At 41.8% G+C, this 54348-nt stretch overlaps 1 protein-coding gene and 1 pseudogene across 1 annotated transcript; both read left to right on the top strand.

The window, feature by feature from the left end:
* The first annotated feature begins 23178 nt into the window (after positions 1-23178).
* LOC135542378 (zinc finger protein 883-like) lies at positions 23179-53839 on the top strand. The gene is made up of 2 exons (XM_064969304.1): positions 23179-23756; positions 50400-53839. The coding sequence occupies exons 1-2, from the start codon at positions 23426-23428 to the stop codon at positions 51956-51958; spliced, it is 1890 nt and encodes a 629-aa protein (XP_064825376.1). The 5' UTR covers positions 23179-23425; the 3' UTR covers positions 51959-53839.
* Positions 32218-35526, top strand: LOC135541055 (gastrula zinc finger protein XlCGF49.1-like; annotated as a pseudogene).
* Positions 53840-54348: the final 509 nt, after the last annotated feature.

Here is a 54348-nt window from a genome sequence, read left to right as displayed (position 1 = left end):
ACCAGCTGGCTGGTGTTTTTACGGACATATTCAATCAATCCCTATCCCAGTCTGCTGTTCTCACATGCTTCAAGAAGGCCACCATTGTTCCTGTTCCCAAGAAAGCTAAGATAACTGAGCTAAACGACTACCGCCCCGTAGCACTCACTTCCATCATCATGAAGTGCTTTGAGAGACTAGTCAAGGACCATATCACCTCCACCCTACCTGACACCCTAGACCCACTCCAATTTGCTTACCGCCCAAATAGGTCCAAAGACGATGCAATCTCAACCACACTGCACACTGCCCTAACCCATCTGGACAAGAGGAATACCTATGTGAGAATGCTGTTCATCGACTACAGCTCTGCATTTAACACCATAGTACCCTCCAAGCTCGTCATCAAGCTCGAGACCCGGGTTCTCGACCCCGCCCTGTGCAACTGGGTACTGGACTTCCTGACGGGCCGCCCCCAGGTGGTGAGGGTAGGCAACCACCCCGCTGATCCTTAACACCGGGGCCCCACAAGGGTGCGTTCTGAGCCCTCTCCTGTACTCCCTATTCACCCACGACTGCGTGGCCACGCACGCCTCCAACTCAATCATCAAGTTTGCGGACGACACAACAGTGGTAGGCTTGATTACCAACAACGACGAGACGGCCTACAGGGAGAAGGTGAGGGCCCTCGGAGTGTGGTGTCAGGAAAATAACCTCACACTCAACGTCAACAAAACTAAGGAGATGATTGTGGACTTCAGGAAACAGCAGAGGGAACACCCCCCTATCCACATCGATGGAACAGTAGTGGAGAGGGTAGTAAGTTTTAGGTTCCTCGGCATACACATCACAGACAAACTGAATTGGTCCAGCCACACAGACAGCATCGTAAAGAAGGCGCAGCAGCGCCTCTTCAACCTCAGGAGGCTGAAGAAATTTGGCTTGTCACCAAAAGCACTCACAAACTTCTACAGATGCACAATCGAGAGCATCCTTGCGGGCTGTATAACCGCCTGGTACGGCAACTGCTCCGCCCACAACCGTAAGGCTCTCCAGAGGGTAGTGAGGTCTGCACAACGCATCACCGGGGGCAAACTACCTGCCCTCCAGGACACCTACACCACCCGATGTTACAGGAAGGCCATAAAGATCATCAAGGACAACAACCACCCAAGCCACTGCCTGTTCACCCCACTATCATCCAGAAGGTGAGGTCAGTACAGGTGCATCAAAGCTGGGACCGAGAGACTGAAAAACAGCTTCTATCTCAAGGCCATCAGGCTGTTAAACAGCCACCACTAACATTGAGTGGCTGCTGCCAACACACTGACTCAACTCCAGCCACTTTAATAATGGGAATTGATGGGAAATGATGTAAAATATATCACTAGCCACTTTAAACAATGCTACCTAATATAATGTTTACATACCCTACATTATTCATCTCATATGTATACGTATATACTGTACTCTATAACATCTACTGCATCTTTATGTAATACATGTATCACTAGCCACTAACTATGCCACTTTGTTTACATACTCATCTCATATGTACAGTGCCTTGCGAAAGTATTCGGCCCCCTTGAACTTTGCGAACTTTTGCCACATTTCAGGCTTCAAACATAAAGATATAAAACTGTAATTCTTTGTGAAGAATCAACAACAAGTGGGACACAATCATGAAGTGGAACGACATTTATTGGATATTTCAAACTTTTTTAACAAATCAAAAACTGAAAAATTGGGCGTGCAAAATTATTCAGCCCCCTTAAGTTAATACTTTGTAACGCCACCTTTTGCTGCGATTACAGCTGTAAGTCGCTTGGGGTATGTCTCTATCAGTTTTGCACATCGAGAGACTGACATTTTTCCCATTCCTCCTTGCAAAACAGCTCGAGCTCAGTGAGGTTGGATGGAGAGCATTTGTGAACAGCAGTTTTCAGTTCTTTCCACAGATTCTCGATTGGATTCAGGTCTGGAATTTGACTTGGCCATTCTAACACCTGGATTATGTTTATTTTTGAACCATTCCATTGTAGATTTTGCTTTATGTTTTGGATCATTGTCTTGTTGGAAGACAAATCTCCGTCCCAGTCTCAGGTCTTTTGCAGACTCCATCAGGTTTTCTTCCAGAATGGTCCTGTATTTGGCTCCATCCATCTTCCCATCAATTTTAACCATCTTCCCTGTCCCTGCTGAAGAAAAGCAGGCCCAAACCATGATGCTGCCACCACCATGTTTGACAGTGTGTATGGTGTGTTCAGGGTGATGAGCTGTGTTGCTTTTACGCCAAACATAACGTTTTGCATTGTTGCCAAAAAGTTCAATTTTGGTTTCATCTGACCAGAGCACCTTCTTCCACATGTTTGGTGTGTCTCCCAGGTGGCTTGTGGCAAACTTTAAACAACACTTTTTATGGATATCTTTAAGAAATGGCTTTCTTCTTGCCACTCTTCCATAAAGGCCAGATTTGTGCAATATACGACTGATTGTTGTCCTATGGACAGAGTCTCCCACCTCAGCTGTAGATCTCTGCAGTTCATCCAGAGTGATCATGGGCCTCTTGGCTGCATCTCTGATCAGGCTTCTCCTTGTATGAGCTGAAAGTTTAGAGGGACGGCCAGGTCTTGGTAGATTTGCAGTGGTCTGATACTCCTTCCATTTCAATATTATCGCTTGCACAGTGCTCCTTGGGATGTGTAAAGCTTTGGAAATCTTTTTGTATCCAAATCCGGCTTTAAACTTCTTCACAACAGTATCTCGGACCTGCCTGGTGTGTTCCTTGTTCATGATGCTCTCTGCGCTTTTAACGGACCTCTGAGACTATCACAGTGCAGGTGCATTTATACGGAGACTTGATTACACACAGGTGGATTGTATTTATCATCATTAGTCATTTAGGTCAACATTGGATCATTCAGAGATCCTCACTGAACTTCTGGAGAGAGTTTGTTGCACTGAAAGTAAAGGGGCTGAATAATTTTGCACGCCCAATTTTTCAGTTTTTGATTTGTTAAAAAAGTTTGAAATATCCAATAAATGTCGTTCCACTTCATGATTGTGTCCAACTTGTTGTTGATTCTTCACAAAAAATACAGTTTTATATCTTTATGTTTGAAGCCTGAAATGTGGCAAAAGGTCGCAAAGTTCAAGGGGGGCCGAATACTTTCGCAAGGCACTGTACCGACTGTAGGACCCATAACTTCATCGAACAACAACTGTAGGACCCATAACTTCACCTAACAAAAACAAACCTGCTGTCGGACCAATAACTTCACCAAACAACAACATAGACCCACTGAAGAATACATAACGTCACCTAACAATAACATAGACCTACTGTAGGACCCATAACATCACCTAACAACAACATAAAACTATTGTAGGCCCCATAACTTCACCTAACAATTACATAGACCGACTGTAGGACCCATAACTTCACATAACACCTAACATAGTCTACTGTAGGACCCATAACTTCATCTAACAACAACAAAGACCTACTGTCCCATAACTTCACCTAACAACAACATAAAACTACTGTAGGACCCATAACTTCACCTTACAGAATAGACCAACTGTAGTAACCATAACAACACCAAACAAAATAGATTTACTGAAGGCCCCTTAACTTCAACTAACAACAACATAGAAATACTTTAGGACCCATAACTTCACTTAACAATAACATAGACCTACAGTAGGACCCATTCACCAAACAATAAAGAAGACCTAGTAAGGGACCCAGAAATTCACCTAACAAGAACATAGACCTACTGAAGGACCCATAACTTCAACAAACAACAACATAGACCTACTGTAGGACCCATAACTTCAACAAACAACAACATAGACCTACTGCAGGACCCATAACTTCACATAACAACAACATTCTCCTTCTGTAGGACCCATAACTTCACCAAACAATAAAGCACACCAAGTAAGGGACCCAGAACTTCACCTAACAAGATCATAGACCTACTCTAGGATCCATAACTTCACCAAACAATAAATAAGTCCTTGTAAGGGACCGAGAACTTCACCTAACAAGATCATAGACCTACCTCGTAAGGGACTCACAACTTCACCTTACAATAACATAGACCTACTGTAGGACCCATTACTTCACCTAACAGTAACATAGACCTCCTGTAGGACCCATAACTTCACATAAAAACAACATATACCTACTGTAAGACCCATAACTTCACCTAACAACAACATAGACCTACTGTAGGACCCATAACTTCACGTAACAACAACATACACCAAAAGTAGACCCATAATATCACCAAACAACAACATAGACCTACCTAGTAAGGGACTCACAACTTCACCTAAAAACAACATAGACCTACTGTAGGACACATAACTTCTCCTAACAATAACATACACCTACTGTTGGACCCATAACTTCACCTAACAACATAGGACCAATAACTTCATCTTAAATAGACCTACTGTAAGACCCATAACTTTACCAAACAATAACGAAGACCTAGTAAGGGACACAGAACTTCACCTAACAACAACATAGACCTACTGTAGAACCCATAATATCACCAAACAACAACATAGACCTAACGTAGGACCCATAACTTCACCAAACAACAACATAGACCTACTGTAGGACCAATAACTTCACCAAACAACAACATAGACATACTGTAGGACCCATAACTTCACAAAACAACAACATATACCTACTGTAGGACCAATAACTTCACCTAGCAACAACATACACCTACTGTAGGACCCATAACTTCACCTAGCAACAACATACACCTACTGTAGGACCCATATTATCACAAAACAAGAACGAAGACCTAGTAAGGGACCCATAAATTCACCGAACAACAACAAAGACCTACTGTAGGACCCATAACTTCACCTAACAACAAAATAGACCTACTGTAGGACCCATAACTTCCCCTAACAAGAACATAGACCTACTCTAGGACCCATAAAATCACAAAACAAGAACAAAGACCTAGTAAGGGTCCCAGAACTTCACCTAACAAGAACATAAACCTACTGTAGGACGCATAACTTCACCTAACAATAACATACACCTACTGTAGGACCCATAATATCACAAAACAACAACATAGACCTACCTAGTAAGAGACTCACAACTTCACCGAACAATAACATAGACCTACTGTAGGACCCATAACGTCACCTAACAACAACATAGACCTACTGTAGGACCCATAACTTTACCTAACAACATAGGACCAATAACTTCACCAAACAAAGAACTACTGTAGGACCCATAACTTCCCCTAACAAGAACATAGACCTACTGTAGGACCCATTACTTCTCCAAACAACGACATAAACCTACTGTAGGACCCATAACTTTACCTAACAACAACATAGACCTACTGTAGGACCCATTATATCACAAAACAAGAATGAAGACCAAGTAAGGGACCCAGAACTTCACCTAACAAGAACATAAACCTAGTGTAAGACCCATAACTTCACCTAACAACAACATATACCTACTGTAGGCCCCATAACCTCACCTAACAATAACATAGAACTACTGTTAGACCCATAACTTCACCTAAAAATAACATAGACCTACTGTAGGACCCATAACTTCACCTAACAACAACATAGACCTACTGTAGGACCCATAACTTTACCTAACAACATAGGACCAATAACTTCACCTTACAAAGAACTACTGTAGGACAAATAATATCACCAAACAACAACATAGACCTACCTAGTAAGAGACCCACAACTTCACCTAACTATAACATAGACCTACTGTAGGACCCATAACTTCACCAAACAATAACATACACCTACTGTAGGACCCATAATATCACAAAACAAGAATGAATACCTCGTAAGGGTCCCAGAACTTCACCTAACAAGAACATAAACCTACTGTAGGACCCATTACTTCACCAAACAACAACATAAACCTACTGTAGGACCCATAACTTCACCTAACAATAGCATACACCTACTGTAGGACCCATAATATCACAAAAAGAGAATGAAGACCTAGTAAGGGTCCCAGAACTTCACCTAACAAGAACATAAACCTACTGTAGGACCCATTATTTCACCAAACAACAACATAGACCTACTGTAGGACGCATAACTTCACCTAACAATAACATACACCTACTGTAGGACCCATAATATCACAAAACAACAACATAGACCTACCTAGTAAGAGACTCACAACTTCACCTAACAATAACATAGACCTACTGTAGGACCCATAACTTCACCTGACAACAACATAGACCTACTGTAGGACCCATAACTTTACCTAACAACATAGGACCAATAAATTCACCTAACAAAGAACGACTGTAGGACCCATAACTTCCCCTAACAAGAACATAGACCTACTGTAGGACTCATTACTTCCCCAAACAACGACATAAACCTACTGTAGGACCCATAACTTCACCTAACAACAACATAGAACTTCTGTAGGACCCATTATATCACAAAACAAGAACGAAGACCTAGTAAGGGACCCAGAACTTCACCTAACAACAACACAGACCTATTGTAGGACCCATAACTTCACCTAACAACAACATAGACCTACTGTATGACCCATAACTTTACCTAACAACATAGGACCAATAACTTCACCTCACAAAGAACTACTGTAGGACACATAATATCACCAAACAAGAAGATAGACCTACCTAGTTGGGACTCACAACTTCACCTTACAATGACATATACCTCCTGTAGGACCCATTACTTCACCAAACGACATAAACCTACTGTAGGACCCATAAATTCACCGAACAACAACAAAGACCTACTGTAGGACCCATAACTTCACCTAACAACAACATAGACCAACCTAGTTTGGGACTCACAACTTCACCTTACAATAACATAGACCTCCTGTAGGACCCATTATTTCACCAAACGACATAAACCTACTGTAGGACCCATAAATTCACCGAACAACAACAAAGACCTACTGTAGGACCCATAACTTCAACAAACAACAACATAGACCTACTGTAGGCCCCATAACTTCACGTAACAATTACATAGAACTACTGTAAGACCCATAACTTCACCTAAAATAACGTAGACCTACTGTAGGACCCATAAATTCACCTAACAACAACACAGACCTACTGTAGGACCCATAACTTCACCTAACAACAACATACACCTACTGTAGGACCCATAACTACACCTAACAACAACATACACCTACTGTAGGACCCATCACTTCACTAAAAAATAAAGATGACCTAGCAAGGGACCCAGAACTTCAACTAACAATAACATAAATCTTCTGTTGGACCCATAACTTCACCTAACAACAACATAGACCTACTGTAGGACCCATAACTTCACCTAACAACAACATACACCTACTGTAGGACCCATAACTTCACCAAAAAATAAAGAAGACCTAGTAAGGGACCCAGAACTTCACCTAACAAGAACATAGACCTACTGAAGGACCCATAATATCACAAAACAAGAATGAAGATCTAGTAAGGGTCCCAGAACTTCACCTAACAAGAACATAAACCTACTCTAGGACCCATTACGTCACCATACAACAACATAATGTCACGCCTTGGTCATTGTATTTTGTGTTTTCGTTATATATTTGGTTAGGCCAGGGTGTGACATGGGTTTATGTATTGTATTTTCGTATTGGGGTTTGTAGTATTTGGGATTGCGGCTGAGTAGGGGTGTTGTATAGGTTTGGCTGCCTGAGGTGGTTCTCAATCAGAGTCAGGTGATTCTCGTTGTCTCTGATTGGGAACCGTATTTAGGTAGCCTGATTTTCACTTTGTATTTCGTGGGTGATTGTTCCTGTCTCTGTGTAGTGTTCACCAGATAGGCTGTAATAGGTTTCACGTTCCGTTTGTTGTTTTTTTGTATTTATTCCATATTTCATGTATAGTTCCGTTATTTGTTTCATTAAAGAACATGAGTAACCAACACGCTGCATTTCGGTCCGACTCTCTTTCGACAAACGAAGAACGTCGTTACAGAATCACCCACCACACACGGACCGAGCAGCGTGTCAACAGGCAGGAGCAGCCCAAAGAGGAGCCGCATATTAAGGATTTCTGGACATGGGAGGAAATCCTTGACGGGAGAGGACCCTGGGCTAAACCAGGGGAGTGTAGCCGCCCAAAGGGGCAGCAGGCGAAGAGGAAACAGGAAATGGAAGGAGAAGGACCCTGGGCTCAGCCTGGTGAATATCGCCGCCCCAAGGAGGAACTAGAAGCGGCTAAAGCGGAGAGGCGCTGGTATGAGGAGGCAGCACGGCGACGTGGATGGAAACAGGAGCAGCCCAGAGAGGAGTACAGTATGGATATTACGACGTGGGAAGAAATAGACAGGTGGGCGGCCGACCCAGAAAGGGTGCCGGAGCCCGCCTGGGATTCGCTGGAGCAGTGCGAAGAGGGCTATAGGAGAATGGAGTCGAAAAAAAAGACACGGCGGCGCAGAGCGAAGCCCCAAAAATGTCTTGGGGGGGGGGGGCTATCAGGGAGTATGGCTGCGTCAGGTAGGAGACCTGCGCAAACTCCCTGTGCTTATCGGGGGGCTAGAGAGACCGGGCAGGCACCGTGTTATGCAGTGGTGCGCACGGTGTCCCCAGTGCGGGTGCATATCCCGGTGCGGTATATTTCAGCTCCACGTATCGGCCGGGCTAGATTGAGCGTCGAGCCAAATGCCATGAAGCCGGCTCTACGCATCTGGTCCCCAGTGTGTCTCCTTGGTCCGGCTTACATGGCACCAGCCTTGCGCTCGGTGTCTCCGGTTCGCCTACATAGCCCAGTGCGGGCTATTTCTCCTCACAGCACTGGCAGGGCAACCGAGAGTATTCAACCAGGTAAGGTTGGGCAGGCTCGGTGCTCAAGAGCTCCAGTGCGCCTGCACGGTCCGGTCTATCCAGTACCACCTCCACACCCCAGCCCTCCGGTAGCAGCTCCCCGCACTAGGCTTCCTGTGCGTGTCCTCGGCCCAATACCACCAGTGCCAGCACCACACATCAGGCCTACAGTGCGCCTCGCCTCTCCTGTCCTGTCGGAGCCTTTCTCCTCTCCAGCGCTGCCGGAGCCTCCTGCCTGTTCGGAGCAGCCTGAGCTTCTAGTCTGCATGGAGCAGCCAGAGCTGCCAGTCTGCATGGAGCAGCTAGAGCTGCCAGTCTGCAAGGAGCTGACAGTCTGCATGGAGCAGCTAGAGCTGCCAGTCTGCAAGGAGCTGCCAGTCTGCATGGAGCAGCCAGAGCAGCCAGTCTGCATGGAGCAGCCAGAGCCGCCAGTCAGCATGGAGCAGCCAGAGCCGTCAGTCAGCATGGAGCAGCCAGTGTTGCCAGCCTGCATGGAGCAGCTAGTGCTGCCAGTCTGCATGGGGCAGCCAGAGCTGTAAGTCTGCTTGGAGCAGCCAGAGTTGCCAGTCTGCATGGAGTTGCAATTCTGCATGGAGTTGCCAGTCTGCATGGAGTTGCCAGTCTGCAAGAAGCTGCCAGTCTGCAAAGAGCTGCCAGTCTGCAAGGAGCTGCCAGTCTGCAAGAAACCGCCAGAGCTGTCAATCTGCATGGAGCAGCCAGAGCCGCCAGTCAGCATGGAGCAGTCAGAGCCGCCAGTCAGCATGGAGCAGCTAGAGCCACCAGTCAGCATGGAGCAGCCAGAGCCGCCAGTCAGCATGGAGTAGCCAGAGCCTCTTCCAGATCTGCCAGTCAGCATGGAGCAGCTAGAGCCACCTTCAGCATGATCAGCCAGAGTCAGCCAGACTCTTCCAGATCTGCCAGTCAGCCAGACTCTTCCAGATCTGCCAGTCAGCCAGACTCTTCTTCCAGATCTGCCAGTCAGCCAGACTCTTCCAGATCTGCCAGTCAACCAGACTCTTCCAGATCTGCCAGTCAGCCAGACTCTTCCAGATCTGCCAGTCAGCCAGACTCTTCCAGATCTGCCAGTCAGCCAGACTCTTCCAGATCTGCCAGTCAACCAGACTCTTCCAGATCTGCCAGCCATACTCTTCCAGATCCGCCAGTCAGCCAGGATCTGCTAGTCAGCCAGGTTCTGCCAGATCTGCTAGTCAGCCAGGATCCGCCAGTCAGCCAGGATCTGCCAGTCAGCCAGGATCAGTCAGCCAGGATCAGCCAGTCAGCCAGGATCCGCCAGTCAGCCAGGATCCGCCGGATTCAACTGCCCGGCTGGGCTTCATCTCAGTACTGGGCTTCTTCTCAGTACTGGGCTTCTTCTCAGTACTGGGCTGCCCCTCAGTCCCGAGCTGCCCCTTAGTCCCGAGCTGCCCCTCAGTCCCGAGCTGCCCCTCAGTCCCGAGCTGCCTCAGTCCCGAGCTGCCCCTCAGTCACGAGCTGATCCTCAGTTTGGTGGGGTTCTGGGTGAGGACTATTCGGCCATAGTCGGCGGCGAGGGTGAATCATCCCAGGACGCGAAGGGGAGGAACAATGACATTTATGAAGTGGGGTCCACGTCCCGAGCCGGAACCGCAACCATGGACAGACGCCCACCCGGACCCTCCCTATGGTTTTGAGGTGCGTTCGGGAGTCCGCACCTTAGGGGGGGGGGGTTCTGTCACGCCTTGGTCATTGTATTTTGTGTTTTCGTTATATATTTGGTTAGGCCAGGGTGTGACATGGGTTTATGTATTGTATTTTCATATTGGGGTTTGTAGTATTTGGGATTGCGGCTGACTAGGGGTGTTGTATAGGTTTGGCTGCCTGAGGCGGTTCTCAATCAGAGTCAGGTGATTCTCGTTGTCTCTGATTGGGAACCGTATTTAGGTAGCCTGGTTTTCACTTTGTATTTCGTGGGTGATTGTTCCTGTCTCTGTGTAGTGTTCACCAGATAGGCTGTAATAGGTTTCACGTTCCGTTTGTTGTTTTTTTGTATTTATTCGTTATTTCATGTATAGTTCCGTTATTTGTTTCATTAAAGAACATGAGTAACCAACACGCTGCATTTCGGTCCGACTCTCTTACGACAAACGAAGAACGTCGTTACACATAAACCTACTGTAGGACGCATAACTTCACCTAACAATAACATACACCTACTGTAGGACCCATAATATCACAAAACAACAACATAGACCTACCGAGTAAGAGAATCACAACGTCACCTAACAATAACATAGACCTACTGTAGGACCCATAACTTCACCTAAACAACAACATAGACCTACTGTAGGACACATTATATCACAAAACAAGAATGAAGACCTAGTAAGGGACCCAGAACTTCACCTAACAAGAACATAAACCTACTGTAAGACCCATAACTTCACCAAAAAATAAAGAAGACCTATTAAGGGACCCAGAATTTCACCTAACAAGAACATAGACCTACTGTAGGACCCATAACTTCCCCTAACAACAACATAGACCTACTGTAGGACCCATAACTTTTCCTAACAACATAGGACCAATAACTTCACCTTACAAAGAACTACTGTAGGACACATAATATCACCAAACAACAACATAGACCTACCTAGTTTGGGACTCACAACTTCACCTTACAAAAACATAGACCTCCTGTAGGACCCATTACTTCACCAAACGACATAAACCTACTGTAGGACCCATAACTTCACCTAACAATAACATAGAGTTACTGTAAGACCCATAACTTCACCTAAAAATAACATAGACCTTCTGTCGGACCCATAACTTCACCTAACAACAACATACACCAAAAGTAGACCCCATAATATCACCAAACAATAACATAGACCTTCCTAGAAAGGACTCACAACTTCACATAACAATAACCTAGACTTACTGTAGGACCCATAACTTCACCTAGCAACAACATTCTCCTACTGTAGGACCCATAACTTAACCAAACAAGAACGAAGACCTAGTAAGGGACCCATTACTTCACCAAACAACGACATAAACCTACTGTAGGACCCATAACTTCAAATAACAACAACATAGACCTACTGTAGGACACATAACTTCACATAACAATAACATAGAACTACTGTAAGACCCATAACTTCACCTAAAAATGACATAGACCTACTGTAGGACCCATAACTTCACCAAGCAACATGATTCTTCTACTGTAGTACCCATATCTTCACCAAACAAGAACGAAGACCTAGTAAGGGACCCATAACTTCACCTAACAAGATCATTGACCTACTCTAGGATCCATAACTTCACCAAACAATAAAGAAGACCTAGTAAGGGACCGATAACTTATATATAAATATAGACATTTAGAACAATTTTGTCCAAACAACACCATAAAACTACTGTAGGACCCATAACTTCACCTAACAGTAACATAGACCTCCTGTAGGACCCATAACTTCATCTAAAAACAACATAGACCTACTGTAGGACCCATAACTTCACCTAACAACAACATACACCAAAAGTAGACCACATAGTATCACCAAACAACAACATAGACCTAACTAGTAAGGGGCTCATAACTTCACCTTACAATAACATATACCTATGGACCCATTACTTCACCGAACAACAACATACACCTACTGTCGGACACATAAATTCACCTAACAATAACACACACCTACTGTTAATATCTCTAAACAACAAATAAGGGACTCACAACTTCACCTTACAATAACATAGACCTACTGTAGGACACACAACCTCACCTAACAACATAGGACCAATAACTTCACCTAACATAGACCTACTGTAGGACCCATAACTAAGAACAAGATAGACCTACTGTAGGACCCATAATATCACCAAACAACAACATAGACCTACTGTTGGACCCATAAATTCACCTTACAAGAACGTACAAGACCCATAACTTCACCAAACAACACCACAAACCTACTGTTGGACCTATAAATTCACCTAACAACAACACAAACCTAGACCCATAAATTCACCTAACAACAACATAGACCTACTGTAAGACCCATAATATCACCAAACAACAACATAGACCTACTTAATTTGGGAATCACAACTTCAACAATAATATAGACCTCCTGTAGGACCCATAACTTCACCTAAAAACATATACCTACTAGACCCATAACTTCACCTAAAACAACATAGACCTACTAGACATATTCACCTAACAACAACATATAGACCCATAATATAACATGGAACATAGACCACCCTAGTAAGGGACACATAACCTCACTATAATAACATAGACCTACTGTAGGCCCGGAAACTACAGCTTACAATAACATGGACCTGCTGTAGGGTCACCAAAACACATAGTCTATTGTCGGACCCATTAGTAACTAACATGGAACTAGAACTATAGTAACTATAACAACAACATAAACCTATTGTAGTTCCCATAACTTCAAAAACAACATATACCTATTGTAGGACCCATAACTTCACTAACAACAACATAGACTACTGTAGGATCCATAACTGGAACTGGACTATTGTAACAGCATGGAACTAGACTATAGTAACAGTCTGGAACTACACTATAGTAACAGCATGGAACTAGACTATAGTAACAACATGGAACTAGACTATAGTAACATGGAACGAGACTATAGTAACAGCATGGAACTAGACTATAGTGACATCATGGAACTAGACTATAGTAACAGCATGGAACTAGACTATAGTAACAGCATGGAACTAACTATAGTAACAGCATGGAACTAGACTATAGTAACACATGGAACTAGACTATAGTAACAGCATGGAACTAGACTATAGTAACAGCATGGAACTAGACTATAGTAACAACATGGAACTAGACTATAGTAACAGCATGGAACTAGACTATAGTAACATCATGGAACTAGACTATAGTAACAGCATGGAACTAGACTATAGTCACATGTACCTTGCCGATAGTAACCATAGTAACATGGAATTAGACTATAGTAACATGGAACTAGACTATAGTAACAGCATGGAACTAGACTAAAGTAGATGACATGGAACTAGACTATAGTAACAGCATGGAACTAGACTATAGTAACATGGAACTAGACTATAGTAACAGCATGGAACTAGACTATAGTAACAGCATGCATGGAACTAGACTATAGTAACAGCATGGAATAGACAAAATCAGATGAATGGAACTAGACTATAGTAACAGCATGGAACTAGACTATAGTAACAGCATGGAACTATACTGTAGTAACAGCATGGAACTAGACTATAGTAACAGCATGGAACTAGACTTTTAGTAAAAGCATGGAACTAGACTATAACAACAGCATGGAACTAGACTTTAGTAACAGCATGGAACTAGACTATAGTAACAGCTTGGAACATGACTATAGTAACAGCATGGAACAAGACTATAGTAACAGCATGGAACTAGTCTATAGTAACAGCATGAACTCAACTACAGTAACAGCATGGAACTAGACTATAGTAACAACATGGAACTTGACTATAGTAACAGCATGGAACTGGACTATAGTAACAGCAAGGAACTAGACTATAGTAACAGCATGGAACAAGACTATAGTAAAGCATGGAACTAGACTATAGTAACAGCATGGAACTAGACTATAGTAACAGCATGGAACTAGACTATAGTAACATGGAACTAGACTATAGCAACAGCATGGAACTAGACTATAGTACCATAGAACTAGACTAAAGTAACATCATGGTACTAGACTATAGTAACAACATAGAACTAGACTATAGTAACAACATGGAACTAGACTATAGTAACTATAGTAAAACCATGGAACTAGACTATAGTAACAGCACTAGACTTTTGTAACCTGGACTATAGTAACAGCATGGAACTAGACTATAGTAACAGCATGGAACTAGACTATAGTAACAGCATGAAACTATACTATAGTAACAACATGGAACTAGACTATAGTAACTGCATGGAACTAGGCTATAGTAACAGCATTGAACTGGACTATCGTGACAGCATGGAACTCAACTACAGTAACATTATGGAACTTGACTATAGTAACAGCATGGAACTAGACTATAGTAACAACAAGGAACTAGACTATAGTAACAGCACAGAAGTAGACTATAGTAACAGCATCGAAATAGACTATAGTAACAGCATAGAACTAGACTATAGTAACATTATGGAACTAGACTATTGTAACAACATGGAACTAGACTATAGTAACATCATGGAACTAGACTATAGTAACAGCATGGAACAAGACTATAGTAACAGCATGGAACTAGACTGTAGTAACAGCATGGAACTTGACTATAGTAACAGCACAGAACTAAACTATATTAACAGCATGGATCTAGACTATTGTAACAGCATGGAACTAGACTATTGTAACAGCATGGAACTAAACTATAGTAACAGTATGTAACTGGACTATAGTAACAGCATGGAACTAGACTATAGTAACAGCATGAAACTATACTATAGTAACAACATGGAACTAGACTATAGTAACTGCATGGAACTAGACTATAGTAACAGCATGGAACTAGACTATTGTAACAGCATGGAACTCGACTATAGTAACAACATGGAACGAGACTATAGTAACATGGAACTATAGTAACACATGGAAGTAACATAGACTATAGTACCATAGAACTAGACTATAGTAACATCATGGTACTAGACTATAGTAACAACGTGGAACTAGACTATAGTAACTATAGTAACAGCTTGGAACTAGACTATAGTAACAGAATGGAACTCAACTACAGTAACAGCATGGAACTAGACTATAGTAACAGCATGGAACTCAACTACAGTAACAGTATGGAACTTGACTGTAGTAACAGCATGGAACTAGACTATAGTAACAACAAGGAACTAGACTATAGTAACATGGAACTAGACTATAGTAACAGCATGGAACTAGACTATTGTAACAGCATGGAACTAGACTATAGTAACATGGAACTAGACTATAGTAAAAGCATGGAACTCGACTATAGTAACATGGAACTAGACTATAGTACCATAGAACTAAACTATAGTAACATCATGGTACTGGACTATAGTAACAACATAGAACTTGACTTTAGTAACAACATGGAACTAGACTATAGTAACTATAGTAACAGCATGGAAGTAGACTATAATAACATGGGACTAGACTATAGTAACAGCATGGAACTAGACTATTGTAGCATCATGGAACTAGACTATAGTAACACCATGGAACTAGACTATAGTAACATGGAACTAGACTATAGTAACAGCATGGAACTAGACTATAGTAACAGCATGGAACTAGACTATAGTAACAGCATGGAACGAGACTATAGTAACAGCACGGAACTAGACTATTGTAGCAGCATGGAACTAGACTATAGTAACACCATGGAACTAGACTATTGTAACATGGAACTAGACTATAGTAACAGCATGGAACTAGACTATAGTAACATGGAACTAGACTATAGTCCCGTAGAACTAGACTATAGCAACATCATGGTACGAGACTATAGTAACAACTTGGAACTAGACTATAGTAACAGTATGGAACTCGACTATTGTAACAACGTGGAACTAGACTATAGTAACAGCATGGAACTCGACTATAGTAACTGCATGGAACAAGACTATAGTAACAGCATGGAACTAGACTAAACTATAGTAACAGCATGGAACTAGACTATAGTAACATGGAACTAGACTATAGTAACAGCATGGAACTAGACTATAGTAACATGGAACTAGACTATAGTAACAGCATGAAACTATACTATAGTAACAACATGGAACTAGACTATAGTAACTGCATGGAACTAGACTGTAGTAACAGCATGGAACTAGACTATTGTAACAGCATGGAACTCGACTATAGTAACAACATGGAACTAGACTATAGTAACATGGAACTAGACTATAGTAACATCATGGTACTAGACTATAGTAACAACTTGGAACTAGACTATAGTAACTATAGTAACAGCATGGAACTAGACTATAGTAACAGAATGGAACTCAACTACAGTAACAGCATGGAACTAGACTATAGTAACAGCATGGAACTCAACTACAGTAACAGTATGGAACTTGACTATAGTAACAGCAAGGAACTAGACTATAGTAACAACAAGGAACTAGACTATAGTAACATGGAACTAGACTATAGTAACAGCATGGAACTAGACTATTGTAACAGCATGGAACTAGACTACAGTAACATGGAACTAGACTATAGTATCATAGAACTAGACTAAAGTAACATCATGGTACTAGACTATAGTAACAACATAGAACTAGACTATAGTAACAACATGGAACTAGACTATAGTAACTATAGTAATACCATGGAACTAGACTATCGTAACAGCATGGAACTAGACTTTTGTAACAGCATGGAACTAAACTATAGTAACAGTATGTAACTGGACTATAGTAACAGCATGGAACTAGACTATAGTAACAGCATGAAACTATACTATAGTAACAACATGGAACTAGACTATAGTAACTGCATGGAACTAGACTATAGTAACAGCATGGAACTAGACTATTGTAACAGCATGGAACTCGACTATAGTAACAACATGGAACGAGACTATAGTAACATGGAACTAGACTATAGTAACAGCATGGAACTAGACTATAGTAACATGGAACTAGACTATAGTACCATAGAACTAGACTATAGTAACATCATGGTACTAGACTATAGTAACAACGTGGAACTAGACTATAGTAACTATAGTAACAGCTTTGAACTAGACTATAGTAACAGAATGGAACTCAACTACAGTAACAGCATGGAACTAGACTATAGTAACAGCATGGAACTCAACTACAGTAACAATATGGAACTTGACTGTAGTAACAGCATGGAACTAGACTATAGTAACAACAAGGAACTAGACTATAGTAACATGGAACTAGACCATAGTAACAGCATGGAACTAGACTATTGTAACAGCATGGAACTAGACTATAGTAACATGGAACTAGACTATAGTAAAAGCATGGAACTCGACTATAGTTACATGGAACTAGACTATAGTACCATAGAACTAAACTATAGTAACATCATGGTACTGGACTATAGTAACAACATAGAACTTGACTTTAGTAACAACATGGAACTAGACTATAGTAACTATAGTAACAGCATGGAAGTAGACTATAATAACAGCTTGGAACTAGACTATAGTAACATGGGACTAGACTATAGTAACAGCATGGAACTAGACTATTGTAGCATCATGGAACTAGACTATAGTAACACATGGAACTAGACTATAGTAACAGCATGGAACAAGACTATAGTAACTAGACAGCATGGAACTAGACTATTGTAGCAGCATGGAACTAGACTATAGTAACACCATGGAACTAGACTATTGTAACATGGAACTAGATTATAGTAACAGCAGCATGGAACTAGACTATAGTAACATGGAACTAGACTATAGTCCCGTAGAACTAGACTATAGCAACATCATGGTACGAGACTATAGTAACAACTTGGAACTAGACTATAGTAACAGTATGTTACTGGACTATAGTAACTGCATGGAACTAGACTATAGTAACAGCATGGAAACTCGACTATAGTAACAGAATGGAACTCAACTACAGTAACAGCATGGAACTAGACTATAGTAACAGCATGGAACTAGACTATAGTAACAGCATGGAACTCAACTACAGTAACAGTATGGAACTTGACTATAGTAACAGCATGGAACTAGACTATAGTAACAACAAGGAACTAGACTATAGTAACAGCACAGAACTAGACTATAGTAACAGCATGAAACTAGACTATAGTAACAGCATAGAACTAGACTATAGTAACAGTATGGAACTCGACTATAGTAACTGCATGGAACAAGACTATAGTAACAGCATGGAACTAGACTGTAGTAACAGCATGGAACTAGACTATAGTAACAGCACAGAACTAAACTATAGTAACAGCATGGAACTCGACTATAGTAACATGGAACTAGACTATAGTAACAGCATGGAACTAGACTATAGTAACATGGAACTAGACTATAGTAACAGCATGAAACTATACTATAGTAACAACATGGAACTAGACTATAGTAACTGCATGGAACTAGACTGTAGTAACAGCATGGAACTAGACTATTGTAACAGCATGGAACTCGACTATAGTAACAACATGGAACTAGACTATAGTAACATGGAACTAGACTATAGTAACATCATACTAGACTATAGTAACAATGGAACTAGACTATAGTAACTATAGTAACAGCATGGAACTAGACTATAGTAACAGCATGGAACTCAACTACAGTAACAGTATGGAACTTGACTATAGTAGCAGCATGAACTAGACTATAGTAACAACAAGGAACTAGACTATAGTAACATGGAACTAGACTATAGTAACATGGAACTAGACTATAGTAACAGCATGGAACTAGACTATAGTAACAACTTGGAACTAGACTATAGTAACTGCATGGAACTAGACTATAGTAACAGCATGGAACTAGACTATTGTAACAGCATGGAACTCGACTATAGTAACAACATGGAACGAGACTATAGTAACATGGAACTAGACTATAGTAACAGCATGGAACTAGACTATAGTAACATGGAACTAGACTATAGTACCATAGAACTAGACTATAGTAACATCATGGTACTAGACTATAGTAACAACGTGGAACTAGACTATAGTAACTATAGTAACAGCTTGGAACTAGACTATAGTAACAGAATGGAACTCAACTACAGTAACAGCATGGAACTAGACTATAGTAACAGCATGGAACTCAACTACAGTAACAGTATGGAACTTGACTGTAGTAACAGCATGGAACTAGACTATAGTAACAACAAGGAACTAGACTATAGTAACATGGAACTAGACCATAGTAACAGCATGGAACTAGACTATTGTAACAGCATGGAACTAGACTATAGTAACATGGAACTAGACTATAGTAAAAGCATGGAACTCGACTATATTAACATGGAACTAGACTATAGTACCATAGAACTAAACTATAGTAACATCATGGTACTGGACTAGAGTAACAACATAGAACTTGACTTTAGTAACAACATGGAACTAGACTATAGTAACTATAGTAACAGCATGGAAGTAGACTATAATAACAGCATGGAACTAGACTATAGTAACATGGGACTAGACTATAGTAACAGCATGGAACTAGACTATTGTAGCATCATGGAACTAGACTATAGTAACACCATGGAACTAGACTATAGTAACATGGAACTAGACTATAGTAACAGCATGGAACTAGACTATAGTAACAGCATGGAACTAGACTATATTAACAGCATGGAACGAGACTATAGTAACAGCACGGAACTAGACTATTGTAGCAGCATGGAACTAGACTATAGTAACACCATGGAACTAGACTATTGTAACATGGAACTAGACTATAGTAACAGCATGGAACTAGACTATAGTAACATGGAACTAGACTATAGTCCCGTAGAACTAGACTATAGCAACATCATGGTACGAGACTATAGTAACAACTTGGAACTAGACTATAGTAACAGTATGTTACTGGACTATAGTAACTGCATGGAACTAGACTATAGTAACAGCATGGAACTCGACTATAGTAACAGAATGAAACTCAACTACAGTAACAGCATGGAACTAGACTATAGTAACAGCATGGAACTGGACTATCGTAACAGCATGGAACTCAACTACAGTAACAGTATGGAACTTGACTATAGTAACAGCATGGAACTAGACTATAGTAACAACAAGGAACTAGACTATAGTAACAGCACAGAACTAGACTATAGTAACAGCATCGAAATAGACTATAGTAACAGCATAGAACTAGACTATAGTAACAGTATGGAACTCGACTATTGTAACAACGTGGAACTAGACTATAGTAACATCATGGAACTCGACTATAGTAACTGCATGGAACAAGACTATAGTAACAGCATGGAACTAGACTGTAGTAACAGCATGGAACTAGACTATAGTAACAGCACAGAACTAAACTATAGTAACAGCATGGAACTAGACTATAGTAACATGGAACTAGACTATAGTAACAGCATGGAACTAGACTATAGTAACATGGAACTAGACTATAGTAACAGCATGAAACTATATTATAGTAACAACATGGAACTAGACTATAGTAACTGCATGGAACTAGACTATAGTAACAGCATGGAACTAGACTATTGTAACAGCATGGAACTCGACTATAGTAACAACATGGAACTAGACTATAGTAACATGGAACTAGACTATAGTAACATCATGGTACTAGACTATAGTAACAACTTGGAACTAGACTATAGTAACTATAGTAACAGCATGGAACTAGACTATAGTAACAGCATGGAACTCAACTACAGTAACAGTATGGAACTTGACTATAGTAACAGCATGGAACTAGACTATAGTAACAACAAGGAACTAGACTATAGTAACATGGAACTAGACTATAGTAACATGGAACTAGACTATAGTAACAGCATGGAACTAGACTATTGTAACAGCATGGAACTAGACTACAGTAACATGGAACTAGACTATAGTATCATAGAACTAGACTAAAGTAACATCATGGTACTAGACTATAGTAACAACATAGAACTAGACTATAGTAACAACATGGAACTAGACTATAGTAACTATAGTAACACCATGGAACTAGACTATCGTAACAGCATGGACTAGACTATAGTAACAGTATGGAACTAGACTATAGTAACAACAGGGAACTAGACTATATCAACAGCACGGAACTAGACTATCGTAACAGCATCGAACTAGACTATGCAGAGAAATATGATCCTTATAATTATTCTCTGGGAATTTCAGCAGTGGTAATGATTGTGAAATATTTTGATCATTTCATTAGAGCAACATGATAAGTAATAATTTCTGAACCATGTTTTATTTAATGTCTATTAAGAATATCTTATCAACTTTATTTCACTTTGTGATGTTTCATTATAGAGAACATAACATGACAATACATGACATCGAACTAGCTGAATATGATTATGGACTAACAGTCTCACAGTTTGAAGGACAGAACATGCTATTCTGGTTAAACAGTGAGAGACTAGTTGATAAAGGAGTGGCGATTTTTTTTACAATTCGGATATAATATTTAATATTTTATTCGTACCTCAGCCAGCGTTGTGAATGGTTAGGAAATAACATGCCATGTTTTACTCTTTCCTCAGCCAGCGTTGTGAATGGTTAGGAAATAATATGTCATGTTTTACTCGTACATCAGCCAGCATTGTGAATGTTTCTGAGGCGGTGACATACTAGACCATGGCAGTAAATCTAATACTTTAGATTTACTGCCATTTACTGTTTTTAGTCACGCTTGAAAGGTCTGGGGTGGTTCTGTGGTTATAAGTTACTGACCTTGGAATACATCTCTGGCCATGCTGGAAGGGTCTGAATCAAACCCAATGTCCACCTGGTACACTGGCAGGGTATGGATCAAACCCAATGTTAGGGGGAGGGAAGATTGGTCAAGAGGGTGATGATTATTGTTGTTCTACTGCCTGATTGTTATGCAACACCACTGTTTACAAAAGCTTTTGTTAAATCATCACAACAGTTTTCAGCTGTGCTAACATAATTGAAAAAGGGTTTACTATTGATCAATCAGCCTTTTAAAATGATCAACTTGGAATAGCTAACACAATGTGCCATTGGAACACAGGAGTAGTGGTTGCTGATAATGGGCCTCTCTACACCTATGTAGATATTCCATAAAAATGCAGCCTTTTCCAGCTACAATAGTCATTTACAACATTAACAATGTCGACACTGTATTTCTGATCAATTTGATGTTATTTTAATGGACAATTTCTGGGGATTTTCTTTCAAAAACAAGTACATTTCTAAGTGACCCCAAACTTTTGTTACACCATGTAGGAGCAGTATAGACCTAGTCTGTTCATTTTATACATCTACATGATGTATTGTTACACCATGTAGGAGCAGTATAGACCGACAGTAGCTGGCTAATTATTTAGATTTCGTTTGACTGAATGAAACTGCCTTAAATGTGCTGTAGTAAAAAAAAAAAATTCGCACTAATCAATTCCTGCACACATTCCTGTCTTTGTATGTCTCAATATAACAGTATTATTTAATTATATCCATTTAAAATAATCTTTGTCTGATAATAAAATATTTTTCTCAACTGCGCTTCCCCTCCAGTCAGCTGACGGCAATGTGAGTCTTTCAGGCGATGCTGCCAGCGTGACGTATGATCTAGTGGACGGTTCTTCATAAACAGCTCGTCAACCACTTCGGCAGCTTGCTAGCCAACATAGCCGAAAGATTCAAGCTATTTAGACGCTTTCGGTCTATATTAGCTACCGTGTTTTAGACACAACTCTGTCGTATCTACATGTTAACCTATTTAATTTAATATTACGTTATTTTGTATTAGTCAGCTATAGTAGCTGGCTGGTTAAGTTAGCACTAGTCTAGTCGCTAATGATAGCTAGCTTGCTAGCTAACATCCCCGAACATGAGCTTCCTAAACTTCTCTTCTCCTGCTAAAGAAGAGGCGGTCTGCTGGACGGAGAAAGAAGCTCTGGGGCTGAACATTGTCGTGAAAGAGGAGAAGGTAGAAGAGGATGTCACAGTTAAAAAACAAGTAGAGGGTGAGGCTGTTACAGTGAAAGAAGAAGAGAAAGATGTTTCAGTGAAAGAAGAGGAAGGCGCGTTCAGAGTGAAAGAAGAGGATGTTACTGTGAAAGAAGAGGAAGGGGAGGATGCAGTTTTTGGAGTGAAGAAGGAAGGAGAGATTACTGTCACATTGAAAGATGAAGGGGAGATAGGAGATATGAGTAACACCAGTAAGTACCGCCTTAAATTTGTTTTTAACTTTGGATGTTCTGGGTTGGCTCGTCAATACATCTTCAACGGAGGGTCCTGGGATGATGACTGATATGTCTAGAATCAGACAACGTAGAGAGCAAGCTACCCCTTTCCGTTTCCAAAAAGTGACTTAACATATATATTTGAGAAGGGTCTATCTGCTGACCGCAGACTGGGGGGCACGGCATGTAGTGATTTTCGTGTAGTGATGATTTACTATACACAGTGCCCCCCAATAGTGTCATATGAGAGTTGGGTTGGCTTCACCAAAGATTATGGATATACTGACAAGATGTCTCTCTGCCCTGATAAGGGGAGTCGTTGTCCACAAGCGGCACTACTGGTTCTTTAACTCTCGCTACCCTTTCTTTGGATTGGTGGACACTTCTTATTATTGTAATCTATTTTTTACATATTCTGAGGGTTGTTGACGTCAACCGCCTGTATTCAATGGAGAGGGATGCTAAGCTACTACTCATAGCATGAATATGCATAATCATCTCGAGACAACTCCTATAGTGTTTTTATTAGAACACACCGTTCTATACCTGGTAGAGGTTGATATCTGACAGATGAAAATCTCTGTTAGAAACTTAAAAAGGGGGAGTCTAAAGCTGCAACAACTAGGATTTTGGCTTCTGGACAACGAAATATAGTTGATATGAAAACCAATAGAACAGGAGAGAAATGGCATAGCGGTGGGTCCAATCGAGCAGGAGAGAAATGGCATAGCGGTGGGTCCAATCGAGCAGGAGAGAAATGGCATAGCGGTGGGTCCAATAGAACAGGAGAGACATGACATAGCGGTAGGTCCAATCGAACAGGAGAGAAATGGCATAGCGGTGGGTCCAATAGAACAGGAGACACATGACATAGCGGTGGGTCCAATCGAACAGGAGAGAAATGGCATAGCGGTGGGTCCAATAGAACAGGAGAGAAATGACATAGCGGTGGGTCCAATAGAACAGGAGAGAAATGACATAGCGGTGAGTCTAATAGAACAGGAGAGGAATGACATAGTGGTGGGTCCAACAGGTAAATAATTTGTCCCCAATGATATGACTCCTCCCATCTATACAGAAATATGTAAGATACTTTACGAGAGAACATGACGTTGCCACAGAGGAATCGGGGATCATTGGCTTCCTTACAATAATACCTGTGTTTGGTTTCAAATCACAAGCTTGTAGGCTAATGCCTATTTGGGCAGTGCATGTGGCAATAGGCCTCGCTGATTATTGAGTTGAGGCTGTCAGTGAAAAGCATCTCAAATAGGTGTGAAGATAATGTCTCTTGAGTATAATTTAAAATGTTGAGACAAGGAGAAGGGGAGGGTTGTGTGGTGAAGATATATGTGAGTCTCACTTCAGAATGTCCTCCTCCTGGCTTCCACCAATTCTTGCTCCATTGTTTCATTGTGTGAATTGATTGCCCTTAGATTGAGTTTATCATATAAATTCCCCATTACAAATGTCACCAGTCGTAAATGCACCATTACTTCCTGTTATTTGGTTACATTAATTTCTGTTAATGCATGTATTAATTAGTCAATTTTTACTACTTTATTTATTTCACCTTTATTTAACCAGGTAGGCCAGTTAAGAACAAGTTGTCATTTACAACTGCGACCTGGCCAAGATAAAGCAAAGCAGTGCGGCAAAACAACAACAGAGTTACACACAAACAAACAGTCAATAACACAATAGAAAATAAAAAATAGAAAAATCTATGTACAGTGTGTGCAAATGTAGGGAGGTAGGCAATAAATAGGCCCTAGAGGCGAAATAATGACAATTTAGCATTAATACTGGAGTGATAGATGTGGAGATGATGATGTACAAGTAGAGCTACTGAGGTGCAAGAGGATAAATATCACTATGGGGATGAGGTAGTTGGGTGTGCTATTTACAGATTGGCTGTGTACAGGTACAGTGATCGGTAAGCTGCTCTGACAGCTGATGCTTAAAGTTAGAGGGGGATATATAAGACTCCAGCTTCAGGGATTTTTGCAATTTGTTCCAGTCATTGGTAGCAGAGAACTGGAAGGAAAGGCGGCCAAAGTAGGAATTGGCTTTGGGGGTGATCAGTGAAATATATATATGGAGCGCGTGCTACGAGTGGGTGTTGCTATGGTGACCAGTGAGCTGAGATAAGGCAGGGCTTTACCTTGCAAAGACTTAAGGATGACCTGGAGCCAGTGGGTTTGATGACGAATATGTAGTGAGGGCCAGCCAACGAGAGCATACAGGTGGTGGGTAGAATATGGTGCTTTACCTTTCTCATTTTGTTTGAAGTGCTCCATGTGAGCAATGAGCATGTCTGGTTTCTCTATCCTGATAATGTTGAGGGAGCGCCCACCTGAGCATAGAACTACTTGGCCTGCTGCGTAGAAATGTTTTTTATTTTTACATCCATTGTGACGTTCCCCGGCAAAAAAGCCAAAATGTTTCTCAACCAGAAGAGTACACTCAACCAGTTATACATACACATAACATATCATGTCTGCATTATAGTCTATCACACTTACCACTCTTGGCTTTGGGCAAAGGACCAACACAGTCCACCAGAACCCTGCTGGAATGTTTGTCAAAAGCAGGAATAGGCTGCAAAGGTGCAACCGGTACAGCTTGGTTTGGTTTACCTGTCCACTGGCAAATGCCACAGGATTTACAATGAGCCACAACATCCTGTTTCAGACGTCTTGTTGACACCAAGATGACCTGCCATACTACCATTGTGAGACAATCTCAGTTTCTCTTGTCGAAGCGCAACTAGAACAACAATTTGAGATTAACTGGGCCAATCGTCTTGTCCAGAAGTGGCGTGAGAACACCATGTCCTCGTTAGAACGCCATATCCTCGTTAGACTGCTATGTCTTCGTTAGAATCCATCTCCTGTCAAAATTACCAACAAAAACTTAATTAAACTCCTCTGGATACACCTCAGCAAAAAGAGGGGAGAGGGAAACATCTTTACTCTGTTCAGCTATCAGCTGCTTCCTAGAAACATCTCAACTCTGTTCAGCTGTCAGCTGCTTCCTAGAAACATTTTTACTCTGTTCAGCAATGTGCTGCTTCCGAGACATCCAAGTGTCAACTGTAGGGATCCTCTCTTCATTCAGAGGTTCTACAAACTCTCACCTTTGGGGTTTTCAAAGGAGAGGTCAACTCAGGAGGTTTACCGAAATCAGGATCACTCACAAATGTCTCCGACAGATCAACCATGGTGGGATCGCTGACATCCTCAACACTAGACTTGCTCCCGGCGAATTTCTTAGACAGAGCACGTGTAACGGCACATGCTGGGATCACTTTAGGGTTCTTTTCTGATAACCCATCTGGTTCCTCAATTCTGGGTTCCTTACAAATGACAGGATTTGGCACAACCTTCCCTCCAGCCAAATAATTTCCCAATATGAATCACCAGTAGGCTAGGCCTCACTCCAACGACAACGGAATGAAACATGTTTTAAGGTTATACCAAAGATCATTGTTCTATTTAATTTGGAATTGTAAGACCAATGGAAGTTAAACATTGTTTGGCCGTACTGCTATAACCCATATACTAATGCATTGCATAACATTCACAACATGGAACAACAGTAACCCAAAACATCTAAAATAAGTTTGTTCTGAAGTGTCTGTCCTATATCTGATGTGTGTGTGTGTGTCCGCGTAAATACATGTATATACATACTGCTTAAAAAAATAAAGGGAACACTAAAATAACACATCCTAGATCTGAATGAAATATTCTTATTAAATACTTTTTCTTTACATAGTTGAATGTGCTGACAACAAAATCACACAAATTATCAATGAAAATCAAATTTATCAACCCATGGAAGTCTGGATTTGGAGTCACACTCAAAATTAAAGTGGAAAACCACACTACAGGCTGATCCAACTTTGATGTAATGTCCTTAAAACAAGTCAAAATGAGGCTCAGTAGTCTGTGTGGCCTCCATGTGCCTGTATGACCTCCTGACAACACCTGGGCATGCTCCTGATGAGGTGGCGGATGGTCTCCTGAGGGATCTCCTCCCAGACCTGGACTAAAGCATCGGCCAACTTCTGGACAGTCTGTGGTGCATCGTTGGTGGATGGAGCGAGACATGATGTCCCAGATGTGCTCAATTGGATTCAGGTCTGTGGAACGGGCGGGCCAGTCCATAACATCAATGCCTTCCTCTTGCAGGAACTGCTGACACACTCCAGCCACATGAGGTCTAGCATTGTCTTGCATTAGGAGGAACCCAGGGCCAACCGCACCAGCATATGGTCTCACAAAGGTTCTGAGGATCTCATCTCGGTACCTAATGGCAGTCAGGCTACCTCTGGCGAGCACATGGAGGGCTGTGCGGCACCCCAAAGAAATGCCACCCCGCACCATGACTGACCCACCACCAAACCGGTCATGCTGGAGGATGTTGCAGGCAGCAGAACGTTCTCCACGGCGTCTCCAGACTCTGTCACGTCTGTCACGTGCTCAGTGTGAACCTGCTTTCATCTGTGAAGAGCACTGGGCGCCAGTGGCAAATTTGCCAATCTCTGGCAAATGCCAAACGTCCTGCTCGGTGTTGGGCTGTAAGCACAACCACCACCTGTGGACGTCGGGCCCTCATACCACCCTCATGGAGTCTGTTTCTGACCGTTTGAGCAGACACATGCACATTTGTGGCCTGCTGGAGGTAATTTTGCAGTGCTCTGGCAGTGCTCCTCCTTGCACAAAGGCGGAGGTAGCGGTCCTGCTGCTGGTTTGTTGCTCTCATACGGCCTCCTCCACGTCTCCTGATAGCGCCTCCATGCTCTGGACACTACGCTGACAGACACAGATCAAATCAAAATCAAATCTAATTGATTTATATAGCCCTTCGTACATCAGCTGATATCTCAAAGTGCTGTACAGAAACGCAGCCTAAAACCCCAAACAGCAAGCAATGCAGGTGTAGAAGCACGCTGGCTAGGAAAAACTCCCTAGAAAGGCCAAAACCTAGTAAGAAACCTAGAGAGGAACTAGGCTATGTGGGGTGGCCAGTCCTCTTCTGGCTGTGCTGGGTGGAGATTATAACAGAACATGGCCAAGATGTTCAAATGTTCATAAATGACCAGCATGGTCCAATAACAATAAGGCAGAACATTTGAAACTGGAGCAGCAGCACGGCCAGGTGGACTGGGGACAGCAAGGAGTCATGTCATCATGTCAGGTAGTCCTGAGGCATGGTCCTAGGACTCAGGTCCTCCGAGAGAGAGAAAGAAAGAGAGAATTAGAGAGAGCACACTTAAATTCACACAGGACACCGAGTAGGCCAGGAGAAGTACTCCAGATATAACAAACTGACCCTAGCCCCCCGACACATGAACTACTGCAGCATAAATACTGGAGGCTGAGACAGTAGGGGTCAGGAGACACTGTGGCCCCATCCAAGGACACCCCCAGGACAAGGCCAAACAGGAAGGATATAACCCCACCCACTTTGCCAAAGCACAGCCCCCACACCACTAGAGGGATATCTTCAACCACCAATTTACCATCCTGAGACAAGTCTGAGTATAGCCCACAAAGATCTCCGCCACGGCACAAACCAGACAGGAAGATCACATCAGTGACTCCACCCACTCAGGTGATGCACCCCTCCCAGGGACGGTATGAAAGAGCCCCAGTAAGCCAGTGACTCAGCCCCTGTAATAGGGTTAGAGGCAGAGAATCCCAGTGGAAAGAGGGGAACCGGCCAGGCAGAGACAGCAAGGGCGGTTCGTTGCTCCAGAGCCTTTCCGTTCACCTTCCCACTCCTGGGCTAGACGACACTCAATCATATGACCTACTGAAGAGATGAGTCTTCAGTAAAGACTTAAAGGTTGAGACAGAGTTTGCGTCTCTTACATGGGTAGGCAGACCGGTCCATAACAATGGAGCTCTATAGGAGAAAGCCCTGCCTCCAGCTGTTTGCTTAGAAATTCTAGGGACAATTAGGAGGCCTGCGTCTTGTGACCATAGCGTACGTGTAGGTATGTACGGCAGGACCAAATCAGAGAGATGGGTAGGGGCAAGCCCATGTAATGCTTTGTAGGTTAGCAGTAAAACTGAAATCAGCCCTTGCCTTGACAGGAAGCCAGTGTAGGGAGGCTAGCACTGGAGTAATATGATCAATTTTTTTTGGTTCTAGTCAGGATTCTAGCAGCCGTATTTAGCACTAACTGAAGTTGATTTAGTGCTTTATCCGGGTAGCATGAAAGTAGAGCATTGCAGTAGTCTAACCTAGAAGTGACAAAAGCATGGATACATTTTTCTGCATAATTTTTGGACAGAAAGTTTCTGATTTTTGCAATGTTACGTAGATGGAAAAAAGCTGCCCTTGAAATGGTCTTGATATGTTCTTCAAAAGAGAGATCAGGGTCTCCAAAAGAATGTGGTGAACGATGGTATCAAAAGCATCATTAAGGTCTAGGAGCACGAGGACAGATGCAGAGCCTCTGTCTGATGCCATTAAAAGGTAATTTACCACCTTCACAAGTGCAGTCTCAGTGCTATGATTGGGTCTAAAACCAGACTGAAGCATTTTGTATACATTGTTTGTCTTCAGGAAGGCAGTGAGTTGCTGCGCAACAGCCTTTCTAAAATTTTTGAGAGGAATGGAAGATACGATATAGGCCGATCGTTTTTTATATTTTCTAGGTCAAGGTTTTGCTTTTTCAAGAAAGGCTTTATTACTGCCATTTTTAGTGAGTTTGGTACACATCCGGTGAATAGAGATCCGTTTATTATGTTCAACATAGGAGGGCCAAGCACAGGAAGCAGCTCTTTCAGTAGTTTAGTTGGAATAGGGTCCAGTATGCAGCTTGAAGGTTTAGAGGCCATGATTATTTTCATCATTCTGTCAAGAGATATAGTACTAAAACACTTGAGTGTCTCTCTTGATCCTAGGTCCTGGCAGAGTTGTGCAGACTCAGGACAACTGAGCTTTGAAGGAATACGCAGATTTAAAGAGGAGTCCGTAATTTGCTTTCTAATAATCATGATCTTTTCCTCAAAGAATTTCATGAATTTATTACTGCTGAAGTGAAAGCCATCCTCTCTTTGGGAATGCTGCTTTTTAGTTAGCTTTGCGACAGTATCAAAAAGGAATTTCGGCTTGTTCTTATTTTCCTCAATTAAGTTGAAAAAATAGGATGATCGAGCAGCAGTAGGGGCTCTTCGGTACTGCACGGTACTGTCTTTCCAAGCTAGTTGGAAGACTTCCAGTTTGGTGTGGCGCCATTTCCGTTTCAATTTTCTGGAAGCTTGCTTCAGAGCTTGGGTATTTTCTGTGTACCAGGGAGCTAGTTTCTTATGAGAAATGCTTTTAGGGGTGCAACTGCATCTAGGGTATTGCGCAAGGTTAAATTGAGTTCCTCAGTTAGGTGGTTAACTGATTTTTGTCCTCTGGTGTCCATGGGTAGACAGAGGGAATCTGGAAGGACATCAAGGAATCTTTGTGTTGTCTGTGAATTTATAGCACGAGTTTTGATGTTCCTTGGTTGGGGTCTGAGCAGATTATTTGTTGCAATTGCAAATGTAATAAAATGGTGGTCCGATAGTCTAGGATTATGAGGAAAAACATTAAGATCCACAACATTTATTCCATGGGACAAAACTAGGTCCAAAGTATGACTGTGACAGTGAGTGGGTCCAGAGACATGTTGGACAAAACCCACTGAGTCGATGATGGCTCCGAAAGCCTTTTGGAGTGGGTCTGTGGACTTTTCCATGTGAATATTAAAGTCACCAAAGATTAGAATATTATCTGCTATGACAACAAGGTCCGATAGGAATTCAGGGAACTCAATGAGGAACGCTGTATATGGCTCAGGAGGCCTGTAAACAGTAGCTATAAAAAGTGATTGAGTAGGCTGCATAGATTTCATGACTCGAAGCTCAAAAGACAAAAACGTCATTTTCTTTTTGTAAATTGAAATTTGCTATCGTAAATGTTAGCAACACCTCCGCCTTTGCCGGATGCACGGGGGATATGGTCACTAGTGTAGCCAGGAGGTGAGGCCTCATTTAACACAGTAAATTCATCAGACTTAAGCCATGTTTCAGTCAGGCCAATCACATCAAGATTATGATCAGTGATTAGTTCATTGACTATATTTGCCTTTGAAGTAAGGGATCTAACATTAAGTAGCCCTATTTTGAGATGTGAGGTATCATGATCTCTTTCAATAATTACAGGAATGGAGGAGGTCTTTATCCTAGTAAGATTGCTAAGGCGAACACCGCCATGTTTAGTTTTGCCCAACCTAGGTCGAGGCACAGACACGGTCTCAATGGGGATAGCTGAGCTGACTACACTGACTGTGCTAGTGGCAGACTCCACTATGCTGGCAGGCTGGCTCTGCACCCTATTTCATTGTGGAGCTAGAGGAGTTAGAGCCCTGTCTATGTTGGTAGATAAGATGAGAGCACCCCTCCAGGTAGGATGGAGTTTGTCACTCCTCAGCAGGTCAGGCTTGGTCCTGTTTGTGGGTGAGTCCCAGAAAGAGGGCCAATTATCTACAAATTCTATCTTTTGGGAGGGGCAAAAAACAGTTTTCTACCAGCGATTGAGTTGTGAGACTCTGCTGTAGAGCTCATCACTCCCCCTAACTGGGAGGGGGCCAGAGACAATTACTCGATGCCGACACATCTTTCTAGCTGATTTACACGCTGAAGCTATGTTGCGCTTGGTGATCTCTGACTGTTTCATCCTAACATCGTTGGTGCCGACGTGGATAACAATATCTCTATACTCTCTACACTCGCCAGTTTTAGCTTTAGCCAGCACCATCTTCAGATTAGCCTTAATGTCGGTAGCCCTGCCCCCTGGTAAACAGTGTATGATCGCTGGATGATTCGTTTTAAGTCTAATACTGCAGGTAATGGAGTCGCCAATGACTAGAGTTTTCAATTTTCCAGAGCTAATGGTGGGAAGCTTCGGCATCTCAGACCCCAGTAACGGGAGGAGTAGAGACAAGAGAAGGCTCGGCCTCTGACTCTGACTTGCTGCTTAATGGGGAAAACCGGTTGAAAGTTTCTGTCAGCTGAATGAGCGACACAGGGTGAGCATTCCTACAGCATTTCCTTCCAGAAACCGTGAAAAAGTTGTCCGGCTGCAGGGACCGTGCGAGGGGATTTATACTAACGTTACTATCTGTACTCACTGGTGGCACAGCCACTGTTTCATCCTTTCCTACACTGAAATTACCCTTGCCTAACGATTGCGTCTGAAGCTGGGCTTGTAGCACAGTTATCCTAGCCGTAAGGCAATCTTACTCCTGTATATTATGAGTACAGGTAACAAAATAGGTTGGCAACAAAATGCACAGCAACACGTAAACAAGTCTGCAAGTTGTGACCGGAAATGGCATCACAACACAGCAAACCTTCTTGCCACATCGCATTGATGTGCCATCCTGGATGAGCTGCACTACCTGGGCCACTTGTGTGGGTTGTAGACTCCGTCTCATGCTACCACTAGAGTGAAAGCACCGCCAGCATTCAAAAGTGACCAAAACATCAGCCATGAAGCATAGGAACTGAGAAGTGGTCTGTGGTCATCACCTGCAGAACCACTCCTTTATTGGGGGTGTCTCGCTAATTGCCTATAATTTCCACTTGTTGTCTATTCCATTTGCACAACAGCATGTGAAATTTATTGTCAATCAGTGTTGCTTCCTAAGTGGGCAGTTTGATTTCACAGAAGTGTGATTGACTTGGAGTTATATTGTGTTGTTTAAGTGTTCCCTTTTATTTTTTTTGATATATATATCTATATATATATATATATAATCTATCAAACGGTTTGAATGAATATGAGACTCGAAATTGACCTCTGGTGCTTACTGTTTCCATTGATCATCATTGAGATGTTTCTGCAACTTGATAGGAGTCCACCTGTGGGATATTCAATTGATAAGATATGATTTGGAAAGGCAAAAACCTGTCTGGCTACCACAGCATTTTGAAGCGATGCGCCATCCCATCTGGTTTTCGCTTAGTGGGAATATAATTTGTTTCTCAGCAGTACAATGACCCCACACCTCCAGGATGTGTACGTGCTATTTAACCAAAAAGGAGAGTGACGGAGTACTGTATCAGATGACCTGGCCTTCACAATCACCTGACCTCAACCCAATTGAGATGGTTTGGGATTAATTGGACCGCAAAGTGAAGGAAAAGCAGCCAACAAGTGCTCAGCATATGTGGGAACTCCTTCAAGACTGTTGGAAATGCATTCCAGGTGAAGCTGGTTGAGAGAATGCCAAGAATGTGCAAAGCTGTCATCAAGGCAAAGGGTGGCTGCTTTGAAAAATCTAAAATATATTTTGAATTGTTTACCACTTTTTTGGTTACTACATGATTCCATATGTGTTATTTCATAGTTTTCATGTCTTCACTATTATTCTACAATGTAGAATATCGTAAAAAATAAAGAAGAACCCTTCAATGACTCGATGTGTCCAAACTGGTACTGTATATCTCATGAATGTTTTTACATTCAGTTACATGAAGTCAATTTCTTACCACTTCTTCCATAGTCAAACATGTAAGGAAAGCTTTTTTTGTTTTACCTTTATTTTACTAGGCAAGTCAGTAAAGAACAAATTCTTATTTTCAATGACGGCCTAGGAACAGTGGGTTAACTGCCAGTTCAGGGGCAGAACGACAGATTTGTACCTTGTCAGCTCGGGGGTTTGAACTTGCAACCTTCCAGCTACAAGTCCAAAGCTCTAACCACTAGGCTACCCTGCCGCCCCAATCAAAAGGGATGCCTGAAAAATGTATTGAATTCAAATGGATTTACCCAGCCTACAAAGCACTACAGCCACTCTGTAATGACCAGTTCTCCTCTTTTATTGAGGGATCAAGTCTAGATTAAACCTCATAGGAAGACAGTTTTATCATGTGCAGGTTTCATTTATAGGTCTCTGTTTAACAAAATACTCTGTGTATTTGCAAGGAGAGAAACCAGACTCTCACTCTGACAGCGGTAAGAGTCTTCCAGGGGAACCAGACCCAGAGACACCCAAACCAGCGAGAGAACACCACTGCTCCCACTGAAAATAGTTTTTGCTGGTTAGGGAACCTAAAACTGCATGAGAGGACACACACTGGAGAAAAGCCTTTCCAATGCTCGCAGCGTGGAAAGAGTTTTGCTGTGTTAGCTAACCTGAAAAGGCACGAGAGAATACACACAGGAGAAAAGCCTTAACTCATGCCACATTGGGAACAGTGATTTAATCAGGATGGGGATCTAAAAGCTCAGAGGAATCACAGGAGAAAAGCCTTTCCAAAGTTCCCAGTGTAGAAAGAGTTTTAGTAAGATAGGGCAATTAAAAGAACATGAGAGAATACACAAAGGAGAAAAGCCATTCCAATGTTCCCAGTGTGGAAAGAGTTTTCCTCGGATAGGAAACCTAAAAAAGCATGCGAGACTACACACAGGAGAAAAGCCTTACCAATGTTCCCAGTGTGGAAAGAGTTTTGCCGTGTTAGCTAACCTGAAAAGGCATGAGAGAATACACACAGGAGAAAAGCCTTATCACTGTTCCCACTGTGGAATGAGTTTTACTCCGATAGGGGACCTGAAAGCTCATGAGAGGATACACACAGGAGAAAAGCCTTACCGATGTTCCCAGTGTGGAAAGAGTTTTACCATGTTAACTAACCCGAAATGGCATGAGAGAATACACACAGGAGAAAAGCATTTTCTGCTCCCAGTGTAAAAATAGATTTTCACACCTTAAAGCTCTTGAGAGGAATAAGAGGAGAAAAACCTTTCCACTGCTCCCAGTCTGGAAAGGGTTTCACCTGGTCAAGTTGCCTGAAAGAGCATAAGAGGATAAACACGGTAAAAGTCCTACCACTGCTCTCTGTGTGGAAGAACATTCAGAGAACCTGAAATCAAATGAGAGAATAGAATGGCTGTATTCTGACTTATATTTTTGACTGAGAATTTGTGTTTTTGTTTGTGCCACATGAAATCATATTGTGTATGATTACACCTGTCTATATAAGTTCCCACAGTTGACAATGCATGTCAGGGCAAACACCAAGCAACGAAGTCGAATAAATTGTCCTTAGAGCTCCGAGTCAGGATTGTGTCGAGGCACAGATCTGGGGAATGGTACCAAAAAATGTCTGCAGCATTGGTCCCCAAGAACACAGTGGCCACCATCATTTTTTAATGGAAGAAGTTTGGAAGACTCTTCCTGGAGCTGGCTACCCAGCCAAACTGCACAATCGGGGGAGAATGGCCTTTGTCAGGGAGGTGACCAAGAACCCGATGGTCACTCTGAGAGAGCTCTAAAGTTCCTCTGTGGGAATGGGAGAACCTTCCAGAAGGACAACCATCTCTGCAGCACTCCACCAATCAGGCCTTTGTGGTAGAGTGGCCAGATGGAAGCCACTCCTCAGTAAAAGGCACATTACAGCCCGCTTAGAGTTTGCCAAAAGGCACCTAAAGACTCTGACCATGAGAACCAAGATTCTCTGGTCTGATGAAACCAAAATTGAACTCTTTGGCCGGAATGCCTTTTGGCAACCTCCAAACAGGCTGTCATGTGCCTTTTACTGTGGAGTGGATTCCGTCTGCCCACTCTTCCATAAAGACCTGATCGGTGGAGTGCTGCAGGGATGGTTGTCCTTCCGGAAGGTTCTCCCATCTCCACAGAGGAAATCTGTAGCTCTGTCAGAGTGACCATCGGGTTCTTGCTCCCTTCCCTGATGAAGGCCCTTCTCCACCGATTGCTCAGTTCTGCTGGGCGGCCAGCTCTTGGAAGAGTCTTGGTGGTTCCAAACTTCTTCCATTTAAGAATGATGGAGGCCACTGTGTTCTTGGACCTTCAATGCCGCAGAAATGTTTTGGTACCCTTCCCCACATCTATGCCTCGATGTAATCCTGTCTCAGAGCTCAAAAGATAATTTCATTGATCTCATTAATTGTTTTTTGCTCTGACATCCACTGCTACCTGTGTGACCTTATATAGACAGGTGTGTGCCTTTCCAAGTCATGTCCAATCAATTGAATTTACCACAGGTGGACTCCAAGTTGTAGAAACATCTCAGGGATGATTTGTGAAATCAAGATGCATCTGCGCTCCATTTCGAGTCTCATTGTGAAGGGTTTGAATACTTAAGTAAATAAATGTGCAAAAATGTCTAAACTTGTTTTTGGTTTGTCATTATGTGGTTTCGTGTGTAGATTTGATGGGGGGAAAAATCTTCAATTTTAGAATAAGGCTGTAACGTAACAAAATGTGGAAAAGGTGAAGGGGTCTGAATACGTTACGAATGCACTGTATACCTCTGGCAGAGTTTTCTACCGTTGGCAGTGTTGGCAAAGTTCACTACCCCTGGCAGTTTTGTACACAGTCATGTGATACTTTGTATAGAAAAGTCCAATCTTAGGAGAGTATGTGGGAGGCACTATACTGTGTCTGCAGGTGTCTATCTGGTCAAAACCACTGATACAGGTGCCCCATCACCCTCTGGGATGGATCATGTCTACAGAGAAACCTAGATTCAAATACTTAGATGTGTGTGTATTGGGTATATGTTGTGAAATTGTTAGATATTACTGCACTGTCGCAGTTAGAACCACAAGCATTTCACTACATCCGCAATAACATCTGCTAAACGTGTATGTGACCAATAAAATGTGATTTTAATTTTGATTTGAAATAAATGTCCTATTTATCAAAGGTGCTTTTGGCTGGGGTCAAAATGACTCCAAAGGATTTGAATTTGTTAAAAGTCCATTTTGATCCAGAAACACTAAACCATGATTTAGATTTATTAAGAACAAGTTGATTGACAAAGTCATGAAAGAATTGAATAACCCACATTTTGGCTATGATAAAAGATATGCCTCGAGTCAAAATCATATCAGAAGTATGGTTCAATGCAAATATGTAGTGGGTGTAAAGTTTGATTCGTTTTTAATGAGTGAGAAAATAAAACAATAAACACATGCTTCTCTTTGAAAGACTTAATATAATATTAAACTTAATAAATGAAAAGTAAACTTTTGGTTCCTCAACTGCGTTGCCCACTCCAGTCAGAAGATTGTGATTTTTAGGTACAGGCGATGCTGCCAGTGTGACATAATCTAGTGGACGGGACGCTCCTTCAACAACAACAGCTAGTCAGACACCTCGGTAGCTTTCTAACAAACATAGCTAAAACATTCCCGCTCTTTACACTGTTTTGGGGTATATTAGTCGCGGTGTTTTAAACACACTTCTGTCGAATGTACTTGTTGGCCCATTTAATTATATATGTACATTGTTTGTCAGCTAGCTGGTTTGCTAAGTTAGTTTAGGACTAGGCTAGTCGCTAATGCTAGCTAGCGAACATACCCGACCATGAGTTCACTAAGTTACTCTGCTCCTGTTAAAGAAGAGGTCTGCTGGATGGAGAAAGAAGCTCTTTTGAAAGAGGAGGAGGAAGATAAGGCTCTTACAATACAATAACAAGTAAAGGGTGAGGCTGTTACAGTGAAAGAAGAAGAGAAAGACGTTTCAGTGAAAGAAGAGGAAGACCCGTTCAGAGTGAAAGAGGAGGATGTTACAGTAAAAGAAGAGGAGGATGCAGTTTTTGGAGTGAAAGATGAGGAGGGGGAGATTACTGTCACATTGGAGGAAGAAGAGGATGTTGGAGATCTGTTTAACACCAGTAAGTACCGTCTCTGCAGTTGTTGAACCAATATGCTGTAAAGGGGTTCTACACTTTAATGTTGTTCTGTAGGAATGGCTGAAGCTACACTGTAACGTGTAGAACATCAAGAGTGGACCATCAACAAAATGTTAACAATTGATCACATGCTTCCAATAAAAATGCCTGAAATACTGTAATCCTCAATATCTCCTATTAGCTTAGCCCAAGATGAACTCTTAAAGGGGCAATCAGCAGTTGTTACATCCATTTTGGGACTTATACATTAATGATATGTACCCATCTGTTTCTTGAAGAATTCACTTATAAATGCCTCAGGAGCTTAGATCAACTGTCATACCCCATCAGAACCCCAAATATAAGCTTTTTTTATTCTAATGTTTGTCAGTAAATATAAACAAACACCATATCCTCAAAACATGGTTAAAACTAGAATGTTTATCATGGAGGGTTGCATTTCTCCAGCCCCATCCCTCAGCTTTTTACTAAAATGGGCCGGGAGTACGCTTTATTTTTTTCTACTGCTGATTGCTGCTCCCGTTACTCCTCAAGGTCCAAGGACTGTATGTTTTTCAGAGGTAGACTGGCTCTGGCAGGTAAAATAGTCAAATAATCCACCTAAATGTGAATCGATTCTCAATTGGGATACGTTTCTAGAAACATAAATCGCTAAACTTTCATATCACATCAAAATAGGTAACCAGCCGCGATGCCCCAGAAGGTAAAATAAATTTGTTTCTAGCAGGGTTGGACACGGCCATGTTATTATCCCACACACAGTCTCTGTGGTTCAAATGAACCCCATTCCTGGGAATTAGATATGAATACAAATTTCCCCGGTCTCTTACCACAGAAGGGTTCCATCTGTCCCATTCCCAGCTAGGTTACAAGGCGCTTCATCGCCAGTACCTATGACTGGTTGATAGGGGAAACCTCCATGCTTATTATAGAAAAAATAATTAGGGGAAAACGTTTTAGTAAACTGAAATAAAATAACAAACCTGAAAAATGAAAACTATTCCAAAGCGAACTTTGACTCCAAAACTAAAATACCCTAAAATAATATTATATTAAATAATAATATTATGTTCCATTTGAATAAATTATATCTTGACTTTGGGCAAAAATAGAATTGGGTTTTAAATATGTTTTATGTGGTTTTAAAGCTTCTGAACCTGGTGGCTGGTAAATGCTGCCATGGGAGGGCAATGTTTCAAATAGACCTAGCTTGTGTATCACTAGCTACCACCAGAAATACTTTCAGAAATTAGGATATTGGAAACTCCTTTCGATTTGTATTAACAACTAAAAGAAAAGAACATTGGCATGAATTACCCTCTGTGAACAAGAAGCACAACATTACAAATATTTTCAGAGATGTGCGATAATTGACTTGTTCTCTGTAATATTGTAAAGCTTTGCAATTGTAACATTATGTACTTTAAAGGAAAATAGGCATGTTTCTCGACTCATACCCTGACTTTAAAAAGGGATTTTGTGAGATTATGCTTAGGAACTGCGTGTCACAGCATGACAATATGAACGCGATTGGTCTACCGTCTCTTGTACGGACGGGCGTTATATACTCTGACATTTTCTGGAATAGTTTTATTTGAAAACGTTTTTGTTAACTTGCCTGACTATTGAATTTGGAATGCACTGTACTGTTCATCTCTGAAACCCACTGAGATAATTCCTTTGATACAGCAGTAGCAATACAGGGATATAACATCTACAGAAAAGACAGGAATGCTTATGGGGGAGGTGGTGCTGTTTATAGTGCATTCGGAAAGTAGTCAGACCCCATGACTTTTTCCACATTTTGTTACGTTAAAGCCGTATTCTAAAATTGATTAAATGATTTCCCCCCCTTTTAATTTAGCTAATTTATTTGGCACACCTGCATTTGGAGAGTTTCTCCCATCCTTCTTTGCAGATCCTTTCTAGCTCTGTCAGGTTGGATGGAGAACATCACTGCACAGCTATTTTCTCCAGAGACATTAGATCAAGCTCAAGTCCGGGCTCTGGCTGGACCACTCAAGGACATTCAGAGACTTCCCCCGAAGCCACTCCTGTTGTCTTGGTTGTGTGCTTAAGGTTGTTGTCCTGTTGGACGGTGAACATTCACCCCAGTCTGAGGTTCTGAGTGCTCTGGAGCAGGTCTTTCATCAAGGATGTCTCTGCACTTTTCGCCGTTAATATTTTCCTTGATCCTGACTGGTCTCCAAGTCCCAGCTTCTGAAAAACCTGGTGCCAGGTTTTCTTCAGACGTGCCTCTTGGCATTCAGGCCAATGAGTTCAATCTTGGTTTCATCAAGCCAGAGGATCTTGTTTCTCGTGGTTTTAGAGTCCTTAAGGTGCCTTTTGTCAAACTCCAAGCAGGCTGTCATGTGCCTTTTTATTAAGGAGTGGTTTCCATCTGGCCACTCTACCATAAAGGTCTGATTTGTGGAGTGCTGCAGAGATGATTGTCCTTCTGGAAGGTTCTCCCATCTCCACAGAGGAACTTTGGAGCTCTGTCAGAGTGACCATCAGGTTTTTGGTCACCTCCCTGACCAAGGCCCTTCTCTCCCCAATCGCTCAGTTTGGCCGGGTGACCAGCTCCAGGAAGAGTATTCCCTTTAAGAATGATGGAGGCCACTGTGTTCTTAGGGACCTTCAATGCTGCAGAATCTTTTTTGGTACCCTTCCACAGATCTGTGCCTCGACACAATTCTGTCTCGGAGCTCTAGGGACAGTTCCTTCGACCTCATTGCTTTGTTTTTGCTCTGACATGCACTGGCAACTGTGGGACCATATATAGACCGGTGTGTGCCTTCCAAATCATATCCAATCAATTGAATTTACCACATGTGAACTCCGAACAAGTTGTAGATACATCTCAAGGATGATTAATGGAAACAGGGTGCACCTGTAAGAAATTGAGTCTCGTAGCAAAGGGGGTCTGAATACGTATGTAAATAAGTTATTTCTGTTTTTTACCTGTTTTCACTTTTTCATTATTGTGTGTAGATTAATGAGGATTCTATTTGTTTAAATCTATTTTAAAATAAAGCTGTAATGTAACAAAATGTGGAAAAGGGGAAGGGGTCTGAACTTTCTGAATGAACTATTTAAAAATGTTAAAATGTAACCTTTATTTAATTCACAATCACGGCCGGTTGTAAACACAGCCTGGACTCGAACCGGGGTGTCTGTATTGGCGCCTCAAGCACTGAGACAGTGTCTTAGACCGCTGCACCACTCAGGAGCCCCAAAATCATGGGGCTTTTTTTCTGCAAAGGGACCAGGACGACTGATCCGTGTTAAGGAAAGAATGAATGGGGCCATGTATGTTGAGATTTTGATCAACAAGACCATTGAAGATGAAACGTGGCTGGGTCTTTCAGCATGACAATGATCCCAAACACACCGCCCAGGCAACGAAGGAGTGGCTTCGTAAGAAGCATTTCAAGGTCCTGGAGTGGCCTAGCCAGTCTCCAGATCTCAACCCCATAGAAAATCTTTGGAGGGAGTTGAAAGTCCGTGTTGCCCAGCAACAGCCCCAAAACATCACTCCTCTAGAGGAGATCTGCATAGCTTCTCTAGTGTCCGTGAGCTATTTTCTCTGAAAAATTAGAACCTAACACTATAATTAGTGTTCCCTGAAGGACAGAAACGAGGTACAACACCTGTTTGGCCCCACCCCTTCCTGGGTCAGCGAAGAGCGGTATTACATTTAAGTAATAAACCCGAGCCTCACGTTCATCACCTGTAGAAGGCAGGGATTCCAGCGAGGCTTGCATTTAATAGTATGTTGTACCTTGTTTTCCTCCTTCAGGGAACAGTAGTTATAGCCATAACGGTACTCTTGCCATATGATGAACTTCAACTTAAATAGGAGATCTTGCTGTCGGACAGTTTTTTTTTTTTTGTATTCTGAAATGCACTCGAACTATGTATCATTTAGTGGCTCCTTATGTTACGCTGGGGAAACAGTTTTCGTGGGCACAGACATATAAAATAATTTCAGAGTTTGTAATCCAAGATGGCGTAGCGGTAAGACGTGTTTGTTGTAAATGTTATGTTTTTTCGTCTTTTTTGTATATATTGCAATATATAATCTCTTTTTCCATCTTTAAATTAAATATACCTTCCGGCAACCCGCCTCACCCAATGTGATACGGATCTGCTATTTTTTTAGACCTTATAGCAAGAACCTCCATCAGAAGTTAGCCATCAGAAGCTAACCAGCTGATTAGCTACTTGCTATTTAGTCATTGTTAGCCACTACTAGCAGCCTTTACATTTTTAGCTAAGAGACCAGTTGTTTTTAGCCTGGATAATACCTGCCAGTCTGCACAGCGCAATATCAACCCTGAGCATATCGAACTGTTTTTCTCCACTACATCACCGTATTCCTGCCGTAAGCTCTGGACCATTACACCGGATATTCGCAGCAGCTAGCTGCTACCAAGTGGCCCAGCCCCGAAGCTAGCCTTGAGCTAGGCCTATCTCCTGGCCTGCTCAGTGGACCCTATGATCACTCGGCTACACAGCTGATGCCTCCCAGACTCTTCACTACGACGACTAGAAGCCACTACATCACCGGATTCCTGCCGTAAGCTCTGGACCTTTGCACCGGATTGGCTATAGTGGCTAACTCCCTTGTCCTGAAGCTAACACCAATTAGCCTCGAGCCAGGTGCATCTCCCGGCTAGCAAACAAATTTACTCCAGCTACAATACCTCTTTTGCCAATTGGCCTGGACCCTTTGTCGACACTGAGCCCCGCCTATCCATCACGACTGTTCTGCCTACACAATTCCGTCCGATGTGCCCTCAACTGGCCTTTGCCAGACGTCGGTTATGCCCTTGTCCCGAAGCTAGCACCAGGTGCATCTCCCAGCCAGCGTAGTAAAGACTACCATATCGGCTTCCCTGGTTCATATATTGCTGTTCACTGGACCCTATGATCACTTGGCTACATAGCTGATGCCTGCTGGACTGTTATTAATCGCAGTACTCCATTTTGTTTATTTTGTTTAACTGTCGGCCTCAGCCTTGAACTCAGGCCCTGTGTATAGTAAACTGACCCTCTCTGCCCATTCATCGCCATTTTACCTGTTGTTGTTGTTGTTGTCTTAGCTGATTAACTGTTGCTGTCTTACCCGTTGTTGTCTAAGCTAGCTCTCCCAATCAACACCTGTGATTGCTTTATGCCTTCCTTTATGTCTCTCTAATTTCAATATGCCTTGTATACTGTTGTTTTGGGGAGTTCTTATTGTTTTATTTTACTGCAGAGCCCCTAGTCCCACTCAACATGCCTCAGAGAACTCTTTTGTCCCACCTCCCACATATGCGGTGACCTCTGTGGTGGTTAATTTCTTTACTATCAAATGAGGAGAGACAAACTTCACACAAGTTAGAGTTATACTTAAACTAAATGTTTAATAATAAGAGCTTTGCAATAGCAAATACTTATCAACAATTCACCATTTTCTAATGATCCTTTGAGAGTGGCAAAACAAAAGTACAAATATCTTTTATAGGCCAGATACACCCCTTTCAACCTACATGACGAACAACAGATACATAGAATGGTCACAAGGTTAAGATTTGTATGAAAGATATCTATAATACATAGCAGACAGCATCTGCTGTGTGAACAGTTTTCATTGTGTAGACCAGTGTCTGGCCCTCCTACTCCAAACTGGAACTGTCTCTTCCTGGTACGGTATAGAACAGAACCATTAACTCATGTTCTCTGGAATGCTCTTTAAGTTTTATCACCCAAAGACATTGTAAATCTCCTCTGTCAGTGGTATCTCATAGAGACCCTAGAACACACACACAATAGTTAACAGAATACTGTATTCTGTCGATAAAACAACCATTATAATGCAATACAAGTATTATAACATAATATTGCAATTTCCCTGACACATCACCTACCATAACCGGTGCCTCCAGAGATGCAACCTCTCTTATCGTCACTCAATACCTAGGTTCACATCCACTGTATCCGCACACTACCATACCCCTGTCTGTACGTTATGCGTTGAATCTATCATACCACACCCAGAAATCTGCTCCTTTTATTCTCTGTTCACAACCCACTAGACAACAAGTTCTGATAGCCTTTAGCAGTACCCTCATCCTACTCCTCTGTTCCTCGGGTGATGTAGAGGTTTACCCAGGCCCTGTGTGTCCCCAGGCGCTCTCATTTGTTGACTTCTGTAACCGTAAAAGCCTTGGTTTCATGCATGTTAACATCAGAAGCCTCCTCCCTAAGTTTGTTTTACTCACTGCTTTAGCACACTCCGCCAACCTTGATGTCCTTGCCGCGTCTGAATCCTGGCTTTGGAAGGCCACAAAAAATTCTGAAATTTTCATCCCCATCTACAACATTTTCCAACAAGTTAGAACTGCCAAAGGGGGAGGAGTTGCAATCTACTGCAGAGATGGCCTGCAAAGTTCTATCCTACTTTCCAGGTCTAAGCCCAAACAGTTTGAGCTTCTAATTTTAAAAATTAATCTCTCCAGAAATAAGTCTCTCACTGTTGCCACCTGTTACAGACCCTTCTCAGTTCCCAGCTGTGCCCTGGACACCATATGTGAATTGATTGCCCCCCATATATCTTCAGAGGTCGTTCTGTTAGGTGACCTAAACTGGGATGCCTGGTTGTTCTTTAAAAGTAATTTCCTCACCACCTTAAATAAGCATGTCCCTTTCAAAAAATGTAAAACTTAGAACAGATACAGCCCTTGGTTCACTCCAGACCTGACTGCCCTCGACCAGCACAAAAACATCCTGTTGCGTACTGCAATATGCAACTTTTCAGAGAAGTCAGGAACTAATACACATAGTCAGTTAGGAAAGCAAAAGCTAGCTTTTTCAAACAGAAATATGCATCCTGTAGCTCGAACTCCAAAAGGTTTTGGGACACTGTAAAGCCCATGGAGAATAAGAGCACCTCACCCCAGCTGCCCACTGCACTGAGGCTAGGAAACACTGTCACCACCGATAATTCCACGATAATCGAGAATTTCAGAAAGCATTTCTCTATGGCTGGCCATGCTTTCCTCCTGGCTACCCCAACCCCGGCCAACAGCTCTCCACCCCCCGCAGCTACTTGCCCAAATCTCCCCAGCTTCTCCTTCACCCAAATCCAGATAGCTGATGTTCTGAAAGAGTTGCAAAACCTGGACCCGTACAAATCAGCTGGGCTAAACAATCTGGACCCTCTCTAAGATTATCTGCCACCATTGTGGCAACCCCTATTACGAGTCTGTTCATAAGGTACCCTAGTGGTTAGAGCGTTGGACTTGTAACTGAAAGGTTGCAAGATTGAATCCCCGAGCTGACAAGGTAAAAATCTCAGGTCAAATAAAATAAGTCTGTTCAACCTCTCTTTCGTATCGTCCGAGATTCCTAAAGATTGGAAAGCTTCCACGTCAACCCCCTCTTCAAAGGGGGTGACACTCTAGACCCAAACTGTTACAGACCTATATCCATCCTGCCCTGCCTTTCCAAAGTCTTCGAAAGCCAAGTAAACAGTTATGCATTAGGGGGCGCTATTAAAATTTTTGGATGAAAAACGTTCCCGTTTTAAACAAGATATTTTGTCACGAAAAGATGCTCGACTATGCATCCATCATAACAGCTTTGGAAAGAAAACACTCTGACGTTTCCAAAACTGCAAAGATATTGTCTGTGAGTGCCACAGAACTGATGTTACAGACGAAACCCAGATAAAAATCCAACCAGGAAGTGAAACATTTTTTGAAACCGCCTCATGCCAATGACTCCTTATATGGCTGTGAATCAGCTACGAATGAGCTTACGTTTTCCACGTGTTCCCAAAGGTGTCTACAGCATTGTGATGTCTTTTTAGGCATTTCCATTGAAGAATGGCTGTAAGGGACCATATATAGCATGTGGTCACATGGTGTCTTCTGCAGAAAATCTCACGTAAAATACTGAGGTAGCCATTTTTCCAATCGCTTCTTATGAGAAACCAATTGCCTCGACGGATATATTATCGAATATATATGTTAAAAACACCTTGAGGATGGATCCTAAACAACGTTTGCTTTGTTTCTGTCGATATTATGGAGCAAATTTTGAAAAAGGTTTGGCGTTATAGTTACAGCATTTTCCGGTCGATTTCTCAGCCAAGCATGATGAAGAAACGGGAGCTATTTCGCCTACAAAAATAATATTTTTGGAAAAAAGGAACATTTGCTATCTAACTTTGAGTCTCCTGAGTGAAAGCATCTGAAGTTCTTCAAAGGTAAATAATTTAATTTGGTTGCTTTTCTTATTTTCGTGAAAATGTTGCCTGCTGCCAGCAGAGCCTAGCATAGCATTATGCCATGAAAAACTTACACAAATGCTTGTCTAGCGTTGGCTGTAATGCATATTTTGAAAATCTGAGATGACAGTGTTGTTAACAAAAGGCTAAGCTTGTGTTTGAATATATTTATTTCATTTAATTTGCGATTTTCATGAATAGGAAAAGTTTCTAGGGGTATTTATGTCTGCTGCGTTATGCTAATGCTTTTGAGGCTATGATTACGCTCCCGGATACGGGTTTGCTCATCGCAAGAGGGTTAACAAACACTGACCATTTTTTTAATCCCACCATACCTTCTCCGCTGTGCAATCCTGTTTCCGAGCTCAGCCACGCTCAAGGTACTAAACGATATCATAACCGCCATTGATAAAAGACAGTACTGTGCAGCAGTCTTCATCAACCTGGCAAAGTATTTTGACTCTGTCGATCACCGTATTCTTATCGGCAGACTCAACAGGCTTGGTTTCTCAAATGACTGACTCGCCTGGTTCACGACTTCTCAGTCTGTCAAGTCTGTCAAGCCTGTTGTCCGGACCTCTGGCAGTCTCTACGGTGGTAGCACAGGGTTCAATTCTCGGGCCGACTCTTTTCTCTGTATATACCAACGATGTTGCTCTTGCTGCGGGTGATTCCTTGATCCACCTTTACGCAGACGACACCATTCTGTATATATCTGGCCCTTCTTTGGACACAGGGTTAACAAACCTCCAAACAAGCTTCAACGCCATACAGCACTCCGTGGCCTCCAACTGCTCTTAAATGTGAGTAAAACTAAATGTATGCTCTTCAACCGATCGCTGTCCGTACCCGCCCGTCCAGCATCACTAATCTGGACGGTTCTGACTTAGAATATATGGACAACTATAAATACCTAGGTGTCTGGCTAGACTGTAAACTCTCCTTCCAGACTAATATTAAGCATTTCCAAACCAAAATTTAATCTAGAATCGGCTTCCTATTTCGCAGCAAAGCCTCCTTCACTCACGCTGTCAAACATACCCTCGTAAAACTGACTATCCTACCGATCCTTCACTTCGGCGATGTCATTTTCAAAATAGCCTCCAACACTCAACTCAGTAAACTGGATGCAGTCTATCACAGTGCCATCCGTTTTGTCACCAAAGCCCCATATATCGCTGCTCTCGCCGGCTGGCACTCGCTACATATTCGTCGCCAAACCAACTGGCTCCAGGTCATCTGTAAGTCTTTTCTAGGCTGCCTTAACGCAGCTCACTGGTCACCATAGCAACACCCACCCGTAGCACGTGCTCCAGGAAGTATATCTCACTTGTCATCCCCAAAGCCAATACCTGCTTTGGCCACCTTTCCTTCCAGTTCTCTGCTGCCAATGACTGGAACGAATTGCAAAAATCGATGAAGTTGGAGACTTATATCTCCCTCACTAACTTTAAGAATCAACTGTCTGAGCAGCTTACTGACCGCTGCAGCTGTACACAGCCCATCTGTAAATAGCCCATCCAACTGCCTACCTCATTCCGATGTTTTTATTGACTTATTTTTGCTCTTTTGCACACCAGTATTTCTACTTGCACAACATCATCTGCAAATCTATCACTCCAGTGTTAATGCTAAATTGTAATTACTTTGCTACTATGGCTGATTTATTGCCTTACCTCTGTACTCCATTTGTAAACACTGTATATAGATTTTTCTATTGTGTTATTGACTGTACTTTTGTTTATCCCACGTGTAACTCTGTTGTTTTTTTCGCACTGCTTTGCTTTATCTTGGCCAGGTCGCAGTTGTAAATGAGATCAAGTTCTCATATGGCCTACCTGGTTAAATAAAGGTGAAATAAAAAAATGTATGAATTGTTCATGACGTCCTCCAGTGAGTTTTTTTTTTTTGGTACTTTTCCTGTTGAAAAGTCATATATAAATACAGTAAATTATAAACACACTAAAGGAAACAAATCAATGTTTTGAGCAAAATAGTTTTTTTTGAGAGAACTGCTAACTATAAGCTGTGAGTGATGCCATAGTAAAGCATTCAAGGAGTTGGCTTGACGGGAAGTCGTGATGTCATCCAATAGGCGACTGATCTTCATGTGAATATTCATTCATTCTTTTTTAAATCCTTCCTGTTCTGTCAAGTTGGTTGTTGATCATTGCTAGAAAGCCATTTTCAAGTCTTTCCATAGATTTTTAAGACAATTTAAGTCCAAACTGTAACCAGGCCACTCGGGAACATTCAATGTCATCTTGGTAAGCTCCTCCAGTGTAGATTTGGCCTTGTGGTTTAGGTTATTGTCCTATTAGTACAATTTTTTGTATTCAGATCTCTACCTACATAACATTTAGTTTTCATAGGCACAGAAATCCTAAACCATTTGAGTTTGCAAAATCCAATGGTTCTAACCGAGATTCACCTTAACTTTATTGACAACACCCAAATGGATACGGTCATTAATGCGGTTCTTCAATAATTACACATAATTCTTAATACTGTAGCTGTTTTGTTAGTCACATGTTCAACTATCATCAACTTATCCAGGAAATCATTTTCTGAATGACAATCACATGACAAACATCACGACATGCAACCAAGCTGCTTCTTCATTCATTACTCTGGTAAAGACAGTTATGCCGTGCTCCACATTTGATCCAACATCCCTAACAAATTGATGTTTATAATGTGTTATTGTCTGCTTGATTTACAGTAGGGTCTCGTTAGTCTGTTTGGACACAGATACTTACCGCATAATGTGTAGAGAACTGTTCCTTGATGGATAGGCTATTGTACAACACACAGAGCTATTTTCCTATTTGTTTTTAGGTGAAGTTATGGGTCCTACAGTAGGTCTATGTTATTGTTATGGGTCCTAGAGTACACTGTGTGTCATGCAACAACAACCAAAGTACTTCTTCATTCATTACATAACTTCATCTAACAACAAATAAACCAATGGGCCAATTTTGTAAACAGTGTACAAACCCTCATTGTCAGGCTGATGGAACAGCTTGCCAAAGAGCATTTTACTGGTTGAAGTGTTTTTAAGTACAAGCGGCTGATTTGAGATGATGACACAAGCATTATATTAAGCAGGACATTCACACGAGCCTTACAATTATAATAAAAAGTACTGTGAAATGCACTCATAAGCAACCTGTTTTCCCACATTCACATTCAGAATACATTGTGAAAAACTAAAAAAAAAACTCTTTGCTCACCATTTTTGCTCCTGGCAGATATACTACATCCATAACTATCGGTTTACTCATTAGCAGGGAGGAGTTCTACAACCAAATTGAATGTGCATTGTCCTCGTGCCACAATTTTATGAAACCGGAAGGGGCCTGTATTGGAGACCAAAAGTCGTCTGGCACACTGCTTAGAGTTTCAACAACATGAATAACTTATTTCTAGTCTACAATATTAGATGTTACTACTAATTTGAAAAAAAGACTAAATATGATTGTTCTTGCTCATTTTAAGACAAATTACATTCATTACAGACGTCAATTGCTGTACAACATCATGGCTATGCTGTTGGCATCACTTTTTCCAATGGATTTCCGCTGTTGTGGGTCTTTAACCATCTGTCTGACTTTGTTGTTCACACAGGAGAGAGACATGACTACCGTGGGTCCTCTGGGGAGCCTCAACAACCTCATGATGCTGACAAGGCAGAGAAGAGTCTCTCCACATTAGAAAACCTCAAGAAACACCCGCAGAGATCCACAGGGAAGATACCTCACTGCTGTTCTGACTATGGGAAGAGATTCACCTCAGCAGGCATTAAGATTCATCAGAGAATCCACACAGTAGAGAAATCGTATAACTGTACTCAATGTGGGAAGAGTTTTACTCATTCATCCAGCCTGATATCACACCAGAGAACACACACAGGAGAGAAACCTTATAGCTGTACTCAATGTGGGAAGAGTTTTACTCATTCATCCAGCCTGATATCACACCAGAGAACACACACAGGAGAGAAACCGTATAGCTGTACTCAATGTGGGAAGAGTTTTACTCATTCAACCAGCCTGATATCACACCAGAGAACACACACAGGAGAGAGACCTTATAGCTGTGGTGAATGTGGGATGAGTTTTACTCAGCAAAGCAGCCTGATATCACACCAGAGAACACACACAGGAGAGAAACCGTATAGCTGTGATGAATGTGGGAAGAATTTTGATACATCTAGCCATCTTACTGTACACCAAAGATCACACACAGGAGAGAAACCGTATAGCTGTACTCAATGTGGGAAGTGTTTTTTTACATCTAGCCATCTGAAGATACACCAGAGAATACACACAGGAGAGAAACCTTTTAGCTGTACTCAATGTGGGAAGAGTTTTTTAACATCAAGCCAGCTGAAGATACACCAGAGAACACACACTGGAGAGAAACCATATAGCTGTGGGCAATGTGGGAAGAGTTTTACTCAGCTAAGCAACCTGATATCACACCAGAGAACACACACAGGAGAGAAACCGTATAGCTGTGATCAATGTGGGAATAGTTTTACAAAGTTGTGTAATCTGACTCTTCACCAGAGAACACACACAGGAGAGAAACCTTATAGCTGTGCTCAATGTGGGAAGAGTTTTTTTACATCTAGCCATCTGAATATACACCAGAGAACACACACAGGAGAGAGACCTTATAGCTGTGATCCATGTGGGAAGAGTTTTACTCAGCTAAGCAGCCTGATTTCACACCAGAGAATACACACAGGAGAGAAACCTTATAGCTGTACTCAATGTGTGAAGAGTTTTACTCACCTAAGCAGCCTGATATCACACCAGAGAACACACACAGGAGAGAAACCATATAGCTGTGATCGATGTGGGAAGAGTTTTACTCAGCTAAGCAGCCTGATATCACACCAGAGAATACACACAGGAGAGAAACCTTATAGCTGTACTCAATGTGGGAAGAGTTTTACTCACATAAGCACCCTGATATCACATCAAAGAACACACACAGGAGATAAACCATATAGTTGTAATGAATGCGGGAAGAGTTTTGTTCAATCTGGCAATCTGACAGTACACCAGAGAACGCACACAGGAGAGAAATTGTACAGCTGTAATGAATGTGGGAAGAGTTTTGTTCAATCTGGCAATCTGACAGTACACCAGATTACACACACAGGAAAGAAATCTTGAGATAATCTGAGAACTCTGATCAAGTTTTATCTGATCAAGTAATAGAAAATACATACATGGAGTGGTTTCATGATATCAAGTAATTCATGTCACAATGTGGAATGTTAACACATTGTAGTAGGAGTATTTTAATATTGTCACAATGTAGAAGCCTAATCATATGCCCCCTTATCATTTGATTTCAACATGATATGGATATTAGCCTCAGGGGGAAATTCCAGGCTCTGAATTGGAAGAGTACTATTGTGATTTAACAAAAAAATGTACTAACAAAAAAAGAGTTTTGTTACACTTGAATAAAAATGCAACACTTCAAAATGTAGCAAGCTGTTTTCTACAAATTGTCCTCTCACCAGGGATGTACACATTACTCCCAGATTCCGTGTGGTTTTTGAGCTGTTAGTTTTAACAGGATGTCCCTCCCTCTCTCGGACGATATGAGTGATGACAAGTAAGTGTTGCGTTTCTCTTAGTGTTATGGACCCATAAACTCAAAATGTAGCTGACTGTCTTTTGCAGGTTGTCTTCTAACCAGTGAGCTAAAAGATATCTCCCATTTCCATGTGTTCTTTTTTAGTTTCAACAGCAAGTACAACCTGATTTCCCCCCTAATCGATATCAGTGATTTATTGCTGCTTGTGTCCACGGTGAGGACAACTTGGTTTCTGATTGTCTCAAGGTTGGGCAGTCAAAACGATTTGTGTTTTGTGTTTAGCCAGTGCGTTCCATGGATGACAAATTATTTTGAATTTCCATATTAGAGATGAGTTTTGTTTGGGCTTGCTCCAAGGGGACGAGAGTTCAAGAAGCAAGTGAGTTTTAGGAAGGGAAAAATACACTTTTTTTTCTTGTTTGTAATTGTTGACTGCCAGTAGACACCATGTTTATATTGGTGAAGGTGAAGCATTATAGTTGATTATAATGTAAAATGGAAGTTGTTTTCTGTTGGTGGTGCGCATTCTCTTCATTAATGTGTTACAGTCTTTGGTTTTTCCATTTATGTTTTGAGGTTGGACTTCAGCACTTATAGCTCGTTAGCACGGCCAGCTCGTTAGCACGTTGGACGCACTGATTGGTGTCACCTCGTTAGTCAGTATGTGTTACACCTGTGCTGGCTTGTCCATCTCGTTAGTGGGAAGGTGTTTCACCTGAGCTGGTCCAGGTTCTATTGAAGAGTGTCTGGCCCAGTGCTCCAGTTATCTTGATAGATGTTGAATGTCAACACATTTAGTTGCTCCATTGTTTTTGTTTACTTCCTGTCTGTAAGTTTGGTGTGAGTTATTGTTTCCCTCTTCTTGGGCAGATTTAGTGTGTCTTTTACGTCCCAGTTGTTGTTACTAGTCAACTTTCAGTGAACACTGAGAGCAAAACTGCAACATTATGTTATAATGCTTTTATTGGATCAAATAGTTGTTTTTTGCAACATAATAGAGTGTTCTTAACTATTGCGTCTGTATATTCTACTGAGGATGGTCCTCTGGGGATAACACTGACAGGAGCTTTACAATGTCTTTTGGGTGATAAAACCTAAAGTGACCGCATTCCAGAGCATGAGTTAATGTTTCTGTTCAGGGCCAGACCCTGGTCTCTACACAAAGAGTACTGTTTTTACAGCAGATACTGTCTCCTGTGAATTATAAGTAGCTTTCATGCCAATCTTAACCTTGTGACCCGTTCTATATGTCTATTATTGGTCTTGTAGGTTGAAAAGGGTTTATCTTGGCTATAAAATACCTTTGTACTTTTGTCTCGTGGCTCTCAACAAATAATCTGGGGGTGATTTGTCGACCAGCCATCATTATCGTAGAGCACTCAATTGATTCACTTTATATGTGTGCGTTGTATTGACCTGCTCCCTTATAAGTGAATAAAGATTTAGTTTAATAATAACAATGACTTGTGTGATAAGTGTGCCTCCTTATTTGATATTTAAGAAATGAACCACATTTGGCGATGGGGATGTGAATCTTCACTTGGTGACGCTCCTGACGACCTGGGTAAATGGTACACGAGGTATCCTTCAAACTTGGAATCTCAGGAGACCACACTTCGGGAACGGAGCAGATGGACCCACCTCATAGGCTCTGAGTGTATTCTTGTGTGAGGAGGTGTGAAGAGGGCCGAGCCAGCTATCTGTGTGAACTAGATGAAAACTAGAATCTGTGTTTTTTACTAGTTAAGACCATGTTTGATATAGAATAAGCTAGTAAGGTGCACCTGTAATTGTTTAAATCCTGTACCTGTTTTAAACCTGGAACCCATTTTAGAAGTATTGAAAGATGACTTACATTATCCTAGGAACTAACCATGACATAGAAATGTGAAAATATTCCTGTAGGTTAAAATATTGTTGAAAAACAATTGATTAGGTATGTTTGGGAATAGCATTG

Source organism: Oncorhynchus masou, chromosome 6 (genome assembly GCF_036934945.1).
Source record: "Oncorhynchus masou masou isolate Uvic2021 chromosome 6, UVic_Omas_1.1, whole genome shotgun sequence".
NCBI classification, from domain to species: Eukaryota; Metazoa; Chordata; class Actinopteri; order Salmoniformes; family Salmonidae; genus Oncorhynchus; species Oncorhynchus masou.
This window is presented reverse-complemented; position numbering and strand designations above follow the sequence as displayed.

Bases quoted from the DNA above. Each gene is read 5' to 3' on its own strand.
- LOC135542378 (XM_064969304.1), top strand. From the start codon at position 23,426: ATGAGCTTCCTAAACTTCTCTTCTCCTGCTAAAGAAGAGGCGGTCTGC. The intron at 23,757-50,399 runs GTAAGTACCGCC...TTGTTCACACAG, and splicing joins AGGAGATATGAGTAACACCA to GAGAGAGACATGACTACCGT.